Source organism: Phyllobates terribilis, unplaced genomic scaffold (assembly GCF_046119375.1).
Source record: "Phyllobates terribilis strain yellow unplaced genomic scaffold, ASM4611937v1 Scaffold_13__5_contigs__length_258822181, whole genome shotgun sequence".
Classification (NCBI taxonomy): domain Eukaryota; kingdom Metazoa; phylum Chordata; class Amphibia; order Anura; family Dendrobatidae; genus Phyllobates; species Phyllobates terribilis.
This window is the reverse complement of record NW_027362773.1, coordinates 109405335-109477423: the sequence shown is the minus strand read 5'-3', so window position 1 is coordinate 109477423 and position 72089 is coordinate 109405335. Positions and strand designations below refer to the sequence as shown.

The following is a 72089-nucleotide window of genomic DNA, read 5'->3' as shown; positions in this document are numbered from 1 at the left end:
CCTTGGCACTCTGAACTCCCCTGATGGAGAAGCCAGGGCCCACTGGAGGAGTCTGGTTCTCTGGTAGGCTCGTCCAATGCTGCCCTAAAGCAGGCCAGGCTAAGAAAAGTGTGGGGGAAGTTCCCAGGAGAAATAGGGGAGGCTGGGGACCGTGTGTGGACACCCGACAGCGGGGCGGCTGGGGACCGAGTATGGACACCCGGCCGCCCCCTGGCGGCTGGGGACCGAGCGTGGACACCCGGCCGCCAGGCGGCTGGGGATTGAGTATGGATACCAGGCCGCCGATGCAGCCATGACATGGTGGCCAGCGTCTGCCTCCACATGCCTAAAAGGCCCAATTTCAAGTGCAAGTAAGCTAGCAGTATGGTATTGCTGCTGGGGTCCGAGCGTGTACACCCGGCCTCTGGGCGGCTGGGGACTGAGTATGGATACCTCGCTGCCGAAGCAGCCATGAGGTAGTGGCCAGCTTCGGCCTCCTCTAAACTAAAAGGCCCCATTTCAAGTGCAAGCTAGCAGTATGGTATTGCTGCCTGGGGGTGGGTGGGTGGCAGGCTGCATACTTGCACTTGCATTGCAAGGAATGGGGGAGGTACAATTGAGCACTGTCCTGGGACAAGGACTTGCACGGGGATAGTTGCAAGTCTGCATCTTCTGATGCGGCAAGGATCACTTCTGATGGGCACACTTTTAGGCAGTGACCTGGGTGTCAGAGATGCTTCCAGGGGTCTTCCCCATGCTGTTCCCATGTCTTTTCAGCACTGTATGCATGTATCACACAGCACATGGCCAGATAAGATTGTAAAATGTTAAAATTACATTTCCCAGTGAATGCATTTGTCACGGTTGAAAGCAATATTAAAGTGCAAAAACGCATAAAAAAATGCTACTTGTGAACATAGCCCAAGGTGTAGAGGAGTATTTTTGTTTTTGGTTATTTATTTTACCTTATACACAAGTCTTTACCCTGAAAAGGAAGTTCCTTAACATATTTCACAGAAAAAACGTTTCAGTTTCATTTTTGAATGTTTTATTGTGAGCCCTTAAAAGTGGCTTAATACCTCTGACCACGTTGTTGACACCAGTGACCTGGGGGTCAGAAATGCTTCCTGGGGTGATGCCCATGCTGTCTCCATGTCTTTTGAGCACTATCACTATCGTTTTGGGCACTCTTTAGGCTTTCTACAGACTGCCGGGGGTGCCGCCGCAAAAATGCTCGGGTCTCCCATAGACTAACATTGGGCTAATTGCTCGGGTCGAGCACCCGAGTATCACGGCGAGCTCGGCCCGAGCTTCGAGCACCCGAGCATTTTAGTGCTCGCTCAACACTAGTAGTTACCCATCAGGGGGAGGTTACCTTGCCATGGTTGATGGGCACACATGAATTGGCCAATTTATGCCCTAAAAACCTTCATTTTTGTAAGTACTTGTTGCTGAGCAAAACAGTTTAGGTCTAATATTTTCATTATTTTCATTGTTAAGACGTATCTTGGCCATATGGAGTGCTGCTGCATTCTTTTGATATATTTTATAGTTATGGCAGCTGGCACCAGTTCACACTAGGAGGTGCTGGTCAGGTTTCTCTGGTTTATATATATATATATATATATATATATATATATATATATATATATATATACTGTATATATATACACACTGCACAGTACCACTTCTCCTGCCCTGTATATACTCTGCACGGTACCACTTCTCCTGTCCTGTATACTGGGTGTAATGCTCACTATATGTATTATTCTGTACATATACAATGCACAGTGCCAGTTCTCCTGTCCTGTATACTAAGTATAATTCTCAGTATATGTATTATTCTGTATATATATACACAATGCACAGTACCACTTCTCCTGTCCTGTATACTAGGTATAATTCTCAGTATCTGTATTATTCTGTATATATACACTGCACAGTACCACCTCTCCTGTCCTGTATACTGGATGTAATTCTCAGTATCTGTATTATTCTGTATATATACACTGCACAGTACCACCTCTCCTGTCCTGTATACTGGGTGTAATGCTCAATATCTGTATTATTCTGTATATATACACTGCACAGTACCACTTCTCCTGTCCTGTATACTGGGTTTAATTCTCAGTATCTGTATTATTCTGCATATATAAACTCAACAGTACCACCTCTCCTGTCCTGTATACTGGGTGTAATTCTCAGTATATGTATTATTCTGTATATATACAATGCACAGTACCACTTCTCCTGTCCTGTATACTGGATGTAATTCTCAGTATCTGTATTATTCTGTATATAGACACTACACAGTACCACTTCTCCTGTCCTGTATACTGGGTGTAATTCTCAGTATCTGTATTATTCTGTATATATACACTGCACAGTACCACCTCTCCTGTCCTGTGTACTGGGTGTAATTCTCAGTATCTGTAGTATTTTGTATATATACACTGCACAGTACCACTTCTCCTGTCCTGTATACTGGGTGTAATTCTCAGTATCTGTATTATTCTGTATATATACACTGCACAGTACCACCTCTCCTGTCCTGTATACTGGGTGTAATTCTCAGTATCTGTATTAACCTGTATATATACACTGCACAGTACCACTTCTCATGGCCTGTATACTGGGTGTAATTCTCAGTAACTGTAGTATTTTGTATATATACACTGCACAGTACCACTTCTCCTGTCCTGTATACTGGGTGTAATACTCAGTATCTGTATTATTCTGTATATATACACTGCACAGTACCACCTCTCCTGTCCTGTATACTGGGTGTAATTCTCAGTATCTGTATTATTCTGTATATATACACTACACAGTACCACTACTCCTGTCCTGTATACTGGGTGTAATTCTCAGTATCTATATTATTCTGTATATATACACTGCACAGTACCACCTCTCCTGTCCTGTATACTGGGTGTAATTCTCAGTATCTGTATTATTCTGTATATATACACTGCACAATACCACTTCTCCTGTCCTGTATACTGGGTGTAATTCTCAGTATCTGTATTATTCTGTATATATACACTGCACAGTACCACTTCTCCTGTCCTGTATACTGGGTGTAATTCTCAGTATCTGTAGTATTTTGTATATATACACTGCACAGTACCACCTCTCCTGTCCTGTATACTGGGTGTAATTCTCAGTATATGTATTATTCTGTATATATACACTGCACAGTACCACTTCTCCTGTCCTGTATACTGGGTGTAATTCTCAGTATCTGTATTATTCTGTATATATACACTGCACAGTACCACTTCTCCTGTCCTGTATACTGGGTGTAATGCTCAGTATCTGTATTATTCTGTATATAGACACTGCACAGTACCACCTCTCCTGTCCTGTATACTGGGTGTAATTCTCAGTATCTGTATTATTCTGTATATAGACACTGCACAGTACCACCTCTCCTGTCCTGTATACTGGGTGTAATGCTCAGTATCTGTATTATTCTGTATATATACACTGCACAGTACCACTTCTCCTGTCCTGTATACTGGGTGTAATGCTCAGTATCTGTATTATTCTGTATATATACACTGCACAGTACCACTTCTCCTGTCCTGTATACTGGGTGTAATTCTCAGTATCTGTATTCTGTATGTATGCACTGCACAGTACCATTTCTTCTGTCCTATATACTGGGTGTAATTCTCAGTATCTGTATTATTCTATATACAGGGTGTTCCAAAAGTAGGTGGCCAGAAAATAATAACATTTATTTTGATTTATATATAAAATTATATTTACTAACGCAAGCATAACATTGACAATTAAATTTTATTCTGAACAATAATATAAAAGCCCTTAAATTTTATCAGTGCAGGTGCTCAAACTGTTTTCCATTACAATTTGCACAGCTTTGAAGTCGCCTCTTACGCTTCGACAAAGTTTTTTGCACGAGCCTCTTTGGGTATTAATTTCTTGAAATGCATCTCTTATGTAATTTTTCAAATCACTGACGCTTTTTTGGTTTTTGACTATAAACTTTGTCCTTGAGTACTCCCCAAAAGAAAAAAATCCATTGGGGTCAAGTCTGGTGAACGTGCCGGCCAATCAAGTGGGCCTCTTCGGCCAATCCATTTATTAGGAAATGTTTCATCAAGATACTCGCGGACTACTCTTGAATAATGTGGCGGGGCCCCATCTTGTTGGAAATAAAGGTCATTTGAATTAGGCTGTTGCTGTAACTGGGGAACAACTTGATTCATTAGAATTTCGAGATACTTCTCTCCTGTGACTTCCATCAAAAAATATTGGTCCTAAAACACCAAAACTTGAAATACCACCCCAAACATTGACACCAGGCTCATTTAGTTGTTGCTCTAATGTTAAATGCATGTTCTCATTATACCAGTAAATACAATTATGTCTGTTAATATGGCCGGATAATTTGAAAGAAGCTTCATCACTCCAAATAATGTTATCTAAAATTACTGGATTTTGTTTGATAAATCTCCCCCTTCATAACCTTATTACACTTTCTGTCCACCTACTTTTGGACCACCCTGTATAATATACACCGCACAGTACCATTTCTCCTGCCTTGTATACTGGGCGTAATTCTCAGTATCAATATTATTTTGTATATATACACTGCGCAGTACCACTTCTCCTGTCCTGTATACTGGGTGTAATTCTGAGTATCTGTATTATTTTGTATGTATACACTGCACAGTACCACTTCTCCTGTCCTGTATACTGGATGTAATTCTCAGTATCTGTATTATTCTGTATATATACACTGCACAGTACCATTTCTTCTGCCCTGTATACTGGGTGTAATTCTCAGTATCAATAGTATATTGTATGTATACACTGCACAGTACCATTTCTCCTGCCCTGTATACTGGGTGTAATTCTCAGTATCTGTATTCTGTATATATACACTGCACAGTACCACTTCTCCTGTCCTGTATACTGGGTGTAATTCTCAGTATCTGTATTATTCTGTATATATACACTGCACAGTACCATTTCTCCTGCCCTGTATACTGGGTGTAATTCTCAGTATCTGTATTAACCTGTATATATACACTGCACAGTACCATTTCTCCTGCCCTGTATACTGGGTGTAATTCTCAGTATCTGTATTCTGTATATATACACTGCACAGTACCACCTCTCCTGTCCTGTATACTGGGTGTAATTCTCAGTATCTGTATTATTCTGTATATACACTGCATAGTACCACTTCTCCTGTCCTGTATACTGGGTGTAATTCTCAGTATCTGTATTATTCTGTATATATGCACTGCACAGTACCACCTCTCCTGTCCTGTATACTGGGTGTAATTCTGAGTATCTGTATTATTTTGTATATATACACTGCACAGTACCATTTCTCCTGCCCTGTATACTGGGCGTAATTCTCAGAATCTGTATTATTTTGTATATATACACTGCACAGTACCACCTCTCCTGTCCTGTATACTGGGTATAATTCTCAGAATCAGTATTATTTTGTATATATACACTGCACAGTACCACTTCTCCTGTCCTGTATACTGGGTATAATTCTCAGTATCTGTATTATTCTGTATATATACACTGCACAGTACCACTTCTCCTGTCCTGTATAATGGGTATAATTCTCAGAATCTGTATTATTTTGTATATATATACTGCACAGTAGCACTTCTCCTGTCCTGTATACTGGGTATAATTCTCAGAATCTGTATTATTTTGTATAAATATACTCCACAGTACCACTTCTCCTGTCCTGTATACTGGGTATAATTCTCAGTATCTGTATTATTCTGTATATATACACTGCACAGTACCACTTCTCCTGTCCTGTATACTGGGTATAATTCTCAGTATCTGTATTATTCTGTATATATACACTGCACAGTACCACTTCTCCTGTCCTGTATACTGGGTGTAATTCTCAGAATCTGTATTATTTTGTATATATACACTGCACAGTACCACTTCTCCTGTCCTGTATACTGGGTATAATTCTCAGAATCTGTATTATTTTGTATATATACACTGCACAGTACCACTTATCCTGTCCTGTATACTGGGTATAATTCTCAGAATCTGTATTATTTTGTATATATACACTGCACAGTACCACCTCTCCTGTCCTGTATACTGGGTATAATTCTCAGAATCAGTATTATTTTTTATATATATACACTGCACAGTACCACTTCTCCTGTCCTGTATACTGGGTATAATTCTCAGTATCTGTATTATTCTGTATATATACACTGCACAGTACCACTTCTCCTGTCCTGTATACTGGGTATAATTCTCAGTATCTGTATTATTCTGTATATATACACTGCACAGTACCACTTCTCCTGTCCTGTATACTGGGTGTAATTCTCAGAATCTGTATTATTTTGTATATATACACTGCACAGTACCACTTCTCCTGTCCTGTATACTGGGTATAATTCTCAGTATCTGTATTATTCTGTATATATACACTGCACAGTACCACTTCTCCTGTCCTGTATACTGGGTATAATTCTCAGAATCTGTATTATTTTGTATATATACACTGCACAGTACCACCTCTCCTGTCCTGTATACGGGGTATAATTCTCAGAATCTGTATTATTTTGTATATATACACTGCACAGTACCACCTCTCCTGTCCTGTATACTGGGTATAATTCTCAGAATCTGTATTATTCTGTATATATATACTGCACAGTACCACTTCTCCTGTCCTGTATACTGGGTATAATTCTCAGAATCTGTATTATTTTGTATATATACACTGCACAGTACCACCTCTCCTGTCCTGTATACTGGGTATAATTCTCAGAATCTGTATTATTTTGTATATATACACTGCACAGTACCACTTCTCCTGTCCTGTATACTCGGTATAATTCTCAGTATCTGTATTATTCTGTATATATACACTGCACAGTACCACTTCTCCTGTCCTGTATACTGGGTATAATTCTCAGTATCTGTATTATTCTGTATATATACACTGCACAGTACCACTTCTCCTGTCCTGTATACTGGGTGTAATTCTCAGAATCTGTATTATTTTGTATATATACACTGCACAGTACCACTTCTCCTGTCCTGTATACTGGGTATAATTCTCAGTATCTGTATTATTCTGTATATATACACTGCACAGTACCACTTCTCCTGTCCTGTATACTGGGTATAATTCTCAGAATCTGTATTATTTTGTATATATACACTGCACAGTACCACTTCTCCTGTCCTGTATACTGGGTATAATTCTCAGTATCTGTATTATTCTGTATATAGACACTGCACAGTACCACCTCTCCTGTCCTGTATACTGGGTATAATTCTCAGTATCTGTATTATTCTGTATATATACACTGCACAGTACCACTTCTCCTGTCCTGTATACTGGGTATAATTCTCAGAATCTGTATTATTTTGTATATATACACTGCACAGTACCACTTCTCCTGTCCTGTATACTGGGTATAATTCTCAGTATCTGTATTATTCTGTATATAGACACTGCACAGTACCACTCTCCTGTCCTGTATACTGGGTGTAATTCTCAGTATCTGTATTATTCTGTATATAGACACTGCACAGTACCACCTCTCCTGTCCTGTATACTGGGTATAATTCTCAGAATCTGTATTATTCTGTATATATACACTGCACAGTACCACTTCTCCTGTCCTGTATACTGGGTGTAATACTCAGTATCTGTATTATTCTGTATATATACACTGCACAGTACCACCTCTCCTGTCCTGTATACTGGGTGTAATTCTCAGAATCTGTATTATTTTGTATATATACACTGCACAGTACCACTTCTCCTGTCCTGTATACTGGGTATAATTCTCAGTATCTGTATTATTCTGTATATATACACTGCACAGTACCACTTCTCCTGTCCTGTATACTGGGTGTAATGCTCAGTATCTGTATTATTCTGTATATATACACTGCACAGTACCACCTCTACTGTCCTGTATACTGGGTATAATTCTCAGAATCTGTATTATTTTGTATATATACACTGCACAGTACCACCTCTCCTGTCCTGTATACTGGGTGTAATGCTCAGTATCTGTATTATTCTGTATATATACACTGCACAGAACCACTTCTCCTGTCCTGTATACTGGGTGTAATGCTCAGTATCTGTATTATTTTGTATATATACACTGCACAGTACCTCCTCTCCTGTCCTGTATACTGGGTGTAATTCTCAGTATCTGTATTATTCTGTATATATACACTGCACAGTACCACCTCTCCTGTCCTGTATACTGGGTGTAATGCTCAGTATCTGTATTATTTTGTATATATACACTGCACAGTACCTCCTCTCCTGTCCTGTATACTGGGTGTAATTCTCAGTATCTGTATTATTTTGTATATATACACTGCACAGTACCACCTCTCCTGTCCTGTATACTGGGTGTAATGCTCAGTATCTGTATTATTCTGTATATATACACTGCACAGTACCACCTCTCCTGTCCTGTATACTGGGTGTAATGCTCAGTATCTGTATTATTCTGTATATATACACTGCACAGTACCACCTCTCCTGTCCTGTATACTGGGTGTAATGCTCAGTATCTGTATTATTCTGTATATATACACTGCACAGTACCACCTCTCCTGTCCTGTATACTGGGTGTAATGCTCAGTATCTGTATTATTCTGTATATATACACTGCACAGTACCACCTCTCCTGTCCTGTATACTGGGTATAATTCTCAGAATCTGTATTATTTTGTATATATACACTGCACAGTACCACTTCTCCTGTCCTGTATACTGGGTGTAATTCTCAGTATCTACAGTATTCTTATTTATGTCTTAGGGCGTGTGATCTTTATCTTGGGTATGTTTTTTTAGGGGGCGTAGCAAATATCCCCCAAAATTTGGGGCCATCCATTTTGGTCCAGTTGATCAGAAAAAAATTGAACCGTAGGTTGGCACCCCTGGATGTATATGTACAAGTAAATATAGGTACACATAGATACATAAGCTCAAATTTACGCAGAGATAGACGGTACATAAACATATATACATACACAGATAAACACCCACAGATACACGTGGTATACAAATTACACACAAAGACATTTTATTGATGATATCAAGCCTCACCCTCCACAGGAATTTGAGGAATTTTGTCACAGACTACTAGTGTAAGATCAAAGTCCAAGAGCTGACCATGCCCCTCATCTGTGACCTTCTCAAGCCTGGCAACAATCTAAAGCTTAAAAAGGCTTAGAATAAAGCCAAAAATCACACTTTATTGTTGTATTGTATGGAATCTCCTGGAATTTGGAGAAATGCATTGCTGACGTCATGCTGCACTTAGTAAAAATCTACAGCTGCCCATACACATTTTGGCACCATCAGCCATGATGTAAATCAGGGGTCTCAAACTCGGCTGGGTGTATATGCCCAACATAGAAAAAATTAGAATTTGGGGGGGGAGGGCATTCTTTACAGGACAAAGTGCCATTTTTAGTGATACCATTTTTTTCTATACACCTTTTGATTATTTTTGTTAACATTTTTGCCCTGTTTATTTCATTTTTTTTTTAAATGGTATTCAACATATGGGTTATGGTACAGTTTTATAGCTTGGGTAGTTATAGATATGGCGATAATAAATGCGCACTTTTTTTGTTTATTTTAGTTTATACAGTGGCTTGCGAAAGCATTCAACCCCTCTTGGCATTTTTCGTATTTTGCTCACAACCTGGAATTTCACCGTTTTTTTGATGGTTTGCATCAGTTCATGTACAGAACATGCCTACAACTGTGAACATTTAATTTTCTTTTTATTGTGAAACAAACAACACATAGGACAAAATAACTGAAAACTTCAGTGTGCAAAACTATTCACCCCCCTAAAGTCAGTACTTTGTAGAGCCTCCTTTTGCGGCAGTTACAGCTGCAAGTCGCTTTGGATAAGTCTCTATGAGCTTTCCACATCTTGCCACAGTTTGCCCTTTTCTCAAGGCAAAACTGCTTCAGCTCCTTCAAGTTAGATGGTTTCCTCTGGTGAACAGCAATCTTCAAGTCTGACCACAGATTCTCAATTGGATTAAGGTCTGGGCTTTGACTAGGCCACTCCAAAACATTTACATGTTTCCCCTTAAAGGGGTTGTCCAGTCAAAAGTAATAAGTCTACAGTCACTCTGTGTGACTGCAGACTTATGAATCCCCCCAGCGCAGGCACTGTGTGCTGCGGGGATTCGCCAGTATGAGACCTGGTAACGGAGGGTATGTATGTGTTATACATACCCCCAGCCAGTGGGCGCAGCCTTGCTCTCCATACACTTGTATTGAGCGAGGCCGCGCCTTCTAGTCGGACGCGTCCACTGACCATCCACGTCACTAGACAGGACGTGGCTTCGCTCCATACAAATGTATGGAGCGAGGCGACACTGAATGGCCGGGGGTATGTATAACATATACAGTACAGACCAAAAGTTTGGACACACCTTCTCATTTAAAGATTTTTCTGTATTTTCATAACTATGAAAATTGTACATTCACACTGAAGGCATCAAAACTATGAATTAACACATGTGGAATTATATACTTAACAAAAAAGTGTGAAACAACTGAAAATATGTCTTATATTCTAGGTTCTTCAAAGTAGCCACCTTTTGCTTTGATGACTGCTTTGCACACTCTTGGCATTCTCTTGATGAGCTTCAAGAGGTAGTCACCGGAAATGGTTTTCACTTCACAGGAGTGCCCTGTCAGGTTTAATAAGTGGGATTTCTTGCCTTATAAATGGGGTTGGGACCATCAGTTGTGTTGTGCAGAAGTTAGGTGGATACACAGCTGATAGTCCTACTGAATAGACTGTTAGAATTTGTATTATGGCAAGAAAAAAGCAGCTAAGTAAAGAAAAACGAGTGGCCATCATTACTTTAAGAAATGAAGGTCAGTCAGTGCGAAAAATTGGGAAAACTTTGAAAATGTCCCCAAGTGCAGTTGCAAAAACCATCAAGCGCTACAATGAAACTGGCTCACATGAGGACCGCCCCAGGAAAGGAAGACCAAGAGTCACCTCTGCTTCTGAGGATAAGTTTATCTGAGTCACCAGCCTCAGAAATCGCAGGTTAACAGCAGCTCAGATTAGAGACCAGGTCAATGCCACACAGAGTTCTAGCAGCAGACATATCTCTTCAACAACTGTTAAGAGGAGACTTTGTGCAGCAGGCCTTCATGGTAAAATAGCTGCTAGGAAACCACTGCTAAGGACAGGCAACAAGCAGAAGAGACTTGTTTGGGCTGAAGAACACAAGGAATGGACATTAGACCAGTGGAAATATGTGCTTTGGTCTGATAAGTCAAAATTTGAGATCTTTGGTTCCAACCACCGTGTCTTTGTGCGACGCAGAAAAGGTGAACGGATGGACTCTACATACCTGGTTCCCACCGTGAAGCATGGAGGAGGAGGTGTGATGGTATGGGGGTGCTTTGCTGGTGACACTGTTGGGGATTTATTCAAAATTGAAGGCATACTGAACCAGCATGGCTACCACAGCATCTTGCAGCGGTTTGCATTTAGTTGGACCATCATTTATTTTTCAACAGGACAATGACCCCAAACACACCTCCAGGCTGTGTAAGGGCTATTTGACCAAGAAGGAGAGTGATGGGGTGCTACGCCAGATGACCCGGCTTCCACAGTCACCAGACCTGAACCCAATCGAGATGGTTTGGGGTGAGCTGGACCGCAGAGTGAAGGTAAAAGGGCCAACAAGTGCTAAGCATCTCTGGGAACTCCTTCAAGATTGTTGGAAGACCATTTCCTGTGACTACCTCTTGAAGCTCATCAAGAGAATGCCAAGAGTGTGCAAAGCAGTCATCAAAGCAAAAGGTGGCTACTTTGAAGAACCTAGAATATAAGACATATTTTCAGTTGTTTGACACTTTTTTGTTAAGTATATAATTCCACGTGTGTTAATTCATAGTTTTGACGCCTTCAGTGTGAATGTACAATTTTCATAGTTATGAAAATACAGAAAAATCTTTAAATGAGAAGGTGTGTCCAAACTTTTGGTCTGTACTGTACATACCCTCTGGTCCCGGGTCTCATACCGGCGAATCCCTGCAGCGCACAGTGCCTGCGTTGGGGGATTCATAAGTCTGCAGTCACACAGATTGACTGCAGACTTATCACTTTTGATCGGACAACCCCTTTAAGCCACTCAAGTGCTGTTTTAGCAGTATGCTTTGGTTGGGTCATTGTCTTGTTGAAAGGTGAACCTCCGTCCCAGTCTCAAATCACTGATACTAACAAACGAAGTAGCACTCTGCGACGCTAAGTATGCGAACATGAAATATATGAAATTTGAATAGCATTACTGCTCTAGAAAATAGAAATAAATGAGAAATCTTAGCGCTTTGGGTCATTGTTTTGTTGAAAGGTGAACCTCTGTCGTAACTCACTGACAGCCTGAAACAGGTTTTACTCAAGAATATCCCTGTATTTCGTACCTTCCATCTTCCCCTTGACTCGGACCATTTTCCCTGTCCCTGCTCCCGAAAAACATCCCCTCAGCATGATGCTGCCACTACCATGTTTCACTGTGGGGATGGTGTTCTTGGAGGGATGAGCTGTGTTGGTTTGGCGCTAGAAATAGCGTTTACCTTGGTGGACAAAAAGTTAAATTTTGGTCTCATATAACCACAGCACCTTCCTCCATACATTTGGGGAGTCTCTCACATGTCTTTTGGCAAACTCAAAACGAGCCTTACAATTTTTGTATGTAAGTAAAGGCTTTTTTCTGCCCACTCTTCCATAAAGACCCCTTCTATGGAGTGTATGGCTTATTGTGGTCATATAGACAGATACTCCAGTCTCTGCTTGGGAACTCTGCAGCTCCTTCAGGGTTATCTTTGGTCTCTGCTCTGTCTCTCTGATTAATGCCCTGAGAGTTTTGGTGGGCGCCCTCTCTTGGCAGGTTTGTTGTGATACCATTTTCTTTCCATTTGATGATAATGGATTTGATGGTACTCCGGAGGATCATCAGAGATTGGAATATTTTTTATAACCCAACCCTGACTTGTACTTCTCAACAACGTTGTCCCTGACTTATTTGGAGGTCTCCTTGGTCTTCATGGTGTTGTTTGGTTAGTGGTGCCTCTTAGGCTGCGTTCCCACGATGCGTTTTTCATGCGTTTCCGCTGCGGAATTTCTGCAGCGGAAATACATCAAAAACGCTTGATAATCCGCACCACATGGTCCTCAATGGCATTCCGCAATGTCAATGCACATGCTGCGGATTTTTCCGCAGCGTTTCTGCGGCGCTGAAAAATCCGCAGCATGTTCATTAATTTTGCAGAAACGCAGCGGAATGGCCGCCATTGACTTGCATTGAGACGCACATAATCCGTGTCAGTACATTTGTACTCACGGATTATATGCGTTTCAATGTGCGTATGGTACCCAGTTCTGGAGGAGAGAAGACTCTCATCCAGACCTGGGTACCATTGTACCTGTGAAAAAAAGAATAAAATAAAAAATAAAGTTTATATTCACCTTCCGACGGCTTCTCTCTGCATGCCCGCAGCGCTGAAGGACCTTCGGTGACGTCACAGTCATGTGACCGCAGGCCCTTCACCGCTGTGTCTCGCGATATGCCGGCAGCCAGGAACCAGACAGGAACGAGCGCTGCAGCACACGGCGGGGCATCGGGGGTGAGTATAGCTTTATTTTAAACATTCTTTACGGTCACACTATATAAATCCATGCCGGTTGCATGGATTTATATAGTGTGACTTAGTTGTCAAGCACTTTCCAAGTGATGCTATCACCTGGAAAGCGCTTGTCAATCCGCATGCGGAAACGCATGTGGATACGCATGTGAATCCCCATGTATTCCGCAGAAAAAAGGAAGCACAATGCACAATCTGCATGCGTTTTTTTCTGCCAGGGAGATGCAGAAATGCTGCAGATATTTTCTGCTTCATTTCTGCATCGTGGGCACATAGCCTTATTAATGGTGTTGCAGCCTCTGTGACTTTTCAGAAAGGTAAAGTGTATATACTGACAGACATGTGACACTTAGATTGCACACAGGGGGACGTCCTGTCACTAAGCAATGACTTATGAAGGTAATTGCTTTCACCAGAAATTTTTTAGGGGCTTCATAGCCAAAGGAGTGAATACATATGCACTTGCCAATTTTTAGTTATTTGATCCCGTAAATTTTATTTATGCCTATATTTTCTCACTGCACTTCACCAACTTAGACTATTTATCGCTGATGCATCACACACAAATCAGATTACAAAACTATTTAAACACAGGTTGTAATGTAACAAAATAGGTAAAATGCCAAGGGGGGTGAATACTTTCTCAAGCCACTATGTATAAAACAGCATTTTTAGTGCCAAAATATTTTTTCATGATTTATTTTGAATTATTTATTTTTTTACCTTTTTACCTTTTTTTTCCCTATTGGCAACATTTAGTAATTTTGTCTTACAATTAGCACCGTATAGTAATTCTGGCAAACATCTTGTAGTAATTGCCCCATCCTGGTCCCCATCTTGTAGTAATGCCCCATCCTGGTCCCCTTCTTGTAGTAATGCCCCATCCTGGCCCCCTTCTTGTAGTAATGCCCCATCCCAGTCACCTTCTTGTAGTAATGCCCCATCCTGGTCCCCATCTTGTAGTAATGCCCCATCCTGGTCCCCTTTTTGTAGTAATGCCCCATCCTGGTCCCCTTCTTGTAGTAATGCCCCATCCCAGTCACCTTCTTGTAGTAATGCCCCATCCTGGTCCCCATCTTGTAGTAATGCCCCATCTCAGTCACCTTCTTGTAGTAACTCTCCATCCTGGTCCCCATCTTGTAGTAATGCCCCATCCCAGTCCCCTTCTTGTAGTAATGCCCCATCCTGGTCTCCTTCTTGTAGTAACTCCCCATCCTGGTCCCCATCTTGTAGTAATGCCCCATCCCCATCCCCTCTTGAAGTAATGTCCCCATCCAGGTACCCATATTGTAGTAATGCTCCATCCTGGTCCCCATCTTGTAGTAATGCCCCATCCCCGTCCCCTTCTTGAAGTAATATCCCCATCCAGGTCCCCATATTGTAGTAATGCCCCATCCTGGTCCCCATCTTGTAGTAATGCACCATCCCAGTCCCCTTCTTGTAGTAATGTCCCCATCCAGGTCCCCATATTGTAGTAATGCCTCATCCTGGTCCTCATCTTTGAGTAATGTCCCCATCCTGGTCCCCTTCTTATACTAATGTCCTCATCCTGGTCCCATCTTATACTAATATCACCATGCTGGTCGCATCTTATACTAATATCACCATCCTGGTCCCATTTTATAGTAATGTCTCCATCGTAGTCCCATCTTATAGGAATGCCCCTTCCTGGTCCCCATGTTGTAGTAATGCTCTTATTTTACTCCCAATGCTTCCCCAAGTATTCATTGTTCATGTTTTTTTAAATCCGCCATACGGTTGAAGAGATATTATTTAGTGCTGATTTTCACGGTCTTTACCAAAGGGACGTGGCTCAGGATTCTCTGTGGACTTTCCATGATGACATGTTTTGCATTGGGTAATAATATCCATCTCTTTCTATAGTGATATTCACAACGGTTAATTAATTATCTACCATTTACTTTTGTTTCTCTGTGCTGCTCCGGAAATCTCAGCTCATTTCCTCTTTTAGATTCTGTGTCAGCAATCTCATAAGTTTTCTGAAATTAAGCATAGTATAAAGAGTTCTGGTTACTAATAATATCGCTGACAAGCTAAGTATAAAAAAAGGAAGTATGCTTGTCATGGTGGTAGGCTGCATATTGAAATACTTTTGGACGATAAATCCAGGAATACCAGAATGCATTTTTAGTTTTGTTATGCAGACACTAAGTAATTCTGTCAGTAGGATCTACCCTCCTAAGCCGTCTATATGGGCATGTAGGTCATAGGAAGCTGAATAAAATGATACCTTTATATCTGGGATCTGATGTCTTAATCCAGAGAAATCCACTTTTCTCTTAATATGTAAATGAGTTTTTAAGATCTATGGGCCGGACATAGATCTCCCTGAGAATTTGCCTCTAGAGATTATTATAAATGAAAGGGGCGTTTCCTGTGTGAGACATGTAATGACTGATAGTCTACTCTCCTGATCTACATGTCTCACACTGGTAATGCCCACTTTCATTTACAATAATCTCTGAAGGCAGATTGTCAGGGAGATCTAAGTCCGGATTGCTTGTCAAAAAACAAGCCCTCACATTGCTCAATCGACGGATAAACCGAATTGTTATGGGTCTCAGAAAATGACGGCACAAACTAAAAATTTTTTTTTCCCAAAATTTTGAATTTTTTCTCTCCACTTAAATAAAAAAAAATCGATATAAGCTTGGTATCGCTGTAATCATACTGACCTGGAGATCCGTGGTCCGGAGTAACTTTTACTACAGAATGTATGTCGTAAAAGCAAAACCCCAAAATGACCATGGCGGAATTGCATTTTTTTCCCAATTTCATCACACTTGGAATTTATTTCCTATTTTTCAGTACATTGAATGGTAAAAAAAAAATGGCGTCATTCAAAACTACAATTCGTCCTGCAAACAAACAAACCCCCATACAGCAATGTGGACGGAAAAATAAAAAAGTTATGGCTCTTAGAAGAAGGGGAGGAAAAAACAGAAATGTAAAAATGAAAACTGATTGGGCTTCAAGTCTGCAGTCACTCTTTGTGACTACAGACTTGTGAATCCTCACAGCGTGCACAGTACACGCTGTCAGGATTCTCCAGAAGCAGGCGTTCATGTGACCACAAGTATGCGATTTGCATACTTACAGCCACATTCCGACTAGACGTGTCAGCCCTTGCGCAATTCTCATGTATTGATCTAGGCCGCACGCATCTAGTCGGTTAAGCACCTGGGTGCCCACTTCTGTCGCCGGTACCAGAGAATCCTGACAGTGCACACACTGCGTACTGTGAGGGTTCACAAATGACTGCAGACTAGAACCCCAAGCCTGGACTACCCCTTTTAAAATTTAGGGATGTGTCAATAGGGTTGACCACAACTGTAGAAGTACAACAAATGCAGCATTCAGCCAAGACAGAGCAGCTGGGATCAGTATTACTTCTTATCTCTGGAACAAAGAAGCCATACAGAAATGTAATACAGCATCCATAGAGGTTCATAAAGTTTTTATCCTTGCCATAGAGAGGCATGTAAAATGTGGCATTCTTCATCAGCTTCTTAGTATAATCACACATACAGAGATCCATATTGCTCCGTAGTTCTGGGTTCAAAAATTAGTTCTCAGTACGAGAACACAAGCAATAATGTTATATAGGGGTCAGAGCACAGGGTGTAAAATACTTATGAACAGCTACTCATATGGCTACCATTCAGGAGGCAGTGACTTACTCTATTCACATGTGCCCTTTCGCTTGATTTGGCCGCGACTTTTAATGTACCTTAGGGTAGGGCTTGTTCACATGTGGTGAAAATCCAGACAGAATCCACATCGGAATCCCCAAAGTGGATAAGATTTTGTAAGGAGATGGACATATTGCCCTGTTCCCCCTTGAAGACTTCAGTGCTGTGTATAATGTAAAGTGTAGCGTGTATAATGTCATTTGTTATTGTGGTGCGGTGTGTTGTAATGTTTTGCACTGTGCTGTGAGGAAGCTGAATTCTGCCCACCAACAGACGGTGAGTAAGGTGAGATATAGTTAAGTGTTAGGACTTGCCCATAGTGGGAGGGGTAAAGGTCTAGGGACAGAGAAGCTCAGACAGGGCCTAGCTTGTAGCTAGAGCAGACGTTTGGTCTGAGTACACAGTAAGGCAGCATGCAGTGGGTGTTCTGTAACAAGAGAGAAAGGAGACCAGGACAGAGTTAGCGTGATCTTGAGGAACAGACAGAGAGAGAGTTACAGAGATGCAGAGAGAAGGACAGTCCAAGCTCAAAGGACTGATCAGAAAGCAGAGTGACCAAGTGAGAAGGGTCTGAAGAAGGTTCGGCTAGCAGCACAGCCCCCGAGTAGCTTGTAGCTCTTAAAGGTAACCGGCCAGGATGGAATAGAATGAGAGACAAAGTGAGTGCCCCAAGCGGGAGTTCCCTAAGTGTCAGAGAGCTTGAAGCTGAGTCTGGCCCTATTGGCAAATCCTCTCATCTACGAGGAGTATAAGAAGCGGAACCGCGGTAGCGGAAATGACTTTCGCGGATTGTACTGTGGTGCTAAGCTAGATGGTGGTGAAGGAAATGAGACCAGTGGAGGTAGGAATGTGCGAGGCCAAGGAAGTAACAAGACTGTGTATGGAGATGCTCTGTATTAATGAATAAACGTGCGAGAAGTTGTGTACCCCCTATCCTGTATACATAGTTGCCACGCAATGGATGTTTAGTAATGCATCATTTGTTAAGAACTGGTGGTCTCCTGTCATGAACTGGTTAACATCAAGTCCTGGCCAGCCAAAGTCAACAGCATTATGCTGCCTGCACAGGCATACCGCCCCTATGACACAAGTCTACACACAAAGCCAGGATCTAGACTTTTATGTAGCGTGCCGGGTGCAGAAGACACGGACCTCGCCCACGGCTCCCACCCAGTGTCACGTTACACTTGGCGTAGTCGGCATGATCGAATTCTACCTCAGGAAGATCTGAACAATGCGGGGAAGGCTCCAGTTACGTGGAAGATGGCTACTGTTACGCGGTCTAAAATGGCGCCAAGCACGAATTATGAGATGGCGAACAGTGGCACAACGCAAAAAGGAGGTCCCGTGCGTCGTGGGCATAGTGGAAGTAAAAGGGCGCAAAATCTGTCCAGTCCTCCAAAGGTTATGCCTATAAGAGGGAGTGTCAGACCCGGAAGTGCCAGCCCGCCATGGGAGGTGCTCGCTCTTGTAGGGTGAAGTGGAGAGAAAAGGCCTACCCATTGCAGAGAGACAGCAGAAAACGGGCGGAGGTGTGGAAAAAACGGGATGGTGAGCCGAGAGAGACCCCACCCAGTGGGACGCGGATCCAAGACGCTGAGCGGTGAGTGGGACGGCGCCATTTTCGAACAATGAGAGAGCAGAAGTGTGCGATGACAGTGCAGAGGCCCGTGTTGGGGGAGTGGGAGTTGGCGATGGCCCGAGAAGGCCCAAAGATAGGATGTGCAGAGGTGCGGCAGCTGGCGACCCCAACGGAGGAAGGGGTGAGACCGGGTGGCTTGGTGGAGAAAGTCACCGGACCCCCTGAAGGAAAGGTTGGAAGCGGCGTGAATCCAAACTGCCTGGTTCATGGCCTGCGGAAGGGCCAAGCAACTGGAAGCCTTACGGGCCCAGTTGCTGGTAGGTTCTCCACCAACCATGAGAGCAGTCCCCACCTCCGAGGGGGAGACCCCTAACACCAAGGAGCGGTGGATTGCAGAGGTCGGCAATGGACCAGTGAGGAAAATGGAGTCAGAAGCAGGAGAGGCCCTGTTGTTCGGCATCAAGTGGCCTGCACAGGCGTACCGTCCCTACGACACAAGTCCACACATCCAGCCAGGACACCCCCCCCATCTTTTATGTAGTGTTCTGGGGTGCTGCAGACGCACACCTAGTCCCGTGCCATGTTACTGACTCGCCCCCTGGGCCGCGTGGGGAACCTATTGTGGGATGCTGGGGTTTGTAGTCACCGTGGCGGCGACCCGGTCCCGTGGCTCAGGGTGGTCAAACCAGTGGCAGTCTATCTATGTGGTTTTTATGATTAAGTGTCCGACTACGCCACCCGTGGATTGCGGTCAGGATGAACCGCCGCTGCAGGGCAGACCGCTGAGGCTGGTGTTGTGGGTGCAGCAGAGTGTAGTACAACTCCCCACGGGAGGAGTATAGCCTCAGTGCAGTGTAGAGCGATGATGGTGGTTGTGGTGCGGGGCGTCCCAGTTCTAGTAGTGCTGACGCGGTGAGAAAGCACAGAGACAAGGTGTTGCAGTTCAGGTTCTTTACTCACAGTTCTCATCCAGGTCACTTGTGCACAGATAGGACCGCCTGAGCCGTGCTGCTTCCACAAGGCAGGGGGCTCGATCAACCCCCCAGGCAATTCCGGAGTGTGGCACAGGACTCCCTTCTATCCTTTCGTCAGCCGTGCCCCACCAGTGACACTACTTCTGTCCAGCTGCCTCGGGTCTTCTCCTGGGAGGACTGGGTGTCCACTTCCCTGACCCTATGTGGTGTGCCTTCCTAGTAGGTGTAGTGAGGAGTCGCACCAGTAAATGATCACGACCACCGGTTCTTGGTTAAGGATTAGTCACCTCCACCAACTTGGGATCCGGTACCCTGTTCTGCCAACCCGTCACCCGTAATCTCCTGGGTCTTTAGGGTTCCTTCTGCCTTCGTGTCTCTGGGCCTTTCTACACTTTGGGTACTTCTCTTTCTTTGCTGTTCCTTTCTGTTTCTGTTCCTTTCTGTTTCTGTTCCTTCCTTCTGGCTCCGGCCTTCACTCTAGGCCTGCCTCGTGGAGCTGGGCCCAGACTGAGCCACAGCTCCCTGTCAGCCCTCTCTGGCTGAACTCCTTCTCTCACTGAACTGTACTCCACTGAACTGAACTTCTTCTCCCTGAACCAAGATGATGCCCACCTTATATACCCTCCCCTAGTGTGCGAGCTCAGGTGACAAGCAACCAATGAGCTCCTACCTAAGCCCAGAAACCGTCCCCTCCTGCTCCTACATCACTGGGTTTTCTTCCCCTCTCCCCACTCCAGCCAGGGACATGTTCTGTCGTGCCTGCATTACTGTACTAATGGGAACACCGTTGAGCTGTCCCCCGGAAATGGGGTGTGTGTGATGCATGCAGCTAACTGAGTCCCGGTCCGCACTCCATCCTTACCCGGGAGTGGAATATCACACCTCTGGTTGAGGTGCAATACCTCTGTAGCGACCGAACCCTCGGGGCGCTACATTACAATTTCAGCAAATGCGTGAGTCCTATTACTAGGCGTTAGATAATGTGATGAGGTTGAGGGGCCTATTAAACACGAGGTGTCCATGATTCTTCTGGTCTTCAAGTGCCGGGGCGAGGAATTTCACTCTGCCTTAGTCCAGCTTCCACAGAGTACCAAGCTCTTTCTGCTCTACATTTATTTTTCCTCAAAGGCCACAGCCCCACTATCAGTATTTGGTCAGTATTAGGTCAGTATTTTTTCTCCGGAGTGGGAGACAAAACCAGGTGAGGAACAATCAGAGAAAAGGTATAATAGAAACAAGTCACCAATTCTGCATTTATCACCCACTCCTGATTTTGGCTCCCACTCCTGAGAAAAAATACTGACCGAATACTGATAGTGGGCCTGTGGCCTAAGGATCAGACCATGAGTGTTGCCAGAGTAGTTTAGTCTCTGCCTGCGCTCCCCGGTCAGCTTGTCCCGCATTGCTCCAGGTGATTGACAGGTTGCTCCCATGTGTTTGTACACTGGGTGAGACCTGTTAATTAACTAGAGCGGTGGAGGGAGAAGCCGGATCTTCACACTATGTTTTTTTTAGAAAAAAACATTCCTGGCTGCAATCATGCCAGACTCTGATTCATGCTGCTCGTGGTTTGGGCAGTACTGTTTTACTAACAAAGTTGTGGCTGTTCTGTATGACCACATTGCGGAGAACATGGGACAGCTCCTAGATTTTTCTTCCTCTAGTTAGTTTCAGAAAAACATCTGCAACATTAACTACTCATGGCCAATATTTGTTTTTCATGGCCTATTAGGTCAATCTAGTGACGAATGCCAATAGGCAATGCTAAGGAACAGAGTTTGCTCGCCAAGTTATATATCACAAACAGCGTCACATATATTATTACCACTTCACGCACTTGAAACATCCTCATGCATCCTTGCATGGTAGCGCCAGGTCACTAAGTGATCAGTGCCTGCTGGTTATATCACTCACAGGACACTATTTGATCCCTCCTAAGTCAGTGTGATGCCTCTTGGACTAATTTGGGCATGTGTCCACACATCCCAGCTCTAGCTAGTCTTGATTAATACCCTATGTGCTGTGTTCTGTTGCCTTGCAGACCATTGTCCGCTTCTATCATCAAGTCATCTTGAGAAGTGAAGGAAAGTTCAAGCAACTATAGTTCTGGCAGAATGCTGATGGAGAGGAACCACTGACTCAAAAAGACAGTGGATGGCAAGTGAAAGAGCACAGATTAGACTCCCCCCCCCCCCCAAAGCAGTTTAAACTTGTTAAGGCATGAAGGCAGTGAGGAAGTTCTTTCCTGCAGGTTTTTTTTGGTAAATGGCAGGTATGTTTTAAGGGTCATTACAAGAGATCCACTAGATCCTTAGGTGGAGGTGACTGAGGAGCAATTGTCAAATGCTAAAAAGTCACAAAGGTGACAAAGGACAAGAATAGTTTAGTAAAGGTGTGCAGGGCCGGCTCCAGGTTTTCGTGGGCCCTGGGCGAAAGAGTCTCAGTGGGCCCCTTTAACACATACCACGATTCATAAGGCAGAGAAATATATATATATAGTACAATTCCATAGATTTCACTTCTTACATTACATGAGATATATCTATTGTAAATTCTACAATAGCTCAGAAACCGGTGAATCCTCGAAGCGCACAGTGCAGAATGGACAGTATAGTCCTCCATACAGTACGTAGTATGGGCCCCATATAATACTCCATACAGAATAATGGACCTCATATAATGCTGCATACAGGATACTGGCCCCCCATATAATTCTCCATACAGGATACTGGCCCCCATATAATGCTCCATGCTGTATGGGCCCCGTATAATGCTCCATGCAGGCTGGGCCCCATATAATGCTCCATGGTGTATGGACTCCATATAATGCTACATGGTGTATGGACCCCATATAATTGTGCACGCGTCTTCTTGTGCAAAGTGGCTTCGGAGATAAGTGGCAGTTACTTCAGAGGCATTTAGTCAGGGCAGGAGTCAGGTAACCAACACTTTCACAACTTACTCTATATTAACTATGTTTCTGTTAGCGCTCACTTTTCCCACTATAGTCCTCCACTTTCTATTAACCCCTCAAATCCCTACACCTAGTAAGGAACTTTTCATCTCTCCCTCCATCCTCCCCATTCATCTCACCTCCTCCTCCGAATTATTCCTCAACATTCAATCCTGGATCTCCAAACACAGACAGCCACCTCATGCTCTCTCCTGCTCCCACCTGCTAACACTTTCTCTGCTCCTCCTCGCTGCTGGAGATATCTCTCCAAATCCTGGTCCTCCTCACCATATCCCCACAGTTACTTCTGCCTCCTATCCACGACCTTCCACAAACTGTCGCAACCCTTCTAACCTCATACCCATCCAACTAATACCCGCTTCCTCAGTTGCACTAACAGGAGCTCTATGGAACGCTCGCTCTGTCTGCAACAAACTTTCCTACATCCACGACCTTTTCATTACTAACAAACTTTCCTTCCTCACCATCACCGAAACCTGGCTCACCCCCTCTGACACAGCCTCCCCAGCTGCACTTTCATATGGCGGATTCCACCTTTCCCACACCCCCCGCCCCAATGGCAAACATGGCAGAGGCGTAGGTTTTCTCCTGTCAGATACCTGCGCTTTCACCCAAATATCATTGCCACCCTCTGTTACACTCCCCTCTTTTGAGGTGCACTGTGTGCGTATCTATTCCCCCTCTGACCTCCAACTGGCTGTCATTTACCGACCCCCAGGGCTAGCCACCACTTTCTTAGACCACTTCACCACCTGGCTGCTTCACTTCCTTTCCACTGACATCCCCACTATCATAATGGGTGACTTCAACATCCCCATCGACACTTCCCACTCGTCTGTCTCTAAACTCCTATCCCTCACTTCCTCCTTTGGCCTTGCTCAATGGTCTTCGGCAGCTACTCATAAAGATGGCCACACACTGGACCTCATCTTCACCCGCCTCTGTTCCCTATCTAACCTCTCTAACTCACCCCTCCCTCTCTTTGACCATAACCTCCTCACATTCTCTACCCTCTCCTCTCCAGGTGCACAATCCCCACTCCTTAAACTTACACATGCTCGCAGAAACCTCAAACACCTTGACCTACACTCACTCTCTGAATCCCTCCTCCCTCTCACAGACACAAATTCCTTACACAATGCAGATGTTGCTGCCGCTTCATATAACACCACAATAGCTGCAGCTCTGGACTCGATCGCCCCTCTCACACACACCAAATCTCGCACAATCAACAGGCAACCCTGGCACACCAAACTTACTAAAGAACTGCGACGGGCCTCCAGGGTTGCGGAGCGAAGATGGAAAAGGTCTCACTCCATCGAACACTTCATCGCATTCAAACAATCCCTCACTACTTTCAAGTCCGCACTCACTACAGCAAAACAAACCTACTTCTCATCTCTCATATCCTCCCTGTCTCACAACCCTAAACAGCTATTTAACACTTTCAATTCTCTCCTTCGTCCCCAGCACCTCCTCCCTCTTCTCTCATCTCAGCTGAAGACTTTGCCTCATTCTTCAAGCAGAAGATTGACACCATCAGACAAAGCTTTTGCCCAAAATCCGCACAACCCCTTCTCATATCTACTCAACCTTCCTCCTCCAAACCCCACTTTTCCACCATTACAGAAGGTCAAGTCTCCTCCTTACTCTCCAAATCACACCTCACCACCTGCAAACTTGACCCAATCCCATCCCACCTCATCCCTAACCTTACCACAGTCTTCATCCCAACCCTAACCCACCTCTTCAACCTGTCACTAACAACCGGTGTCTTCCCCTCATGTTTCAAACATGCTGTAATCACACCCATCCTCAAAAAGCCCTCCCTTGACCCATCCTCTCTGACTAGCTACCGCCCCATATCACTTCTCCCCTTTGCTTCAAAACTACTAGAACAACATGTCCACCTTGAACTGTCCTCCCACCTCTCCTCCTGTTCCCTCTTCGACCGCCTGCAATCTGGCTTCCGACCACACCACTCAACTGAAACTGCCCTGACCAAAGTCACCAACGACCTACTAAAGGCCAAATCCAAGCGACACTACTCCATCCTCCTCCTTCTGGACCTGTCATCTGCCTTCGACACAGTGGACCATTCCCTCTTACTACAGATTCTCTCATCTCTTGGCATCACAGACTTAGCCCTATCTTGGATCTCCTCATACTTAACAGACAGGACATTCAGCGTCTCCCACTCACGCACCACCTCCTCATCTCGCCCCCTATCTGTCGGTGTCCCCCAAGGTTCAGTTCTAGGACCCCTGCTCTTCTCCATCTACACCTTCGGTCTGGGACAGCTCATAGAGTCTCACGGCTTTCAGTATCACCTCTATGCTGATGACACACAGATCTACCTCTCTGGAGCCGATATCTCCTCCCTACTAACCAAAATCCCACAATGTCTGTCCGCCATCTCATCGTTCTTCTCTGCCAGATTTCTAAAACTCAACATGGATAAAACAGAGTTCATCATCTTTCCACCCTCTCATTCATATCCCCCATCTGACCTATCCATCAACGTCAATGGCTGCTCACTCTCCCCAGTCCCACAAGCTCGCTGCCTTGGGGTAACCCTGGACTCTGATCTTTCCTTCAAACCACATATCCAAGCCCTTTCCACTTCCTGCCGACTCCAACTCAAAAATATCTCCCGGATCCGTGCATTCCTCAGCAAAGACTCTGCAAAAACACTAGTGCATGCCGTCATCATCTCCCACCTCGACTACTGCAACCTCCTGCTCTGTGGCCTCCCTTCCAACACTCTTGCGCCCCTCCAATCTATCCTAAACTCTGCTGCTCGACTAATCCACCTGTCCCCCCGCTATTCCCCAGCCTCCCCCCTCTGTCAATCCCTTCACTGGCTCCCCATTGCCCAGAGACTCCAGTTCAAAACCCTAACCATGGCATACAAAGCCATCCACAACCTGTCTCCTCCATACATCTGTGACCTAGTCTCCCGGTACTTACCTGCACGCAACCTCCGATCCTCACAAGATCTCCTTCTCTACTCCCCTCTTATCTCCTCTTCCCACAATCGCATACAAGATTTCTCCCGTGCATCCCCCCTACTCTGGAACTCTCTACCCCAACACATCAGACTCTCGCCTACCATGGAAGCCTTCAAAAGAAACCTGAAGACCTACCTCTTCCGACAAGCTTACAACCTGCAGTAACCACCGCTCCACCACATTACTGCATGACCTCCTCTACCCTCACCTACTGTATCCTCACCCATCCCTTGTAGACTGTAAGCCCTCGCTGGCAGGGTCCTCGCTCCTCCTGTACCAGTCGCTGACTCGTTTTGTTAAGACTATGTAAATGTTTTTGCTATGTACACCCCTATCACATGTAAAGCGCCATGGAATAAATGACGCTATAATAATAAATAATAATAATAATATAATGCTCCATGCAGGCTGGGCCCCATATAATGCTCCATGCTGTATGGGCCCTATATAATGCTGTATGGGCCCCATATAATGCTCCATGCTGTATGAGCCCCATATAATGCTGTATGGGCCCCATATAATGCTCCATGCTGTATGAGCCCCATATAATGCTGTATGGACCCCATATAATGCTCCATGCTGTATGGGCACCGTATAATGCTCCATGCAGGCTGGGCCCCATATAATGCTCCATGTTGTATGGGCCCTATATAATGCTGTATGGGCCCCATATAATGCTCCATGCTGTATGGGCCCCATATAATGCTGTATGGGCCCCATATAATGCTCCATGCTGTATGGGCCCCATATAATGCTCTATGGGCCCCATATAATGCTCCATGCTGTATGGGCCCCATATAATGCTCCATGCTGTATGAACCCCATATAATGCTGTATGGGTCCCATATAATGCTCCATGCTGTATGGGCCCCGTATAATGCTCCATGCAGGCTGGGCCCCATATAATGCTCCATGTTGTATGGGCCCTATATAATGCTGTATGGGCCCCATATAATGCTCCATGCTGTATGGGCCCCATATAAAGCTGTATGGGCCCCATATAATGCTCCATGCTGTATGGGCCCCATATAATGCTCTAGGGGCCCCGTATAATGCTCCATGCAAGCTGGGCCCCGTATAATGCTCCATGCAGGCTGGGCCCCATATAATGCTTCATGCTGTATGGGCCCTATATAATGCTGTATGGGCCCCATATAATGCTCCATGCTGTATGGGCCCCATATGCTGTATGGGCCCCATATAATGCTCCATGCTGTATGGGCCCCATGTAATGCTGTATGGGCCCCATATAATGCTCCATGCTGTATGGGCCCTATATAATGCTGTATGGGCCCCATATAATGTTATAGAAAACGAAAGTGAACCAAGCCAAACCAAGTCAGCAAAAAAGAGGGTATACAGCATTAGAAGAACCAGACAGAAAAAAATATACCCAATAAAAATTTACTTTTAATTAATTAATTACCATTAAAAGTGTCCTTAATAGTCCAAATGGGACACATCATAACTAAACATATCAGATAAAAACATATGGGGGAGAGATAATAAGGATACCAGGATATACAGACAAGCTTGCCCTATATGGCCCTTATAAGGTAAATACCCTTCCTAACAGCGGAGTGTTTTCACCCTAACGAACGGTTTGGTGTCCCCGCTCCACGAAGGCTGTCCCTTGTCTGACCCTAAATCTCCCTAAACAGACACACAATTAATTTCACAGATATTGACCAAAATCAGTCATGTCATAATTGACATGCTAAATATTTATGTTAATGGGGGAAGAAGTGAAAAAACAGAGGGAAATATATCCCATAAATATTTATCAGTAGGATCATAGCCAGTCCTCCACCATTAGTGCACATAGGTGGGAGCCGTACAGAAAACCACACAAAAACCCCCAAACATTTAAAACAGATATAGATTGGTCAAAATTTAGAGAAAGGAATGGACTTATCTGGTCTCTAGTCCATCCGAAGGTCCCAGCAGGCGTCTTAGATAGTAATTCTTTAAGCCCCTCAATAAGTGGCTGTATGGTTCCAATATAAATTCACAGTTAAGACTTCACAAAGAATTTCCGATCAATCCGGGCTCCCACTTTCCTGGTCATTCAAGGTGGTGTAGACCCATAAGCAAAAGTGTCCCTTAGAAATAGTCCAAAATAGTCCCAACGCGTTTCACCCCCTCCTCAATCTGGGGTTCATCAGAGGACAGAAATTATCAGAGGAGAAAGACCATAATTGGTGCACCGATAATAAGTGCTTCAATCCTGTAGTATAGCCGTGCATGGAGAGGCACACAGCACCATATATTTATACCTCCTCACCCAATGATGTGCGCCAATTGATTCAAATTCCCCCGGAAGATCTCAATTAGTTGCGGTCATTTCCGGATAAGTACTGAATGTGGAACGCAGACGGCCCCAAAATTGTATATGTGGGCCTCCGACGACATCCCCGTCCCCAAAGACCACAGTGTCCTCCCACCAGCCCAGGAGCAAATTGGCCTAAGTGGGGGCACAGGGGCTCCCCATTGCCGTGCCCCTGGGCTGGTGGTAGAACTTGCCATGAAAGAGAAAAAAATTATGCCTCAGGACATAATCAAGTAATTGGAGAATGAATCTATTGTGTGGGATCAAATGATTTCCCCTAGTGCCCAAAAACTTTTCCACTGCCAGCAGACCTGCTGCATGATGAATACTGGAGTATAAAGCCTCTACATCGATTGAAACCAGTATGGTACCTGGATCAACCGTAATACCGTCCAGCTTAGTTATTAGGTCTGTTGTATCCCTCAAGTACGACGGTAAAGCTGTAACAAACGGTCTAAGCATCCGATCCAAATAAATACTTGAATTCTGGCTTAATGCATCTATCCCTGAAACAATTGGTCTCCCCTTCAGGGGAGGGTAACCCTTATGCACCTTAGGGAGGGTGTAAAAAGTTGCAATGACAGGGAATTTCGGAAGGAGAAAGCTAAACTCACTTGATGAAATTAATCCATCCGTTCTAGCTTGTTGTAAAATATCAGATAGTATTCTAGTAAAATTCGATGTGGGGTCCTTCTGTAGTACCTGATAGGTTGTAGTGTCCGAGAGGATACCCATACACATCGACACATATTGGTCACAATCCATGAGTACTATATTCCCTCCCTTGTCGGATGGCTTAATGACAAGGGAGGTATCATTATTTAGTTCCTGTAATGCTCTCTGTTCATCAAAAGTGAGATTAGGGTCAACCCTAGGTATCCTGGGGTTGATTCTCCTAATCTCCTCAGTGACTAGTGACGAAAAGATGTCGATGCTACTGATCTCCCCTATAGGTGGCATTTTGACACTCTTGGTTTTTAAATCCGAAAATGGACCTTCCCCTGGTGCCCGGGTGCCCTCATCCGCAAGTTCATACAATACATGAACATCCTGAAGATCCTCCATTGAGATACCCAGTTGTTGACATTTAATTTTATCATTGAGGGCAAAAAACTTTTTCCATCTCAACTTTCTCAGGAAAAGGTGAACATCCTTGACCCATACAAAGGGATCAAACCGGGTTGTGGGCACAAAGGACAGACCCGTCCCCCAAACTCTTCTTTCAATCCCTGTGAGGGTATGTGATGACAAATTTATAATACTACTATCATGACCAACACTCAACCTAAATGATATTCTCTCTTTCCCTATCGATTGTAATTCACCGTCCTTTCTCGCAGATGGTAGCGAGCATCCCTGTTCTCTAAAAAAGAGGGAGTTGAGGTAGAGGGTAAGCCCATAGAGGGAGATGAAGAAAAAGATGGTCCTTGACCCAAATGTTCCCTGTTTTGCTATCTCCTATTATAGCCCCTTCTCCCCCGTCCCCTTGATCCGTTAAATGATCTAGAGGTTTCTCTTGGGGTACGCTCACTATCAGAGGACTCTAGGTCCGAAGAAGAGATATCTGTCGTTGTACCGGGTCTATTGTTTAGAGCTGGATAAGCTCGTTACTCCCTAAAATCAGCCAAATCCCTAGTGAAACGTTTATGTTTTCTATCCTTCAAAATAAGTTGATATTTTTCTATTGATACCCTTAACGCTTCCTCCCTCATAGAAAAGTCTGATAGAGACTTGAATTTTAGAGCTCCCTCTATTTTTTCTTTCAATATTCCCACAGATTTTTCAAGAGTAACCCTTTCCTCCTCCAAAAGGATTTGCATAAACCTAAGGGATGAAGCTGTTGATTCCTTCTCCCACTTAGTCAAAAGTGAGACCGACCTTCATCCAATGACTATTATGTTGTTGAAAATAGAGAGACCATTAGATGTATACCGACACTACCATTGACATATCTAATACCTTATTGTTGAAAGAGAGAGACTATTGTATGTATACTGACACCGTCATTTACATATTTAATACCTTATTGTTATGGGGCCTTTTCTAAAAAGATGTACTGTCAGTTAATATTCTCCATTCTTATGTGAGCGGTCTCCCGATTAACGGAGGCTTGCGGTTCATATCCATGGTGTTTTTGGAAGTGTCGTAATATGCGTCACAGGTTGAGTCATGGGGTGTTAGACTGAAGTGTGCAGCTTGCGTCCAGGGTAGCATTGGGAATAACTGCGATTGCGCAACCAGAAGTGACTGTAGGCAAATTAATGCGCGAATGTGTGTATAGATAAACAGTGGAACGCATCTGCGTTCCATGTGTAGGATGATACCGGAAATGCTCATGAGTACGCGACCGGAAGTGACATAAGATTTATGCGCAACTATGGGCGTACACAAACCATGGAACGCAGTCTGCGTTCCACGTTCAGCACTTTTCCGGAAATGACCGCAACTAATTGAGATCTTCCGGGGGAATTTGAATCAATTGGCGCACATCATTGGGTGAGGAGGTATAAATATATGGTGCTGTGTGCCTCTCCATGCACGGCTATACTACAGGATTGAAGCACTTATTATCGGTGCACCAACTATGGTCTTTCTCCTCTGATAATTTCTGTCCCCTGATGAACCCCAGATTGAGGAGGGGGTGAAACGCGTTGGGACTATTTCTAAGGGACACTTTTGCTTATGGGTCTACACCACCTTGAAGGACCAGGAAAGTGGGAGCCCGGATTGATCGGAAATTCTTTGTGAAGTCTTAACTGTGAATTTATATTGTAACCATACAGTCACTTATTGAGGGGCTTAAAGAATTACTATCTAAGACGCCTGCTGGGACCTTCGGATGGACTAGAGACCAGATAAGTCCATTCCTTTCGCTAAATTTTGACCAATCTATATCTGTTTTAAATGTTTGGGGGTTTTTGTGTGGTTTTCTGTATGGCTCCCACCTATGTGCACTAATGGTGGAGGACTGGCTATGATCCTACTGATAAATATTTATGGGATATATTTCCCTCTGTTTTTTCACTTCTTCCCCCATTAACATAAATATTTAGCATGTCAATTATGACATGACTGATTTTGGTCAATATCTGTGAAATTAATTGAGTGTCTGTTTTGGCAGATTTAGGGTCAGACAAGGGACAGCCTTCGTGGAGCGAGGACACCAAACCGTTCGTTAGGGTGAAAACACTCCGCTGTTAGGTAGGGTATTTACCTTATAAGGGCCATATAGGGCAAGCTTGTCTGTATATCCTGGTATCCTTATTATCTCTCCCCCATATGTTTTTATCTGATATGTTTAGCTATGATGTGTCCCATTTGGACTATTAAGGACACTTTTAATGGTAATTAATTAAAAGTTAATTTTTATTGGGTATATTTTTTTCTGTCTAGTTCTTCTAACCCCATGTAATATTCCATGCTGTATGGGCTCCATATAATGCTCCATGCTGTATGGGCCCCATATAATGCTCTATGGGCCCCATATAATGCTCCATGCTGTATGGGCCCCATATAATGCTCTATAGGCCCCATATAATGCTCCATGCTGTATGGGCCCCATATAATGCTCCATGCTGTATGGGCTGCATATAATGCTGTATGGGCCCCATATAATGCTCCATGCTGTATGGGCCCCATATAATGCTGTATGGGCCCCATGTAATGCTCCATGCTGTATGGGCCCCATATAATATAATGCTCCATGCTGTATGGGCCCCATATAATGCTCCATGCTGTATGGGCCCCATATAATGCTCCATGCTGTATGGGCCCCATATAATGCTCTATGGGCCCCATATAATGCTCCATGCTGTATGGCCCCATATAATGCTGTATGGGCCCCATGTAATGCTCCATGCTGTATGGGCCCCATATAATGCTCCATGCTGTATGGGCCCCATATAATGCTCTATGGGCCCCATATAATGCTCCATGCTGTATGGGCCCCATATAATGCTGTATGGGCCCCATATAATGCTCCATGCTGTATGGGCCCCTTATAATGCTCCATGCTGTATGGGCTCCATATAATGCTTCATGCTGGATGGGCCCCCTATCTCCACCTGCTCTGGGCCCTGGCACTTGCCTGGGTGCTGACGCCGGGCCTGAAGGTGTGCATGTAATATTCATGATGAAGACTAGAGCTCTTTATTGCAGTCTGTGACCAATTGTCCATCATTGGATACAATAATAAAAGAAATGCTCAAGGTAAGATAAAAGATCATAGTAAAATAAAGTGAAGTGCATGTGATTACATTAAAGGGAATCTGTCACCAGGTTTTTGCTACCGTATCTGGCAGCAGCATATTGTAGGGAAAGAGACCCTGATTTCAGCGATGTGTCACTTTCTGGGCTGCTTGCTGTTATTTTGATAAAATCACTGTTTTATCTCCTGTAGGTTTCCCAGTTCTCTAAATGCTGAGCTTTGTATAACCCCGCCCACACCACTGATTGGCAGACAGTGTGCACAGAAAACTACCAATCAGTGTTGGGGGCGGGGTTGGACTACCTGGCAGCAGGTTTACTAGTCCTCTAGTGATAATCTCCTGCTGATAAAACATTGATTTTATCGCAACTATTCTAAGCATCCTAGTAAGTGATACATCGCTGGAATCAGGGTCTCTGTCTCTACATTATCGTGCTCTCAGCTTAGGTGGTAAAAATCTGGTAACAGATTCTCTTCAAAGAAAGGAGATCTCCATTTAAGCAATTTTAAGAGAACTGTCACAAGATACTCTCTTTGGGACATGCAAGCTCGTATTACAGAATGTAAGAAGAAGGATTTTCACATGTTCTATGTTTTGGTTTCCCCAAAGGAATCTGGGGCTTCTGACATTTTCTAACTGTCTTCCTTCAGATAACACACTTTGACAGCAAGCCAAATATTCATGATATTTGGCCAGCTGGGATGAAAGCTAATATCAGTGGCCAAGACCCACAAATAGATGACAATTTAGCTCTGGAAGAACCAGGCTGAAGAACGAGTGTCCAAAAATACAAAACCTCACACATATCCTTGGTTTCTTTTTAACATAGTCATTTTTAATATTGTTCCAAACTATTTTTCATCCTTTTTTTTTCACTGTATAAAACTGTCAATTGTAACCTTGATTTAGGACAAGGCTCCATCTCTAGCGTGACTCTATAGATATTAGCGATTTTGACACGGCCAAGTCAATATTGTTATTGCAAAACATGAAATTCCGAATGCAAACAGGGACCTGTGTGCTTTATAGGGGAAGTGTCGAAAAGTGAATCATTTATTTATAAATAGGAACAGGACATGAGTCCTGACATTTGGATGTACACAAAGGGCCATGTATCAAAGATAAGAACAAGTCTAAAAGCAAATAGAGTATTAAAAGTAAAACACGCTTTAAAGAGGTTGTCCACTACTTAGACGACCCCTTCTTGATCTAAATGTTTTCCCCCAATAAAATAAAAAAACCTATACTCACCTCCCGTGCTGGCACCGTTTCAGCGGTGTGGGCAGAAAAATCTGCAGCAAATACTGATGTTTTGGCAGGAAAAACGCTGCGAAAAATACACACTTTTTGATAAGTTTTTTTCCCATTCATTAGAATGGGTGAAAAATGCAGCAAAAATGTTAAAAGAATTGACATGCTGCAGATTTGAAACTGTTTCAAATCTTTAAGGAAAAAATCTGTAACGTGTATGAGACTTCAGAAATCTCATTCGCTTTTTTGGGACAATAAAATGGTCCATTTTTTGTGGCAAAAACATGACGTGTGAACATAGCTGTTAGGCTTACCTGGTGAAGTGGATCCTCCAAGCCCAAGGTCCTGGTGGACACATGGGCCACAGGTGTCGGTGTAGCAGGTAGGTGAGGCATGTGGGAGACAGGTAGCAGAGGTCCTGGAGACGACAAGTGGACAGGAGACTGGAAACAGGTAGCTGAGGTACTGGAAGCCGCAGGCAGACAGGAGATGTCCTGGAGACCGCAGACCGGTAGCAGAGGTACTCAAAGTCGCACACAGACATATAGCAGAAGTCCTGGAAGATTGGGAACAGGTAGCAGACAGGAGATGTCCTGGAGACTGCAGACAGCAGAGGTCTATGAGACAGCAGACAGGTAGCAGAAGTACTGGAAGCTGCAGGCAGATAGGAGACATCTTGGAGACCGCAGAGAGGTAGCAGAGGTACTGGAAGTTGCAGGCAGACACAGCAGAGGTCCTGGAAGACCGGGAACAGGTAGCAGACAGACCTCCTGTGCAACTAGAAAGTCTTAATACCAAGTCACAGGTGTGTGTCCTGGTAGGCCTTATATAAACGTAAGTAGATGATCACATGGGAGCACGCTGGCCACTTGCAAAGCCCGACCTGCAGCAAAACAGAGTTCAGCAAAACGGGGTAAGGTGAGCAAAGCCCGGACCAGGAACAAGTGTGCAACAATAGCCTTCAGGAAATTTGGTTTTCAACATAAATTTATTGCCCTAGCCATTGAGCCTCTTGTTTTGATTATTAGATGTGAGAAGACAGATGGTTTTGGATATGTACTGGCCGAGGGGAAGATAAATGTACTATTATTAGCAATGCTACAAAAGCTATTCCCATTATTATAAGTATTTTTGAAACATTTGGTCATATTTCTTTTTTACTTATCAGTTATTTTGCAAAACTCTGTCCTGTTTCCAAATCAACCTTAAGTGTATTTCCTTAATGAGCCCCTACATATCATTCAGCACAATTCACCCTTTAAATATCTGGGTTTTCAGGAGAGCTTAGGTGAATATTGACTTAAAGGAATCTGTCACCAAATTTTTGCTACTCTGTCTGGGAGAAGCATGATATAGAGGCAGAGGCCCTCATTCCAACGATGTATCACTTGCTAGTCTGCCTGCTGCAGTTTTGATAAAATCACAGATTTATCTTCTGTAGATCTAGCAGTTGAGCTCTGTATAACCCCGCCCACACCCTTGATTGGCAGATTTCTGTGTACACTGTGCATAGGCAGTAAGCTGCCAATCAGTGCTGGGGTTAGACTAAATGGCAGCTGTTTTTCTAGTCCTCTAGCGAGAAAAAAGGACTTGTGTTATCTCACACCAATAGCACCAACTGGAGACTAGTAGTCTTCAATAACGGAGGCTCTAGCACAGACGCCTTCTGGCAAGATAAATCCTTATTAGTGATGATCGAGCACTAAAACGCTCGAGTGGTCGAATCGAGCAGGTCGGACGCTCGGACAGGCTCAACTCGAGTAACAAGTATAATGGAAGTTAATGGGAACCTCAAGCATTTTTCCAGGAGACCCTAACAAGGAGGGCAGGGGAGGCAGGAAAAAAATCGCTGAAATTGATGGAAACGGTACTCAAATGGAATGGGAGTAGCAAGGGGAAGATGCCTGGATGCATCTCTGACTCCCAGGTTGCTGCTGGGAACTAAATAAATAAAGAATTTAAAAAAAAAAATGACATGGGGGTCCCCCCTATTTTTGATAACCAGCTAAGGTAAAGCAGACAGCTGATATTATTGGGTTGGGAAGGTCCATGGATATTGGCTCCTTCCCAGCCTAAAAATACCAGCTCACAGACGCCCCAAAATTGACGCATCACATTAGATGCGCCAATTCTGCCACTTTGCCCGCCTCTTCAAAATTGCGCTGGTGCAGTGGCAATCGGGGTAATATTTTTAGAGGTTGATGTCAGCTGTGTCATTTCAGCTGGCATCAAGCCCAGGGGTTAATAGTGGAGAGGCATCTAACACACCCAGACTCTCCTACACTATCACTGGGTCACCAATTTCTTAAAAAAATGTCAGGGAAGCTGATGTCTAATTAGTGCTCATCTGAGCAGGGGTTAATTTGTGTTTTGTTTCTGGATATAAAGACTTTGCATTTATTTTGTAGACTAAGAATAAAGAACAGGAGAAGACCTGCTTGAACCGAGCGTTGGTGTCATCGGGCATCTGACTGCGTTTGATCCCTTTTGCAGCTAGTCCGCCACATCTTACACAAGGATGCGGCATCACTCCTGACTCTGGAATGTATGGCAATATTGAATATCTGAATCATTTTAAATTACTGCTTTATTTACAACAAATCTGCGGTTCTAATAAATTTTTATCAAATTGTTTGATATTTTTGTACAGCAGGATGCTCACCGCTCTCATATGGAACTAGAAGTGAAAACGGGTTAGTGATTATTGAAAGTATGTGCCTGACACCTAGTGGTGCATTATCAGTACTACAGATATGACATTAAAGGGGCTGTCCGGGACTTTAGGATCGATTGCCTATCCTTAGGATAAGTGATCAATGTCTGATCGGTCGGGGAGCGACAGCCAGCACCTGCGCCGATCAGCTGCTCCTGGAGTCGGCTGGAACTGCTCAGTTATGGAGCTGCACAGCACAGGTCCGCAGACTGTATAGTGGCCACGGCCCAGTATGGCATTTCCACCACCTATTCAAATCAATAGGGGGTGGATATGCAGTACCCGGCCCGTGGCCACTATTCCATTGAGAAGCTGTGCATCTTCGTAACTGAGCAGTTTCTTGCCGACGCCGAGCTGATCGACAGGGGTGCCGAGTATCTCACCCCCACTAATCAGACATTGATGACCTAACGATAGCCCATCATAGTGAAAGTCCCGGACAAGCCCTTTAAAGAGAATCTGTCATCACCATAAACACTATATACCTGCAGATATAGGGTTAATCCACTGCGTTAAATCCCTGTGCAGTCAACTTCCTAAAAGTGTAACGGTTGTGTCCGAGTCACCGTAGATGGTACAAGAGAGTGATTACTGCTCAGTATACTGTGAGCACAGCTTTAGTTACACCCCGGCACTTTGAGTGACAGACTGTCTGCAACATGTGTGTGCAGAGCGAACTGTCACTCAAAGTGCCGGGGCGTGATTACAGCCACACTCCCATCTCACCAGTCACATGGCTGACCACCATAGGGGGTATGCCACTGTCTGGGGTCCTAATTTATTTGTGTTCCTATAGACTATTTTAGGCTGTGTGCCCACGATGCGTTTTTTAAGCATTTCTGCAGCGGCAAAAACGCTGCAGAAACGCTTAAAAAACGCTTGGTAGAAGGCCTGCCATGTCCCCCAATGATAATGCGCATGTGCTGTGCACATGCTGCGGAAATTTCCGCCGCGGATTATCTTTGCTGAAAAAAACGCAGCACTACCAATTATTTTGCGAAAGTGCTGCGTTTTTGCCGCCATTGACTTGTATTAGAACGTGCCAATTCCGCAAGACTGCATCTGTACTTGCGTAATTGTCGCGTTCTAATGTGCGGATGGTACCCGGGTGTGGAGGACAGGAGACTCTCCTCCGGACCCAGGTACCATTAAAAGCTGTAAAAAAAAAAGAATAAAATAAAAAATAAAGATTATATTCACCTTCCAAAGGCCCCTGGACTCCTTCCCTGTGCTTGCCTACAGATCGCGCAGGACTGAAGGAAATGCGGTGACGTCACAGTCATGTGACGGCAGGTCTTTCAGTACAGTGTACCGCGATCTGCCGGCAGCCAGTACAGGAGCGCAGCAAGACTGCGGGGGCCATCGGAAGGGAAGTATAGATTTATTTTTTATTTTTTTACATTCTTTCAGTCACAGTATATAAATCGATGCCTTTTGCATGGATTTATATAGTGTGACCAAGTTGTCAAGCACTTTCCAAGTGATGCTAAAATCGCTTGGAAAGTACTTGTCCACCCGCATGCGGAAATGCAAGTGAAGTACATCCCCATGTCCCTGGCAGGAAAACGCATGTACAATCCGCATGTACAATCCGCATGTGTTTTTTTCTGCCAGGGAGATGCAAAAACACTCAAGAAAAAATCCTGAGCATTTCTGCATCGTGGGCACATAGCCTTACTACACTACTGGGTTATCAACCAATATTTTGAGGTGTAATCTCTTGCTCAGCCTGTTCCTACTGTATTGCTTTCACCAAGTCTGAATTACCAGATTCAGAGATAGGGGAAGACAACTTCAGCAAATAAAACCCACTTTATTTCCTTCTTTGTTAAAATAATACATGAGCCATATAAAAATACAAGAGAAAGTATTCACTGAGTGACGCGTTTCAGACTTTCAGCCCTAGTCACAGTCCAGCTCAACATGAAAAACTGGGTGAAAGGTCTTCTCTAAAGGGAAGCGATCTTCAGAAAGTGACCTATTGTTTAATCAGGTTTTGTGTTACATTTTGTGTTTTTTTTTTAAATAAGTTGGTAATGTTTTTTTTTTCTTATTATTACAATCTTTATTAATTAACAAAATTAAGGGGCATTAAACAGGCTGCCGATCACCCGTATCTAGTATAGGTGGCTCGGTGCGAATCTAATATAGGTGGTTCAGTGCGCATCTAGTATAGGTGGCTCAGTGCGCGTATACACTGTGTGCCGAATTATTAGGCAAATGAGTATTTTGATCACATGATACTTTTTATACATGCTGTCCTACTCCAAGCTGCATAGGCTTGAGAGCCAACTACCAATTAAGTAAATCTGGTGATGTGCATCTCTGTAATGAGGAGGGGTGTTGTCTAATGGCATCAACACCCTATATAAGGTGTGCTTAATTATTAGGCAACTTCCTTTCCTTTGGCAAAATGGGTCAGAAGAGAGATTTGACGGGCTCTGAAAAGTCCAAAATTGTGAGATGTCTTGCAGAGGGATGCAGCAGTCTTGAAATTTCCAAACTTTTGAAGCGTGATCACCGAACAATCAAGCGTTTCATGGCAAATAGCTAACAGGGTCGCAAGAAGCGTGTTGGCCAAAAAAGGCGCAAAATAACTGCCCATGAATTGAGGAAAATCAAGCGTGAAGCTGCCAAGATGCCATTCACCACCAGTTTTGCCATATTTCAGAGCTGCACGCTACTGGAGTATCAAAAAGCACAATGTGTGCGCTACTCAGGGACATGGCCAAGGTAAGGAAGGCTGAAAAACGACCACCTTTGAACAAGAAACATAAGATAAAATGTCAAGAATGGGCCAAGAAATATCTTAAGACTGATCTTTCAAAGGTTTTATGGACTGATGAAATGAGAGTGACTCTTGATGGGCCGGATGGATGGGCCAGAGGCTGGATCAGTAAAGGGCAGAGAGTTCCACTCCGACTCAGACGCCAGCAAGGTGGAGGTGGGGTACTGGTATGGGCTGGTATCATCAAAGATGAACTTGTGGGACCTTTTCGGGTTGAGGATGGAGTGAAGCTCAACTCCCAGACCTACTGCCAGTTTCTGGAAGACAACTTCTTCAAGCAGTGGTACAGGAAGAAGTCGGTATCTTTCAAGAAAAACATGATTTTCATACAGGACAATGCTCCATCACATGCATCCAACTACTCCACAGCGTGGCTGGCCAGTAAAGGTCTAAAAGAAGAAAAAATAATGACATGGCCCCTTGTTCACCTGATCTAAACCCCATAGAGAACCTGTGGTCCATCATAAAATGTGAGATCTACAGGGAGGGAAAACAGTACACCTCTCGGAACAGTGTCTTGGAGGCTGTGGTGGCTGCTGCACGCAATGTTGATCGAAAACAGATCAAGCAACTGACAGAATCTATGGATGGAAGGCTGTTGAGTGTCATCATAAAGAAAGGTGGCTATATTGATCACTAATTTTTGTTGGTTTTTGTTTTTGCATGTCAGAAATGTTTATATCTAAATTTTGTGCACTGATATTGGTTTTCCTGGTGAAAATAAACAAGTGGGATGGGATTATATTTGTTTTTTTATTAAGTTGCCTAATTATTCTGCACAGTAATAGTTACCTGCACAAACAGATATCCTCCTAAGATAGCCAAATCTAAAAAAAACCCACTCTAACTTCCAAAAATATTAAGCTTGGATATTTATGAGTCTTTTGGGTTGATTGAGAACATAGTTGTTGATCAATAATAAAAATAATCCTCTAAAATACAACTTGCCTAATAATTCTGCACACAGTGTAGATGTCATGGGTGTGTCAGAAGTGACAAGTTGCCCTGCAGTTGGTTGCAGATCTCTACGTTTGGCATTACAGACATCTTCTTAGAGACTGCCTCTAGGACCCAATGACTACCTCCATCTGGCTAATTAACACCCTGGCCTGGGTGTATAAATACCTGGTGTGTTCTAGAGGGAGGTGCCGGTGATATTCATTACTCCTTGTGAAGGCTTTAGCAAGAGCAGTATTTTGTCCTCTCTGGAGCTTGAGGACATCTGCTCATTTGTCTGGAGTCATCTAAAGCTAAGCAATTTCCCTGTTTGTCCTTCCTTGTTGTCTATACAGTAGTGTTTAGTGGAGATCAACTAGTGCTCATCCCCTCCCTTCCCTAGCCTGAGCCTAACGCCAGGGAAAGTCAGGGCGAGGTACGCGTGCAGCAACTTAAGAGCCAAAACAGAGACGTTAGGGGAGACAGGGTGACGTTGGATTAACCTAGGTGGTCTCCACTCCCCCTGTTCCCTAGAGTCTGGGCTCCCTTTCCCTTTGTGTTGCACTAAGTCTTTCCCACACCTGGCGTGACAATAGATGACTCGGTGCGTATCTAACATAGGTGGCTCAGTGCGCATCTAGTATAGGTGGTTCAGTGCGTGTATAGATGACTCGGTGCGCATCTAGTGTACACAGTTTGGTGTGCATCCAGTATAGACGGCTCGGTGCGCATCCTTACACAGGCTTTCAAATAACCGCCAATTGCTAAAAGTTTATGAATATACTGGTGGTTATATCGTGTCACTGGTTGGTCTGACAAAACAGACCCTTAGTATGTTTTGCAGTTGTTACATATGCTGCCTAGATATTCATAAATTATGCAGAACTTAACACTACTTTGCATTGTCAGAAACTTCTATAGCATTACATACAATGTTTACAGGACATATCATCCCAGGAGAAGATCCTGGATAAACTGACCAAATGAGATGAGAATTAACAGATGAAGTTTCATTTTTATAAGTGTAAAGTTAAACATGCTGTGGAAAGCCCCATCTATATCTTTACTTGATTTGATATGTCTACAATATAGCATAACAACATGGTACGCCTTTATTAACAAGGGCATCATTTTACCCCAATGGACATAAACCATTTGTCATTAGCACTGTGCCATCCCACACCAATGACAAGTGGAAGATTCGTGGCTCAGACGTTCCACAGCACTCCCCATTACTTTGAATCAGTCATTTTAAGACATGAAAAAAAAAAAAAAAAAAAAGGAAGCACCATAAGGTATAGTGATTATACATTGATAGTGTACAGTCACATCCCACCAGGGGCAACATCTGCAAGGAGTTTGTATGTTCTCCCTGTGTTTGCGTGGGTTTCCTCCGGGTTCTTCGGTTTCCTCCCACACTCCAAAAAGACATACTGATAGGGAATCTAGATTGTGAGGCCCAATGGGGACAGTGCCGATAATGTCTGTAAAGCACTGTGGAGTTAAGGGTGCTATATACGTAAAATAAATAAAAAAATAACGTAGGGAGGATTCTCTTAACATGATGCATTTGGAATTATCCAAGTCACGCCTGATGTGAGCAGCCGCACAGTAATGCTGCTAATTTGAGCTGCTGTAACATTATTGATTAGTCTTAAAATTTACAGATTAACAACATGATCTCTCATCTCTTGTTAATGGAATAAGACGGAGGATAGGTGAACTTAGAACATGGGGGAAACCCTATGGTCATCAAATTCAGGGGTATTGATCTTATCAGACCACCTAGAAGGAGGGGGGGGGGGGGTATTTCGATAAGTTATTATTGCAGAGGGAAACTAAATGAATATTTCGACTCCGTACATCTACTCTGACAGGTCTAAATGAGATCAGTTTTAGTTCATTTCTCTAATGACCTGGCTGGCTCTAGACCAAAAAAGACTATTACCCTGTAGATGTAATTTGGGTATATACCTCCTTTATGGTTGGATACTAACAATCCTCATCTGCTTTAGTTTACAGTTTAGCTCTTATTTTCAATGATACAGTTGTCATTGGACTTTAAGGGGTTTTCCCAGGAACAAAAGCTCATTTCAATCAATAGATCTTGGAATAATAATAAGTTCCACAATTGGATGAGTTTAGATAAAATGTTCCTGTGCTGAGATAATCTTATAAATGTGCCCCTGCTGTGTACTGTGTAATGGCTGTGTCTGACCCTGCAGGAACATGGTGGAACATGGTCTGATCATACCACATCTCCTGGGCAGGGGAGGACGCAAAAGAGCATACAGACAGGACAGCACGGGGTCGCAGCTGATTCTTTTTGTGATGTAAAACATTTCACTGCCTGTTTTTAAACAATGTTTTATTTCAAAGAAAGAATCATTTGCGATCCCGTGCTGTAATGTCTGTATAATCCCCCCTCATCCTGTCCAGGAGCTGTGTTATGATCAGACCATGTCCCTGTACGGTCAGACACAGCCATTACACAGTACACAGCAGGGGCACATTTATAAGATTATCTCAGCACAGGAACATTTTATTTAAACACATCCAATTGTGGAAATTATTATTATTCCAAGATCTATTGATTAAAATTAACTTTTGTTTGTGGGAAAACCCCTTTAAGTCTGTTACCTTATGGAATATACTATACATGTTTTTATCTATTTTCTTATCTATGGGTCTTTGATATGAGGACACCAACAATCTTCACTCGCCATTCAAACCAAGTTTCTGGTTCCCTATGTACGTACCTTTATAGATGGAACCATAAGTATTTACTCCCCTCCCATTACCTGGGTCACAACCCAAGATCCAGGTTCACCTGTGACCATTACAGGTTAATGGATGGAAGTCTTACCTATATGCCTCTACCTTTCTAGGTTATCTGTCTTACCCCACACTTGGGGTTCCATTAAGACACTGATGTGATGTCAACTCAGTGACTCTTCCCATTGATACCATCTATGGCATCATTCCCCTATTGAGTCATCCTACTATGTCCCAGTTATGGGCCATCAACATTGATCGTCCTGGGCCTATAGGAACTGTACCCTTTTGGGCTCATGGAATAGGCCTTGCCTATTAAATGCCCCTTCACCCCCTTAGTCACGCTTCTCAGTGCGATCCCTTGGGAATAGCTATATGTTTATGTGGCGCCCCTGAGGGTTCGGTCGCCACAGGGGTACTGCATCTCTTTAATGAGGTGTGGTATCTCTCCTTCGAGGTAAGAATGGTGCAAATGTCAGGACCTCAACTCTGTATCCAACACCACACCTCTCCCACCTGAGGGGGGCTTATAGGCACCAGGGTACTGCCCGAGCCGGGATAAGTGGAGATGGGGGAACCAAAATAAGGGGGAACGTAGTAGTGGGTGAGGTAAGACACAGAGGTTACACAACAAAAATTCATATTTAATAAACAGCCATCTTGGGCTTATGGTCTTTGATTGTGATCTTCATCACTGAACGTGGCTTTCTGTGTGAATCTGCAGTTGCTGGGGACACGGTCCTCGTGCACTGGCCTTGAGGCGAGGAGCAGACAAGAGTTAACGGCTGTCTCTACCCTGTCAAGGTCCCTACCCAAGAAGGCCTGGAGGGGAGCTTAGGAGTAAAGCTCCGCAGGCAAAAGGATCCCAGGGGGATGCAGACGGAGCGGTATACGCCACCTGTCCTCGCTATTCTGGCCTAGTCAGAGGGATTCCTGCTGCAAGAGGGGTAGCGGCCCCCGATATCTGACTTTGTTACTCTATGTCTCAGTCGGAGAAGCCCGGAGGCTCAGTGGATCCCATCGGGTAACGGAGTGGAGTCGCCACCCGTACCCTTGTTCTGTGCATAGTCCAGAGGGAGACCCGGCATTAGTACACGCACCACATACGGACAGGAGAGGACCTAGTGGGAAAGTCTAGGAACACTCTGGTGCGGGGTCCTGACCAAAGCACCTGAACTACCCGGAGGTTGTCGGACCCCCGGTCCTGGTGGCCGCAGCGCGCCGTGAGGAGCAGGGAGAAGCCTTGCAGCTGTGCATACTACCGTGAGTAAAGCTTGGAAGACTACCCCTATGGCCTTCGGTTTCTTATTGCAACGCAGCACCGCACTACACCGTACCACATCTTCCACTACGACTCCCATCCTCCTGTTCTCTCTGCCCTGAGGCCCTGCTCCGCCTGTGGGGAGTAGTATCATCTCCGGCTGCCACTACATCCAGCCTCAGAGGACTGAACGCAGCGCTGGTGGGGGAAATCACCAGACACCACAGGTGGCGTAGTCAATACAACCACTCGATTAACACCAACTCTGAAAGCCCATTACACATTTTTTAATGTGACTGCCCTGGGCACGGAACGGGTCCAGGCCATGGCTACATCCCCCAACATCTGACCCGGCTCCGAGTACCCCCATCTCTCAGGGTTGGGCTGTGAGAGTCACACAACTATAGGGGAATATGTCATCATTACGCTACTAGTAGGCATCTCCTTTGAAGAACCTCCCGCTGTGACTATCCAGTCTGGTGGTTCCCCTCTGCAAACCAGCATACGATGCGGTCAAATGTCAACTCCTCCCGCAGACACATCTCAGACTTTGCCGCGCAGCATTCTGCCGGCTTATAGGGTGTCCTGTTATCATAGGCCCCTATCTGTAACCCCTTTCTTAATATTTATAAGGGTTCTTAAAAATACTGGACCCCTATCCTCCCCTGCAGAGTCCCCCACTATAGGTGGACAAAAAACGCGTCGGAAGGGAAAACTAGGGACACTTTTAGTGGGAGAGGACCACACTTTGGCATGGGGCACAACCGGGAGCTTAGGGATACCTGTTTGGACATAGTCCCTTCCTGAATCCATGGACGGCCTCATCCTGATATAAGGGGAAGACCAAACCAATTTTATTATTTGCACTGGCTTATCTGTGCACCTTAATGTGCATTATGTTTTTTCACTATATTATATGTGTGATTTATGTAGGCCAAGCCTCCATTTTACTTAATGGTAATAAAAGTTAGATTTTAATTGATCTAATACAGAGATACTCCTTGCTGATATACTTTTTAATGGAATAAGATAGTACTTTACAAATGTTGAAAGTTTAGATGCAACTAGAATTGAGCAAAAAGAAGTGCAGGCCTCAGGTGCAGTGGCTATGTCAGATATCCGTGGCTGCCGGACCAGGGCCCTGCTTACCTCCACCTGCCGGCCCCACATCCCCAGAGTCTCTTCTGAGTGGTAGGACAGGTGTGACATCATGTTTGCAGGACTGTGGACTACCAACATGGTTACTAGATCAGGGTCAGGCTGATCTTTACGCTTGCTCAACTCAAGATGCAACTTTTTAACTTATACAATTTCCATCAAAATGAAGAATTAGAAATGTTGACTAATCTTTCTTTATACAATGGTAAACTAACTAGTAAAGTCCTGTGATTAAAATAAATCTGTCAGCATGTTTTTCCTATGTAATCTGAGACCAGTATATAGGGGCAGAGCCTGATTCCAGCAATGTGTCACTTACTGGGCTGTGTTTTTGTTTAAATAAAATCAGTGTTTTAGCAGAAGAAGATCATCACTATAGGACTAGGTGTCTTGTGCTTTTTAGTCCCCCCGCCCCCACACCACTGATTGGCTGCTTTCCTTGTACATTGAAAGCAGCCAATCAGTGGTGTGGGGGCAGGGTTATACAGGGCTCAGCATTTGAGATTTGCAACAGAGAAAACAGTAACTATCAAAATGACAGCAAACAGCCCAATAAGTGATATATCACCGGAACCAAGATCTCTGTCCCCACATCATGCTGCTCTCAGATTACATAAGAAAAACCTGGTAATATGATTCCCTTTAAAGCAGCTTCTACTGTTTGAAGGCATGTTTAAACATGTCAGATTTGATGTAGAACTTTGCCTATGTCTGAATGAGGTTCTTTCTGCATTGTGTATATATGGCAAAAATCTCTGCTGAAAATCTGCCATATGAGAGGGGGTCATGAAAACACTGGTAGGTTAAAGAAGCACTCCTGGCAAAGTTTTTATCCTCTTTAATATATTGCAATCATCATAGTATAGAGCACTGTGTACTTAGAATTGCTCATTTTGCCTTTCTACCCAGATACTTCTTTTCTATATAGAAAAGAAGTATCTTGTCCCTGCATTTCTCATTCCCCTCTTCATCTCTTGACTCAGCTGCTCCGCTTCTCCCCCCTGCCAGGGACTTTTGCAGTAACTCATGACTTGTGCAGAGAAAATTGACCTCCTGTTTCTACATAGAGCTTAGAAGGATTCAGCCAATCAGTTTTTAATCACATGATGTCATAGACCTAATGGAAAATAGAAGAATTATCTGGGTAGAAAGGCAAGATGAGCAATTGTAAGTACACAGTGCTATATGATATGATGACTGCAATATATTAAGAGGCTAAAAACTTTGATGGGAGGAGGAGTGCTTCTTTAAGTGTGCAAAAGAGTAGCAAGCTTGAGAAAAAAAAAATTATATATAATTTTTTTTTTACAATTTTACTGTCTTGATCAAAAGTAGATGTATCTAAATAATCTTAATTATCCGACAGAGAAAGCATGAAAAAAAAACCCCATTGATTAAACTTTTTCATTTTAGATCTTCCTATTTTATTGTCATGATTACTTAACTTAAAAACTTGTTTTAGTAAATCAACTTAAATGGCAGAAGTGTAAATCCTAACACCACACATATTTACAGGATTATATACAATATACACAAGTATGAAGAAAACATACCTTTCATTCCCTAACCGCCAGATGACATTTCTAAAAAAGTTAAATTGGATGGAGCTGCCCAAAAAAAAAAGTGCAACAGAAAAAAAAACAAATTATAGAAATAAAATGACAGTTTCATTTATACCGGTACAAGTCTTCCTTATCACATTTTTTTTTTTTATTTCACAGCATTTTATCCATGAAAAAATAAGCACCAATTATTCTTGCAAAGAACAATTTTATCTAAAAATTGTTGAAAAGTGTTAAATACAAGTGTTGTGTTTTTATTTATACATCAAGCAATAAATACACCATATCCAAACTTATATTCTGCATACGGCTAACCCCTGTACATTAATGTGCCGAAAAGATAAGCAAAAAACACCATTCTGAATTTTGTCATTTTTCTACCAACAAAAGGCCACAGACAGTACTTTAAAAAGGATAGTATTACAGTTAGACTTCTGACAAAACAACAAATGGAGACAGAGCAAATAAAATTTCTAAGCTGCAAATACATTGCTGGTGATAAAACCATACCAGACATTTAATGTGCTGAGATTTTTAATTTTTTTTTTTTTTTTTTTTTTAATTTTTACGATGCTGTATAATCTGAAACAAGTATGATTGGGTAGCCAGGTTAGATTTATTTATGGTCATGTGTGGAAAATTTATTACTTATATACATTTTCTGCCCACGATAATATACAACAGTACCCACTTTTTTTTTTCTATTTTTTTTTTTGTTGTTTAAACTCAAAATTGCACGTAAGAAGACTGTTAAAAAGCACTGTAAAAAAACAAAAAGAAAAAGAAAACAAGTCAATTTGCTGTACACTTTCTACAATTTTGAGTGGACTAACAATACAGAAGAAGTGCAGTCTCTAAAATTTACAGTTAGGGAATAATTCAATGGAATCTTTCATAAAGGAAATGAATACAAATTACTTTCTGGTCAAAAGAAAAAAAAAAAAAAAAGAAATATTGTTCACGCATTGAGCCTTAAAGACTGATCTTCTCTCCTTCTCGAAGATATATCAATGTCTATTGAGTCTTTTCCTACAATAAGTCTCAAACGCTTTGCTGGTGGCAGAGGAATGAAGTCATCCTCGAATTCATCATCATACTCGTCGTCGTCTTCGTCGTCCTCTTCTTCGGAAGATTCCTCCAAGCTCTCTTCCTCGTAACGATCGTAATCGTCCATTTCCATTCTCGTTTCCACAAGAGACAACGTGTCGTTACAATACACTCCGTTTTCATGGAGTTCCTCCGGAAAAGGCATTCTAGCTTCTTCTTCTCTCTTCAACTGGATCTTTAGTTTCGTAGAGCTGCTCCCGGATCCTGAGTTAAAACCATTGTTTAGTTTTGCTACATACAGACTGTTCTTGTCCTTTTCGGGATCTTTGCTTAGTTTAATGCTAATTTTTGATGAGCCCATGTTGTCGTTTTCCTTCTCCGTCTTACTGCTATTGCTGTCGTGACGTCGGCGGAGGGTTAGTTTCGGAATTCCAGTGCTATTTTCGAGAATCAATTGTGCGTCGTATCTGGTGATCCTTCTGCTCTTTTTATTTTTGACCACTCTTATGTGTTCCTTTGTCTTCATTTGTGACGAGACCACGGGGCAGTCTTCCGAAGAGTTACTCATGTCCTTATAATGAAGTGAACTGTCGGTGACGACGTGGTCTACACCTGAGTCACAGTGCGAGCTTACTAAGTCGCACGAGTTCTCTGTCTTAGAGGGTTCAAAATCAGAGTTTGACATTTCTGTGGTTGTAACGCGTTTCAAGTGTCGGCTTCTCTTGGACTTACATAACCCGTTTCTTTGATATCTTTTGTCCCGTCTTTTTGAGGTCTCCTGATCAAGTTCGTTCTTATGAACAGACTGACTTTTAGTTTCAGTTCTGTGCAGCTGAGTTATGCTCCCACCGTTTCCATTTCTGTAGCCATCCAAAGTATTTGGTGGGAGCTTAGAATCTGCTTCAACGGAGTTTCTGGTTCTCATCGAACTTCGTGTGATATATGTACATGTATTTTCACTGTGAGCACCTTTCATTGAATTCAGTTTATACTCTCTAGCCGCGTGTCTAGTTAAACAACCGGTAGTTTCTTCTAACTTCGCCAGTCCGTCTCTCTGTTTATCCCTTGTGATGGCCTCATTCTTATACAGCACTACTTTAGGTTCTCGGAGGACAAGGTTACCCACTTCAAGCTTTTTTGAAGCATTTCTTTGCTCTGGTCGTCTGCAGTGATTTCGGATCTTTATTTTAGAATGTAAAGGCTTTACAGGCTTTCTCAGTCTCTTTGGTACCCTGGAATTACTTATGTGAGTGACTTTGGATGAGGTAGAAGAGGATGAAACTGGAATTCTTGACAAGGACTGTCTTAAGGTTCTGCTTTTCCCATTCTTCTTTACAGCAACTGAGGATTTTCTAGTTCTTGCTAAACAGCAAAAACAAAAAAAAAAAGTTAAAGATACCCATCGCAATATTTTTACATATTACCAAGATAAAAAAAAAAAACAATGTCACATTATCACACACTTCATTATTAGACAATTCTTAATGCAATAATACAGACAACATAAAGGTTTCATGTTGAACAATTTTCTAGCCTTAGACTGGATACAAATTGTATCTGCCCTTTACAATTGTTCTCATTTTAAAACTGACCAAAACTAAATCTGTTGAAATGAAAAAAAATTGAAAATTGTAAACTTTTTCATTTCACACAAAGATTAAGCTTTATTCATATAAAACCCAAGATTTATTTATTTTTTTTAACCAAGATTTGGAAATCTGGAAGCCCTGGAACAATTCGAGCATTTAATGATATTACTAGAGTAAAAGAAACTTACATGATTTTTCCTGAGATGTGTCTGCGTCTGTGTTGGAGCTCACTGACTGGCTGTCTGAATTTTTGCCATTGTCGCCGAGCTTTTTGAGTCTGTTTAAACGTTTGTCTGTTTCCCTTAGTCCGTACTTGCTGTTGATTACAGGGGTCGGCTCATTAAGTCCAACACGTGATTTAAAAGCACCTGTCGCTCTCCTGGTGAAAAATAAGATTATAATTAAAGGCTTTCTGGGGTATTCCCATCTACAAGATCCACATCCCAATATATAGTAGGTGTATTATTAATAATCTTAGCAAATATCTCCAATTAGAAATTTAGTATAGTTGTTCTGATTCGCTATGTCGCTTTCCCCATGCAGGGTATTCCAGTAGCGTCGGTATCCATGGTTACAACTACTCAGACAGCTCTTGGTGGTCGTAACCATGGATACCCAAGCTACTGCAATGCCCTACATGAGGTAAACAACAGAGTGTATCAGAAGAACTATAATAAACTTCTAATCGGAGGCACTGCCTAACCTTATTATTATACCTACTACATATTGGGATAGGATCTTGGAGATGGGAATACCCCCTTCAAGGTTTCATAGTAGCATTTTTAATGCCATTTAAAAAAAAAAAAAAAAAAAAAAAAAAAAAAAAAAAGACAGGCCTTCACTAAAATGTGTTCATTCTCTTCAAAATACACAAAGGATTTTTTAACACTGGTAACTGCATCTTCGCTGGTAACATATTGTTTAGTATTGGTCCAGATTGATTCGCAGGACCTGGGTCTAATGGCCACCTCAGTAATCTGATCTGTGGTCACTGGATGGGAGACCTGAGAACCGCTTTTACCTGACGGCATCCTCGGCTCTTCTTTTGATTAGTCGGCCTGGCACAGTCATACTGGAACAATATCACGCCAGGCCGGCTAATCAACAGAAGAGTCAGGTGGCTCTCAAGGCTCCTGTCTAGTGCCCCAGATTACTGGACAGAGTCCTGCAAGTCAATTTGCATGAACTGAACAGGTGGAGGTTTACAAATAGCACACAGTTCTGGTAATTTAGTGCCCAATTTTTGGACATTCCAATTTCACCAAAGTCAATACCTGCTTTATTTCAGACAATGCTATCTTCTATCAAACTGGCCACTAGGACCTTTGGTCTCCATCTTTCATTACTTTGAAATACAACAACGTTTTCCGAAACATGGCTTCTATTTGTTTAGGTGACACTAATTTTATTATTGGGACAATATCCTCCCTCTCCTCCCAGTCCTGTGTGTGGCTATTAGACAACTGTCTCCAGCAGAAAACTCCTTACTGTGCTGAAGAAAATATAAAATGATAGGCATGGATTGATGAAGTTGGCGACATATCGCAACATTTTTTTCTATTCTTCAAAAACAAGCTCTTTAAGAGCCTGGATGCTGGATGGAGCATGATGACAACTTGTCTTTTCAGATGTCCCCATAGAAGTTTCAGATGGGTCAGACCAGAAGACACTTGGCCACTGAATCACTTTCACCCTGTTCTTCAGAAATGCAACTGATGTGGGTTTTGGATCATTATGTTGGAAAAGTGCACGTCTACCAAGCGAACGGAGTGATGGGAGCATCTTCTCTTTCAATATATGTAGAGCAGTACATCTGTGAATTCATGTAGGCACCATCCATTTAGAAAAATGAATTTGGAAACATGCATGGTGCCTACAGTGAAACATGGTGGGGGCATTGTCCTTACGTGGGGCTGCAAGAGTGCTGCTGGTGTCGGGAGCTACATTTCATTGATGGTATCATGAATTCACAGATGTAATTGCTCTATATTGAAAGAGAAGATGCTGCCATGATTCCCTGCCCTTTGTAGACCTGCACTTTTCCAACATGATAATGATCCAACACACACATCTGTTGGATTTCTGAAAAGAAAGGGGTGACAGTGATTCAGTGGCCAAGTGTCTCCTGATCTGAAGCTAACCGAACACCTATGGTGAATTCTGAAGAGAATGCATCTTTTAGACCTGATGAGGCTGGTGTAATCATTTTGAAAATCCATGTCAGGATGACTGTTAAACATATATTTTCCCTAAATGATTGTGACAGAACGGTAAAATTAAACAAAAAACACATACCTTTCACATGTGTAGCATTCACAGAATTCATTGTTTTCTCCAAAAAAGCCATCCCCATAATAACATGAAATCTCTTCCCCGGGCTCAATATCACGCAGTGCTTTTACACAAGCAGTGTCACGGCCAGTTGATACAAACTGCAACATGAAAGCAGAAATTTCTTTTTTTTTTCCCTTCCTATGAATTATATAGAAAGTCCATATGTACATGTAGAATTTCTTACCTTACAGTTGGGTCTGCAATCTGTCGGTGTTGAAAAAGAAACAATGAACAGTATTATTACAGCTGACATAAGTCTTATTTTCAATATAACATAATTTAGTTGTGGTGAGATGCAGGTCATATTATTTCAGGAATCTTACGGTCGTCTCGACATTGAATTGCTCAGCGTGCGACCTGTATCTCTCCACAATAATATTTTACAGGACACAAAAATTACACTCACACTATCCGCATAAGATGTCATCTCGTATCCACGATTTTTACATGCAGGTAAAGTGAGATTTGTATAGTTTGCCTAAAACGTACCATGGTTAATGAAAGCAGCTGGGCCAAGCCACAACTGAGCACAGTTTTTCCTGGTGGAGTACATGACACTAAAATCATTTTGCCCGTGATGCAATAGCATATTCTCTTCTGCCTCGGACAGCTCGGCTATGCAGCCCACGAGAAGCTCTATTTTATCATTACGTTTCCTATTAAAAGATAAAAATGTAAAAAAAAAAAAAATATGAAAATCTAAGGCATATTATAACTCTATACACGTAAGAAAATTAAATGGGACGAGTCATACCATTCTTTAGTTGCAACTATTTTTGCTCCATTTCGCTCAGAAGAATATCTGTTGCAAGGTAAGATCTCAAACCCGCTACTAGTTGCAAACATTCTCAAGTAGATGAACACCTGAGGAATTAGGAAATACAAATAAATTACATAAAACGCATAATAAATCTGTATACCCTCCCTAAATATAATCTGATAATATGTTACAGCAAGTGCTGTAATTAGAGATTGGTCGGATCGATTCGCGGGACTCCAGTTTATTGGCCAGGTCAGCCAGGAGGCTCGCAAATCTCTTACCTTCTGGGATAGCCGGCGCAGCGTTTGATTAGCCAAGGCCGGCACAACGTCATCAGTGTGTCACGCCGTGCCAGCTTTAACTAATCAAAAGGTGAGCGAGGGATCTGAAAGGTAAAAGATTTGCGAGCCTCAGGGCCAGAAACTACTGACCTAGCCGATGGACCAAAGTCCCGCAAGTCAATCCGCCCATCTTTGATTTTCTAGCGTGTAATATCTCTTCCCTGCTAGGCTTCCCAGAAAAATAAATAAATAAAAAGGTGTTGTCCACCATTCTGCCAACCCTATGTTCCCCTTTTATAAAATAATAATACTTATACTCTGCTCTGGTGCCGACACCATTCCAGCAGTTGTTGGCACTGGCTCTCCCGGCGATTGTGTGACACAAGCCGCAGGGATTGCATGACAATGTCACGTGATCCCCGGATGAACCAGTGCAGTCATTGCTGGAACGGAGCCAGAGGTGAGTATGAGCGTTATTATTTTACAAGGGGACAACATGAGGATTGAGAAGGGGTTGTTCGAGTAGTGGACAATCCCTTTAAACTAAACTACACAATATAAAAGTAAAGAGTTTCTTTTTGTAGGGAAAGGAGAACCTACATGTTCCTTGAAGTGCTTCTCTTGCATTTTATTTTTGTTCAGAAAATAATGACGAGCCCAGTCTCCGGATACCAGATTTTTGAAGGTTTTATCCAAGTGTTCGGTTTTCTTGAAATGTTCGATGACTTCTTTCAGCTCCTCCTGTCTCCCTTTAATAGGGCGAAACCTGAAAAATAAATGTTATTTTTTTCATTCAAAGCTGAGCAAATAATTATAAAATTACTTTTTAAATTAATTTGTACACCCATTACATTAATAGCATCACTTCTTTATATAAAAAGGAATATTCAAAATCTTACTTTTCTTTCTTAAGCCCTTAATGACCCCCATAAAATAAAAAAGCCTATACTCTCCTCCCGTGCCGGCACTGTTCCAGCGGTGTCAGCACTCGCGGTCTTGGGGCTCTCATGTAGTTGTGACACGTGAGCACAGCGCCCAATTAGCGCTGGCGTCACTGTCTCCGCCTTCGGACAAATCAAACATGAAGAGGAAGTCCGGGCTGCGGCTGATCTCTGACTTCCTTTTCATGTTCAATTCGACAGGAGGCGGAGGCAGTGACGCCAGCGCTGATTGGGCGCCGAGGTCACAACAACAGCACGGGAGCCTCGGGGAGAGCGAGTGCCGACACTGCAGGAAAGGCACCAGCATGGGAGGAGAGTATAAGCTTTTCTATTTTATCAGGGCCAAGAGTGGTGGATGACAATGGGTTGTCCAAGTAGTAGACAACTTCTTTAATTTCTCCCAAAAACACAGCATGAAGAAGGGACCAACAGAGAACAGAGGAAGAATTAATGTCACTACACGGTGGATGAAACGAGACATGATGTCCCAGATGTGCTCAATCGGATTCAGGTCTGGGGAACGGACGGGCCAGTCCATAGCTTCAATGTCTTCATCTTGCAGGAATTGCGGACACACTTCAGCCACATGAGGTCTGGCATTGTCCTGCATCAGAAGGAACCCGAGGCCAACCGCACCAGCATATGGTCTCACAAGGGGTCTGAGGATCTTATCCCGGTACCTAATGGCAGTCAGGTTACCTCTGGCGAGCACATGGAGGACTGTGCGCCCTCCAAAGAAATGTCTCCCCACACCATTACTGACCCACTGCCAAACCGGAGGATGTTGCAAGCAGAACGTTCTCCACGGCATCTCCAGACTCTGTCACGTCTGTTACATGTGCTCAGTGTGAACCTGCTCTCATCCGTGAAGAGCACAGGGCACCAATGTGGAATCTGCCAATCTTCGTGATCTCTGGCAAATGCCAATCGCCCTGCACAGTGTTGGGCTGGAAGCTCAACACCCACTTGTGGTCGTCGAGCCCTCATACCACCCTCATGGAAGTCTGTTTCTGAAAGTTTGAGCAAACACATGCATGTTCGTGGCCAGCTGGAGGTCATTTTACAGGGCTCAGACACTGCTTCTCCTTGCACAAAGGAGGAGGCAACGGTCCTGCTGCTGGGTTGTTGTCCTCCTACGGCCCCCTCCACGTCTCTTGATGTACTGGCCTGTCTCCTAGTATCTGCTCCATGTTCTGGACACAGACACAGCTACCATTGATGTGCCATCCTGGATGAGCTGCACTACCTGAGCAACTTCTGTGGGCTGTAGACACTGCCTCATGTTACTGTACCTCTAGGGGTGAGAGCAATGACAAAATGCAAGAGTGACCAAAACATCAGCCAAAAAGTATGTTAACAGAGAAATGGTCTGTGATCATCACCTGCAGAACATCTCCTTTATAGGGGGATCTAACAGAAAAAATATATGGTGGCTGCACTAACACCCTAAACCTTCATCCTAGCTGTCAGAATGGCAGATTTACTAAAATGGTCCTGAAATTAGCTTAGAATTAGAGGGGTCAAATTTATCAGTGTGGCTCATTGTTGGGTGAAATATGTGATCATGATCATTAGACTCTCTAGTCTAACTTTAAACCACGGCCTGGTAGAGATGCTTAGAGGGTTATTCTTAGAATCAAAATTTATACCCTATTGATAGGAAAGAGGAACACTTACTGATCACTTGAGGTCTGGGAGACAGGGCTGTGGAGTTGGTAAGCCAAACCACCGACTCCTCAATTTCACTGACTTCCGACTCCACAGCTCGGCCTCACTACTGAGCGTGTACATAAAGTGCAGCACAGATTCATCTCAACTAAAAGTCGAGATCCTTAGATCAGGAAAAGAAAAGATATTTATTGGACATTTCATAACTTTCTCAAATTGTTATGAAAACACAGCACATCCTGTACTGAACTACTAAACCCAATTTACTATATATTTTAGGACTCGGTCCATTTCATATTGACTCCACCAAAATGGAAACAGATTCCGAACCAACAGCGCTGCGGGAGACCCCAGCAATTCTGAGAAAGAAGCTCGATCTCTGCCCCATCCATTGTCTTTAGGACGGGCGGCTTTCTCTGCACTTCTGCCCCATTGCTGACAAGGCTCTTTAAACGCTGGCTTCCAGTATTCATAGCAAAGGTCTCAGGATCGCTTTTGGGTCTCACTGCCCAGTGCCTGGTAAAGCACGAAGATAACAATGCAAGATGGGACAATGCAGAGGCTGTTTCCTGAAAGCGATAGTCAACCCACAGCGATACCGAAAATGGGGCTAACACTAAACTGCAAAAATACCATAGTGCTTGCTGCAGCCCCCGTGCTCAGTTGATTGGTGCGGCTGCTTGACATCAGACTGCCACCAATCTTTAGAATAGGCAATTGATAACTTCCTGGAAGACTCCTTTAAACCAATACAGACACGATTATTAAATTGCAATATTAAACTGCAGAACACTATTGTAGAAACGTTGTGTGTGACACATGTTAATTAGCCCTATAAACAGACACATAATTGAGTGACTGGCTTGCATTTTGTTACCTGGTATTCATCTTATGTGTCTGAAACCCCAAATAGGGATCCAGCACTAGGCTCGTTGCAAGGTCATCATTTTCACATAATTCTTTTGCAGACATTCCCGATGACGGTACATAGCGACTCTGAGTTTCAAACGTGGATCCACTGCTACCTGCAATTATATAGATATGTATAAAAGGTAGAATTACTTCCATAAATGTTCTGGGATATATAACTTTGAGGGTTATATGAAAGTAATGACAAGCCACCGCTGTGTTCACCTGACACGTCGTCACCTTGAAGAAGATCTCGGCATACATGGACGTATGGACGCAAGGAACGCGCGACTGAAAAAAATATAACCATGGACACTTCATAAGGAAAAGGGGTCCATCCAACGACGCTGTTTAAGATGAAACCCTAACACATCTAAGATCTCCGTTGACATAGCTTTTTGCAGCCACAAACAATTTTTTTTCTGCACAATCACAGAAAATAAAATAACAAAAAAACCATTGGAAATATACAGAAACGTGTGACTTACATCTGCTAGATCTTTGCTCAGGAACATTTTTGCAGGCTCTTAAATTTTCTCTCCCTGAACTCCGCGTCGTGCTCCGACTCCGATGGTGCTCACTGGACAACCTGCTGCCATGTGTCCTGCCATTCACTACCATGTTCTTGGATTCTCCCAACCACTTCATGCCAACATTGAACCTGGCCTAGTTGCATTTAGTCCCTCTCTTTTCGGGCCTTGAAATGAGTCAAATATGAATGCCTGAAAGTAAAAAAAAACAAAAACACGTTTATAGGCAAATTATAGACTTAGAATACTATAGTTACTGAAAGAGAAATACACGTCGTTAGCTCAGGTATCAGCTCCTATATGCTTCCATTTTACAGTGCACACGTAGGAAGTATCCTACATTATAGCTGATGCATCCAGTTATATCGCCTGCCATTAGAAAGTCGCTTTACAGAAATCCTGAATGTATCTGGGGTAAAGCTAAAACTTCCCAAGATGCAGAACACCAAAAATAAGTTTTGCGCAGAAACTGATCCACAAAGAAAAACCAGAAGATCAGGGCATCCAAGAATCAAAAGGAAACAGAGTAAGATCCAAGACTTTTCCCAAGGTAATAATAACACCAAATACATCCTTTTCTTTTTCACCCTTTTCCTGAAGATAAAGAGTTCTTCATTCATGTTTAGATTTTAACTAGAGTGCAAATGGTTCAGTTGACCTACTGTAAATTCATTTATTTCCTATGTCCCTCCAATCCTTCCCCGACCATATCCCCTTGCCTTCCTTTTCACCTATTATTCTTGTTACTTGGATGTTTTTAATCCCTCATGTGTATTGTATCCCCCCCACATTAAAAACCAACAGAGATAGTTTGACAAAGGGTGGTATGTCTGCTCCACTCACTTGTGCATCGAGAGAAGAGCAGAGAAGGTAAGGTCACGTGTGACAATACTCGCCAGAACGGGCGCGATCATCTGGTATCAATAGATCTGACGTCTCTGGCCCTGCTCTCCTGCTGATGCCGAAGTGAATACCCCTTTAAGTAAATGCGTTGGAAACTTTAAGGCAGATCAATCAACAGGACATTGATAAACTAGCAGTGGGTTTGAAGCATTTTGCCCGCCCAAAATCAGAATCAGATAATCATGGACTTTTCCTTTGCACATAGCAGCCTAATATTTCCAGGGGTTCTGTAACGTATCTCCCATTTTTCCCCGAGTGGTTACTTTTTAACATTCTGCTGATAGGTGTTGGAACTTCCTTTCCCTCACTTTGTATCATGCACTGCGCCTGACTATATCCAATGGCTTGCCTGCCATGGACTGAAAGCCCGCCTCTTTTGCCTGCCATGGACTGAAAGCCCGCCTCTTTTGCCTGCCATGGACTGAAAGCCCGCCTCTTTTGCCTGCCATGGACTGAAAGCCCGCCTCTTTTGCCTGCCATGGACTGAAAGCCCGCCTCTTTTGCCTGCCATGGACTGAAAGCCCGCCTCTTTTGCCTATATGCAGTTTGATAGGAAAGCAAGGGCCGAATTAAAGGCCAACCTCCATTTCTTGAAATCCATCTTGAGTTACAAGTGACAACAGAAAGTGGACACCTAGTGGCTGACACTTTGGAGTGATATTTGGATTGGAAATATAATTTACCCAAAATTATATTTTGTTAGTCAGTGCATTGACCATCAGACGAAACTTTGCCAGGAACGACAACCATCATTTAAACCAGAGAGCTGCAATGACCCATTGCTGCAGGTTATTGTAAACCATAACTGCAATACCAAGGTTTTTAGTGTGGCCCTATGACCCTTTAATAGTACACTGTTGCAGGAGCATGGCACAGCCTTTAAAAGCAGAACTCCAATATATATAAAAAAAAATATAAAAAAAATCATGCTGTCACAAGTCTCCCGATATTAAATATAAAACACACACATATTTAAAATTCTACTAATATTCCCTCTCCATCTGAAAATTCTTGGTATATTTCTCAGTAAGGTCATGTGACTGACTTTCTCCAAAGGGGGGGGGGGGGGTCACGATTTCAGTTAGTAGAATTGTCATTATGACAATGAAATTGAATTGATGATACCACTGAAGTTCTCCATGGAGTAAAAGGGGTGGGAACCAGGCAGAAACGTCCATCATAGTTACTAATGATAATTTGATAGCTCCTGTCACACAGTGCTAATGATGAAGATCGCGGTTCAACCTACCTATTGCAGAATATATAAAAAGAGGATAACGACATTGACCCCACAACAGATAGATATGGTCCTGGCTCTGTGATCAAGGCTGTGAAGTCAGAATCGTAGAGTCGGAGTCTGTGTCCATTTTAGTGGTGTCAATATAAAATCTATAATAAATTGGGTTCAGTAGTACAATGCAGGATGTGCTGTAAGTGTTGGCTTAAGAATTTGGGAAAGTTATGAAATTTAATATATTTATAATAATATAATAATTTATTAAATAAAATTATAATATAATAATTATATGAAATTTAAATTTTTGTTCTGTTGAGATTTAGTTGAGATAAATGTGTGAGGCCGGGCTCGGGCTGTGGAGTCAGGAGTCAGTAAAATTCAGGAGTCGGTGGTTTGACTTACTGACTCCATAGCCCTGCGCTTGTGATGCTATACTGATTGCATTTCTCTTTGCTGTGCAATCAATCCAGTGATCAATGTGTAATGAAATTTAGGCATCAAGGAATCTGAAGCGAACAAAGGCTAAACTGAATGCAAGAACATGACATATAGTAAAAGTGCAGATTAGGATAGAAAAAAAATGCTGAAATGCTTTTTTAAAAGGGGTTCTCTAGAAATAGAAAAAACAAAAAAAAAACAAAAGGATACGACATGATAACTAAATTAAGAAATACCTTTACTCGTTTTTTTCTAGGGAGGTTATCACTGTAGAATTAATTTCACCACCACCTTATTACACTGACAGAGACCTGTCCTGAAACATTAGAAAGTGCCTCTGAACATAGTAACAGTCATTTTAAGGTTGAAGGAAGACTAAGTCCATCTAGTTCAACCCATAGCCTAACATGTTGATCCAGAGGAAGGCAAAAAAAAAACATGTGGCAAACACTAAGCTCCACATTGGGGAAAAAAATTCCATCCTGACTCCATACGACAATCAGACTAGTTCCCTGGATCAACGCCCTATCAAGGAATCTAGTGTATATAACCAATAATATTATACTTTTCAAGAAAGGCATCCATGCCCTTCTTAAATTTTAGTAGTGAATCACGTATTACAACATCATGCGGCAGAGAGTTCCATAGTCTCACTGCTCTTACAGTAAAGAATCCCCGTCTGTGATTATGATTAAACCTTCTTTCCTCCAGACGTAGAAGAGGCCCCCTTGTCCCCGTCTCAGGCCTCAGAGTAAAAAGATCAGTAGAAAGGTCTTTGTACTGTCCCCTCATATACTTGTACATAGTAATAAGATCACCCCTAAACCTTTGTTTTTCCAAAGTAAATAACCCCAAGTGTAATAACCTGTCTTGGTATTGCAGACCCTCCAGTCCTCTAATAACCTTGGTCGCTCTTCTCTGCCCCCGCTCTAGTTCAGCTATGTCTTTCTTATACACCGGAGACCAGAACTGTACACAGTATTCTAAGTGTGGTCGCACTAATGACTTGTATAGAGGTAAAATTATGTTCTCCTCATGAGCATCTATGCCTCTTTTAATGCATCCCATTATTTTATTTGCCTTTGCAGAAGCAGCCTGACACTGGCCACTAAACGTGAGCTTGTCGCCCACCAATACACCCAGGTCTTTTTCAGTGACAGTTTTGCCATGTGTTTTACAATTAAGCATATAATTATACATTTTATTTCCTCTGCCCAAGTGCATTACCTTACATTTATCCCCATTGAAGCTCATTTGCCATTTATCAGCCCAAGCTTCTAGTTTACATAGATCCTCCTGTAATATAAAATTGTCCTCCTCTGTATTGATTACCCTGCAGACTTTAGTGTCATCTGAAAATATTGAAATACTACTCTGTATGCCCCCTACAAGGTCATTAATAAATAGGTTAAAAAGAAGCCGGCCCAATACGGACCCCTGTGGTACCCCACTGTTAACTGAGACCCAGTCTGAGTGTTTTCCATTAATAACCACCCTTTGTTTCCAATCATTGAGCCAGTTTTTAGCCAACTTACATATATTTTCCCCTATCCCCATTGTTCTCATTTTATGTATCAACCTTTTGTGTAGAACTGTATCAAAAGCTTTTGAAAAGTCCATATACACAATATCCACTGGATTTCCTTGGTCCAGTCCGGAACTTGCCTCCTCATAAAAACTGATCAGATTAGTCTGACAGGAACGGTCCCTCGTAAACCCATGTTGATATTGGGTCATGAGGTTATTCTTCTTCAGATACTCTATTATAGCATCTCTTAGGAAACCCTCCAGGATTTTACCCACAGTAGAGGTTAAGCTTACCGGCCTATAATTTCCAAGTTCGGTTTTTGTCCCCTTTTTGAATATTGGCACCACATTTGTTATACGCCAGTCCTGTGGTACAGACCCTGTTATTATGGAATCTTTAATGATTAAAAATAATGGTCTATCTATGACGTTACTTAATTCCTGCAGTACTCGCGGGTGTATCCCATCCGGGCCCGGGGGATTTGTCAACTTTAGTGATTTTTAGATGCCGCCATACTTCCTGCTGGGTTAAGCAAGTGACATTTAATGGAGAACTTTTGTTATCACTAATCATGTTTTCTGTCATGCGATTTTCTTGTGTAAATACTGTTGAGAAAAAAAATCATTTAGCATATTGGCTTTTTCCTCATCCACCATTTCACCCAGACTATTTTTAAGGGGGCCAACACTATCATTTTTTAGTTTCTTACTATTTATGTAGTTAAAGAATATTTTGGGATTATTTTTACTTTCTCTGACAATGAGTCTTGCTGTCTCAATTTTTGCTGCCTTGATTTAGTTTTTACAGAATTTATTTAATTTTCTGTATTTGTTTAATGCCTCATCACTACCTACTTGCTTTCGTTCTCTAAATGCTTTTTTTTTTTTGTCACTTATTGCGCCCCTTACAGCTCTATTTAGCCATAGTGGGTTCCTCCTATTTCTAACATGTTTATTCCCATAGGGTATATATTGTGCACAGGTCCTATTCAGGATGCTAATAAATGTCTCCCATTTGCTTTGTGTAGTTTTATGTCTCAGGATATCGTCCCAGTTTATTGCACTAAGATCATCTCTCAACATCTGCAGTTGGAAACTCTGAATGTGTAGGGAGATGTGTCCCCAATAAATATTCTGATGAAATACTGGAGATGCCATAGGTACAGAGGTAAGAAGAGGCTGCTCACACTGCTGTCTACCCTGTCTGATTTATGAGCAGCCTTTTCTTATCTCAGCACCCTTAGTATCTCCAGTATTAGATCAGATAGACAGGGTGGACAGCAGTGTGAGCAGCCTCTTAGCTCAGCACCCTGGTATCTCCAGTATTAGATCAGAATATCCACCAGGAGCACATAATCCTACACATTAAGGCTTCCTGGCGCACATGCTCAGAGTCACCTTCTAACATTCTAGGACAAGTTCCTATCAGTGTAAAATCACGGCGAACATTTTAATTTTATACTGATTACCTCTCTAGAAAAATCAGAGTATAAATAAATTACTAAATACCTTTTAATTAGCAAATTACAATGACATTGCCTTTAATTATTTATTTTATTCTATTCCCAGAGAACTCCTTTAGACGAGGAGACACTAAATTCAGTGTGCAAAGTCGAAGGGGCAGATTTATCAATGTATCAGTTTTCTGGAATAAACAATGAAATGATGGCACTTGGATATTTTCTGACACATACAGATGTACAGGACTATGAAGATAAATAGGCACAACTCATTTATCACAATTTTACAATATTTTCTAATTAGAAAGTCCCAATCTTCCATTATTTTTATAACAAGTGCAAAATTAATCAAGAAGTGACAGGCCCGGCTGGTGATTTTGTTGCACGTGGACTGCAGAGAGAAGCCAATAGGTTCAGCCTTCACATTGTACAGCACTAGTTTAAGGCGTTTACAGCTACTTCTGATATTGAGGACCTATACGAAGGACAGGTCACCAGGATTAATCAGTGGGACTCTGACACCCCTCAACGATCAGCTATTATCAGCTCCAATTTGACTAAATATGAGCTGAACTAAATCGTATACAAGGAGTAACGTCTCTCCTTGTGGAAACTAACATGCCAGTGTAAGGAGACTTATAGGCCAGGCAACGTTCCTCTGGGAAATTAAATATGCAAATTGTCTCTTCAGAGAGGAAGAGGGCTAGAACTCTAGCGCCACCTGTTGGAAGTAGCGATCCTAAAAGTCAATATCGACCCTTTAACGAGCCTTTGCACATGACTTAGAAATTCTGGTTTGTCTTTTATCTTATTTGCAGACACATGTCTCAGGGTGTTGACCCCTCAGAACAAATTTAATTTTCCAGAGGAGCATTGCACGGTCTAAGTCTCATAACGCTGGCATGTCAATCTCCACAAGGAGAGACATTACAATTTACACCCCAGAAAGAGGCCTTTCATTCAGCCAAATCAGAACATTTGATTTGCACTGAGGAGGGTCAAACACTCCAAAACATGAGTCTGCAAATAGAGATTCTGGTTTGGTTTTTATCCTAAGTCAAGTGGCAAGATGACTACTTCCAATAGGTGGCGCTAGTGTTCTAGTCCTCTTCCTCTCTGAAGAGGCAATTTGCATATTAGTGTATGGCACTGAGCTATTCCGGCTCCACACACTGTGTACATCCGGGTGCCACCAAAGCTGATAACAGCTGACCCATAAGGGTGCCAGTTGTACGACCCCCACTGATCTGATATTGATGACTGATCCTGAGTCATCAATATAAAGAACTGAGTTATAGGCCCCCTTCCCTGAGGTATTATGGACAATAACTCGGAGTGCACTTCTCACTGCTTTACTACATTCTGTGAATGGGTTTCAGACATTAGATTACTATAATTTCAAAAACACGACAATTCCCAGGATGCAGGAATTAGGCAATGTTCACATCGGCGTTAGGAATTCAATTCTGTTACAGGAACAGCATAGAGGAAATGGTGCAGGGGAGGAATCGGTCATAGCAGACACAAGTGGTCTCTTACGAAACCCAATGACTTTACCTTTAAACTCACAACTTAAGATCTTCATACACATTAGATAGCTGTGGGCCAAATAGATATCTCCCAACTTTCCCATAAATATGAGAGCTCGGCCAAGTGTTCTCTACGAGAGAGACTCCTCTGGTGGCACCGGCAGCATTTCTTGTGGAGAGCAAAAGGATCGGTAGGTGGAAATGCATCAGGGTAGCTCCTTCACTCCCCAAAATCATCTGTTGGACGAGTCGGGGTGCCCCCATACATGTTGAAAATCCAACAAGGATCCTCCCCTCCCCTGACATTACGTCAGTAGAGAGTTGGGTTGTCCGCCGATCTTTGGAAAGTTCGGTCAACTGTATAATACTGTGTAAGGGGGGCCTTATTTGGTTATTTGCTCCAAAAGATGGGCAAAGTTATGGCACCCTAGCCTTAAACTGCATTCAAACATTTGTGTGTTGGGGTCTGTGATGCACGGGCCTCCTGACCTGGGCTGTGGAGTCGGGAAGCCAAACCACCGACTCCTCAATATCCCTGACTTAAGACTCCACAGCCCTGTCTCACTACTGAGCATGTAAAGTGCAGCACAGATTCATCTCAACTAAAAGCCGAGATCCTTAGATCAGGAATAGAACAGACATTTATTTGACATTTCATAACTTTCCCAAATTTTTAGGAAAACATTTACAGCACATCCTGAACTGAACCCAATTTATTATATATTTTAGGAGTCTGAAACGATCCTTTTTATACCGACTCCACAGCACTGCTCCTGACCTGAACTCACAGGCATATATGAGGCTGCTGGTGAGTTTAGGCAAGTAGACTGGTGGTCGGTCCCAGGCACGTAATTCTGCCCTCTGACCTCCATGTGTGAATGGCCAACAACAAAAATCAATCTCTACTGCCATCTTGTGGCAGTCCAAGAAATGCAGGTGTACTGCCAGCTGAACAGTAACCCCTTACATTCTAATAAAACAGACAGAGCAGTGCCAATGTCAGAAAGTAAAAATATGTGCGTATTAGCCTGGGGCTAGATGGTGGATTTAGCGGCGAAACAAGTCACGTCGCCATAGACCGCTCTGTGCAGCTGTGTCCATCGCAATATAATGAAAGTGCATTGCAACCAATGGCTTGCACTGGCCCACAGGAGAATCCTCCGGAGGGCCACCACCCTCTTATATGAGCAGCACTTGGCAATATATACTTGAATCACTATGTGCAGACAATGGCAGCATCTTATTAATTTGACAATCTACCCAGTTCATTGTTATATACATTTGTGATTGAGGATAATGTCACATTTTCATGTAGTTGAAAAGTGGGGCCCTGGAGTTGGTTACTGGTGGGTCCCTTGCACCCCAGTCCGACAAGGACTGCGACCCCCGAAGGTACTGTGACAAGCAAATTGCAAAATGTCAGAGCCAATTGTGCCCTAGTCACATGCAGCGATGTAGAGGCTGCAAAAAGCGATATTTGGTATCGCAGCACAGGATGCCCTGTAGTCCCAGCCAAGTACAATACAAAGGCTGTATATGTAGCAGTGCTGCTACAGTGGAATTGCTACCATTTTTTTTTTTTTTTTTTATTTAATTTTTTTTTTTTTTAGAGAAAATATAACATTAAAACTCAGCCAAGCAATAACATAGTAAAGAAGGTAAAGCCGAACGTCTGCAATTTTACATCGCCAACTCAACCGGCCGGTTCCTTTCTACATTACAATCACATTGTGTCACTGGATGCAAAAGTAATCACATTTATAACCCATCTATTATCTCCACCCTTTACACCAGGAAGCTAAATAACACATCATATCCGGAAAATGACGAGAACCAGAAATGGAAAAAAAAAAAGAATCCACCTCACTAACTCAACGGCCAATCAAATCCAATGTTGATTTAAATGTCCCCAAACCCCACGCCCAGATTTTCACTGTGGAATGCAACAGTCCAGATACAATCATAGGAAGGGGAAAAAGAAAAAAAAAAAAAAAAAACAGTTTTCAGAATCGAAGCTCTGCAATTAACCCTTTTCCACACAAGAAATTATATTACACCCCAGTGACATCAAAAGACATGCAAGTCAAGCCGGGAGGTGACGAATCCATTAAATCCCCAGTAAAACTGGTTTCACAATAAATGTAAAAAAAAAAATGCACCAACTCCCATCATCATTACCGGGAATCTGGATTATCCTGACATCTCCTGTGAGATCCAAGGAAAGGAAGAGGGGGGATGTGTAAGCGTACTGATTAGCTAATGAGCCCCCTTCCTGTGGGGATAGAGAGACCCCAATCGGCTGGGAGAGAGAATATGACCATGGGACCTATTGGAAGTGATCAGTATTTTACAACAAAGGATGAGCGACCACAGAGGAAGAATAAATGCTATATTACATGCAGAGGTTGCAAAAAAAAAAACTAGGAGGGGCTTTTTTTAAAAAAAATAAATAAATAAATAAAGTTAAAAAAAAAAAAAAATTATAATATATATATTCTATTTTTTTTAAATATATTTATTATTTTGTGTGTTACTAATTAGGTCACGAAAAATGAGACGATAACATGACAGATATTATAAAGGGTTAAAAAAAAAAAAAAAAAAAAAAAAAAAAAAAGCAGCTTTAACCCCTGCCTGTCTTTTTACTAATAGATCCAGTAGCGGGGAGACCCTCGGACCCCCACCTTATAATTGAGCATCGAGGCCTTAATCCGATGATTTAGCAGGATATATAGAGAATAAGCCCCCCCCCCCCCGTATATAGGAAGGGGGCGCAGCGTCCGATACAAACACCCCCTAACGATGTTATTTTAACCCCTTATTTGCTGAAAACTGTAAAGAAAAAAAATAAAATTAAAAAAAGAATAAAAATAAAATATATAATAAAAGAAAAAAATAAGGTAAAATGGTACCTGGGGGTGGAGGGTGTAGGATCAGTCACCTCGCCCGTCACACAAATCCTGGAAGCAATTGAAAGCCCTAAAAAAAAAAAAATTAGAGAGATGGTGGAGGTGGGGGTGCAATCAAAATAATGATGTTTTGTTATGGAGGTGACGGCTGAGACCGAGGATTTGGGGTCTTTGTTTTTTTTTTTTGCAGCTAGAAAGGAATAGGGCGAGAGGAGAAGGGGTTAATGTCACTTGTGATGGACCGGGAGCGAGGGGGGAGATTTATATATATATTTTTTTGTAAAGGGGGAAAACATTAACATTCAAGATGGCGGAGAGGCCGAGGCCGCAGCACCGCCACAAGAACAAATAGTCCCTGAAGACTTAAAGTGTCCTTCCGCCGTTGATACCCGGTGACGACCAGAAAGGTGAAGTTTACAGTCAAAACAGGGAAAGTGTGGCTGAAAAAACCTCCGAAATCTAAAACAGCTCTGAGGTAGATTACCTTGTCCCCGGTGGAAGAAGCCTTTTTTTTTACCGGTGTAAGCTGGTGTCTCGTTATCCGGCGCTGGTTACTTCCGCCCTGGCTGGGACTGCAGCTGGAGCGCCGTGTCTGAGACGGAGAGCGCGGATGGATATGAAATAAAGTACCGGCCGGGATAGAGGGAAAGGCTCCCACCCACCCGAAGGCTCCCACCCACCCGGAGTGCTGAGGCGCCGAGCGTTACACAACGCCGTGCTGAGGAGCAGAGGCGGCTGCCGGCGACATGACAGCGCCAAGCTATGGAGGCACACCTGTATGTGCAGTGTAAAGCGTGGGGGCTACAGGCAGGGGGCCAAGCCCAAAGGCGAATCTCCCCATACACCTGCCCCCATCACTTACTGTATATAACTATAGCTCATAATGACTACATGCACTGTACAAAGACCATTAATACCGCCACACCATGAGTTCAACCATTACCACTACATAATGACTACATTTACTGTATAAAGACCATTATACTGGGCCAAATTAATACCGCCACACCATGAGCACTTGCGTCACTGCTACGTACTGGCTACATGACAAAACGCGCTGTACGAAGACCCGTATTATGAATAATACAGCTATACTGGGCTAAATTAATACCACACCATGAACACTACCTTTACCGCTACGTAATGAATACATGTACAGTACAAAGACCATTAATACCACTATACTGGGCCAAATTAATACCGCCACACCATGAGCGCTTACATCACCGCCACATAGTGGATACAGGACAAAACACGCCGATACAATGACCATTATGAGGCCACGGCCACACTATCAGTATTCGGTCAGTATTTTTTTCTCAGGAGTGGGTGATAAATACAGAATTGGTGACTTTTTCTATTATACCTTTTCTCTGATTGTTCCTCACCTGGTTTTGGCTCCCACTCCTGAGAAAAAATACTGACTGAATACTGACCAAATACCGATAGTGGGGCCGTGGCCTTGTCAATAATACCACATTACTGGGCGAAAGTAATACTGTCACTCCATGACCACTTATGTTACCACTACATAGTGGATACATGACAAAACACTGTTCAAAGACCAATATTACCACTATATGAGGCTAAATTAATACTACCACACCAGGAACACTGCCATAATGAATACATGTACTGTACAAAGACCATTAATACCACTATTCTGGGCTAAATTATTACTACCACACCTTGAACACTTACATCACCAATACATAGTGAATACATGACAAAACACACTGTACAAAGACCATAATTACCAATAATACCACTATATTGGGCTAAATTAATATTGTTACACCATGAACACTACTGTACAAAAATCATTAATACCACTATACTAGGCTAAATTAATACTGTCACACTGTGAACACTTACCTCACTGTTACATAGTGGATACATGACAAAACACACTGTAGAAAGAACAATAATACTACTATATGAGGCTAAGTTATTACCGCCACACCATGACCACTACCATCACTGCTATATAATAAATACATGACAGTTTTATATAACAAAACACACTGTAGAAAGAACAATAATACTACTATATGAGGCTAAGTTATTACCGCCACACCATGACCACTACCATCACTGCTATATAATAAATACATGACAGTTTTATATAACAAAACACACTGTACAAAAACATTATTACCAATATACTAGATTTCTTCAAAACATAAACGCTATTTTGTTAGTGCAACATAGTGTATAAATAACAAAATACTGTAGCAGGCCCAATAGTACACCTATACTAAATATAATACCACTAGGCAAAATTAATACTGCCTGACCATGAACACTAACATCACGTAGTGAATACATGAGGAAACACACTGTACAAAGACCAATAATACCACTTTATGAGACTAAATTAATTGTCATGATTCTACAGCAAGATAAGACTTTGCCCACAATGAAGAACCTTGTAAGCCCTCAAAATCCTCCTGGATGGAGAAAGAAAAATGTTGTGAAGAAAAAACGGAGAGTGGTGGTCATGGGGGATTCCCTGTTGAAAGGAACAGAGGCTGCTATCTGCAGACCAGACATAACCTCAAGAGAAATGTGCTCTCTTCCTGGAGCAAAAATTAAAGATGTGTCTGACAGGATATCAAGACTCTTCAGACCTACAGATCACTACCCATTCCTGCTAATACATGTGGGGACAAATGACACCGCAAGAAAGGACCTGGAAACCATCTGCAGTGACTTTGAAGACTTAGGCAAGAAAGTGAAAGAATTGGGAGTGCAGGTGGTCTTCTCATCCATCCTCCCAGTGGATGGCCATGGAACAATGAGGTGGAATAAAATTCTACAGGTGAACAATTGGCTACGTCGATGGTGCCGTCAACAAGGATTTGGATTTCTGGATCACAGAATGAATTACCTATATGATGGACTACTTGCTAGAGATGGGGTGCACCTTACGAATACTGGAAAACATGTATTTGGAAGTCGCCTTGCTACACTCATCAGGAGAGCTTTAAACTAGAACAATGTGGGAAGGGAAGCAAAAGGCCAGAAAAAGCCATACAGCTGACAAATACTATTGAGATCTCTGCTACTGGAAGTGGAAAGGAAGAACAAAGACAAAAAAATCTAAATAATAAAAGAGAAACCAATTACAAACTAAAATGTTTTTATACAAATGCACAAAGCATGGGCAACAAACAAGGAGAATTGGAACTACTAACGCAGGAAAAGGAATATGATGTCATTGGAATCACTGAAACCTGGTGGGACGATACACATGATTGGAATACAAGGCTAAAAGGATACAACTAGTGTTGAGCGATACCTTCCGATATCAGGAAATATCGTATCGGATTGGATCGGGCCGATACCCAAAAAGTATCGGATATCGCCGATTCCGATACCGGAAACCAATGCAAGTCAATGGGACACAAATATCGGAATGAAAATAAACCCTTTCTTTCCTTGTAGGTTAATTCTACATGAAGGAAAACAACTAAGAATAATGTAGAATGACATGAAAAGCCGGCAATTCATCAGCGGCATACACCGGTACCCGACAATTTACAACAGAAAGAATAGAGCTTCACACATAGATTAGATAGATAGAAACATGTCAGTCACATATATAAGAAGTACAGTGACAGTGTTGCTTACTGTACTTGTCATTTAGTGTAAAGGATTTATTTAAAAAAATAATAGTGTTTTCATGCACCGTCTCTTTAAGAAAGCCGGCCGGCAATTCAGCATCTGTACCCGACAATTTAGAATAGAAAGAATAGAGAATCACACATAGATTAGATAGATAGAAACATGTCAGTCACATATATATGAAGTACAGTGACAGTGTTGCTTACTGTACTTGTCATTTAGTGTAAAGGATTTATTAAAAAAAATATTAGTGTTTTCGTGCACCATCTCTTTAAAAAAGCCGGCCAGCAATTCAGCAGCGGTACCCGACAATTTATAACAGACAGAATAGAGCTTCACACATAGATTAGATAGATAGAAACATGTCAGTCACATATATATGAAGTACAGTGACAGTGTTGCTTACTGTACTTGTCATTTAGTGTAAAGGATTTATTTAAAAAAATAATAGTGTTTTCATGCACCGTCTCTTTAAGAAAGCCGGCCGGCAATTCAGCATCTGTACCCGACAATTTAGAATAGAAAGAATAGAGAATCACACATAGATTAGATAGATAGAAACATGTCAGTCACATATATATGAAGTACAGTGACAGTGTTGATTACTGTACTTGTCATTTAGTGTTAAAATAAAGGATTTATTTAAAAAAAAATTGGCGTGGGGTTCCCCTTAATTTTAGGCTCTAGCGGAGGTTAAGCAGACAGCTGGGGCAAATGTTTGAAGCCTGGGAAGGGGGTAATACCCACGGAGCTTCCCAGGCTACTAATATCAGCCCCCAGCTGAATACCTAGCCTTTACTAGCTATTAAAATGGGGGAACCCCCCCAAAAAAAATAACGTGGGGTCCCCCCTAATTTAATAGCTAGCACAGGCTAGGCAGACAGCTGGGGGCTGATATTAATAGCCCAGGAAGGGTGCCATGAATATTGGCCCCCTCCCAGGCTAGAAACACCAGCCGTCAGCCGCCCCAGAAATGGCGCATCCATAGGATGCGCCAATTCTGGCACTTAGCCTCGCTCTTCCACGCTGCCCTGGTGCGGTGGCAGGGGGTAATAGGGTTGGGGTTGATGTCAGCTTATAATGCCAGCTGACATCAAGCCCAGGTTAGTAATGGAGAGGCGTCTATAAGACACCCCCATTACTAACCCCATAGTCAAAGTTAAAAGAAAACACAAACACCCAGAATAAAGTCCTTTAATTGAAATAAAGACACAATTCTTTATTGTTCTAAATTAAACCATACTTACCATCACGCCCATTCCAGCTGAAGCCAACGATCTCCTGCAATAAAAGTAAAATAATAAAGCAACCTCATCCTTACCTTTCCATGGTTCCCACGACAGCTTCAGCTCTGCTACATCGAGATGACAGGCTGGACCGCAGCAGAACGCTGCCATCCAGCCTGTCATCCCGCAGACACTGAGAAGCGCAGGCATGCTTGCGCTCCTCAGTGTCTCTCTGTGACGTCATCCAGA

General features: G+C 42.8%; 1 protein-coding gene across 4 annotated transcripts; it reads right to left on the bottom strand.

The window, feature by feature from the left end:
• Positions 1-47455: 47455 nt before the first annotated feature.
• KMT5B (lysine methyltransferase 5B) lies at positions 47456-67632 on the bottom strand. Of its 4 annotated transcripts, none has more exons than XM_073658382.1 (12): positions 67472-67632; positions 66991-67057; positions 56943-57176; positions 56680-56745; positions 56423-56570; positions 53537-53702; positions 52650-52759; positions 52385-52551; positions 52080-52099; positions 51857-51993; positions 49750-49940; positions 47456-49334 (listed from the first exon to the last, which is right to left on the bottom strand). In XM_073658382.1, exons 3-12 carry the CDS (start codon positions 57100-57102, stop codon positions 47884-47886), a joined length of 2616 nt encoding a protein of 871 aa, XP_073514483.1. In that variant the 5' UTR covers positions 57103-57176; positions 66991-67057; positions 67472-67632; the 3' UTR covers positions 47456-47883. The 4 variants fall into 4 exon arrangements, with proteins under 4 accessions (XP_073514483.1, XP_073514484.1, XP_073514486.1 ...); XM_073658383.1 differs by having other exon boundaries at positions 67505-67581; XM_073658385.1 differs by lacking the exon at positions 56680-56745.
• Between the last annotated feature and the right edge of the window lie 4457 nt (positions 67633-72089).

Bases quoted from the DNA above. Each gene is read 5' to 3' on its own strand.
- KMT5B (XM_073658382.1), bottom strand. From the start codon at position 57,102: ATGAAGTGGTTGGGAGAATCCAAGAACATGGTAGTGAATGGCAGGACA. The intron at 52,100-52,384 runs GTACGTTTTAGG...CAACACCGACAG, and splicing joins AGCTGCTTTCATTAACCATG to ATTGCAGACCCAACTGTAAG. The intron at 51,994-52,079 runs GTAAGAAATTCT...TTCATGTTGCAG, and splicing joins ATTGCAGACCCAACTGTAAG to TTTGTATCAACTGGCCGTGA.